The 71,556-nt window shown below is 46.8% G+C and overlaps 2 protein-coding genes across 2 annotated transcripts; both read right to left on the minus strand.

The window, feature by feature from the left end:
- Window positions 1–2,165: 2,165 nt before the first annotated feature.
- On the minus strand, window positions 2,166–56,987 carry LOC136659276 (uncharacterized). The gene is made up of 4 exons (XM_066636411.1): window positions 56,478–56,987; window positions 29,442–29,585; window positions 27,985–28,129; window positions 2,166–2,371 (listed from the first exon to the last, which is right to left on the minus strand). Exons 1-4 carry the CDS (start codon window positions 56,985–56,987, stop codon window positions 2,166–2,168), a joined length of 1,005 nt encoding a protein of 334 aa, XP_066492508.1.
- Window positions 56,988–68,160: 11,173 nt separating this feature from the next.
- On the minus strand, window positions 68,161–69,072 carry LOC136658368 (E3 ubiquitin-protein ligase RNF167-like). The gene has a single exon (XM_066634887.1). The coding sequence runs from the start codon at window positions 69,070–69,072 to the stop codon at window positions 68,161–68,163; it is 912 nt and encodes a 303-aa protein (XP_066490984.1).
- Between the last annotated feature and the right edge of the window lie 2,484 nt (window positions 69,073–71,556).

Genomic DNA, 71,556 nt, shown 5'->3' on the forward strand with positions numbered 1-71,556 from the left:
ACAAGCTCGGCAGGTCTCCTCCAAAGCTTCTTTTCACACAAGCAAACAAATGAGCAGAGAAAGCCTCCCCCCTCTTCCTCTTCCCAGAGGGAGAAAACCTGCCCTCCTTCGTTCCTTTGGGCAAAAGCTAAATCAGGCAGTCAATTAATCAATCAATGCCAGACACTCACTTACAACACTCACTTAGTCCTTCCCTGCTTGGGGCCTTTGGCTTAGTTTCAACATGAATCCTCACTGACACTGACACTGATGGCTGGGTTCCCTTGGAGAAAAAACCAGCCTGGCTGGACCCTTCCTCTCCAAAACCATACACCATCTGTAGGATTGAATCTCTCCTAATCACAGATCCTTAGATCTCATCAGACCCACAGTTTTTTGGCAGGAAATATCCATGCTTTCCCAAGAGCTTTCAAGAGCTCAGAAAAGCATGGCCATTTGGTTGCCTCTGGCCCTTTGGTTGTCTTACACAGACTCATGGTGTCGGCGCACAATAGGCTCGTTCCATGCTCCTTCCCGACCCCTTGAGGTTTCAGGCAGAGCTCTCCAGCTGGTGCCTGTCGGCCAGGGATATGGGTTCCCAAGGGCTGCAGTGCTGTTGTCTGGGGTCAGCTTAGCTGTCCTTAGGAGGGCCCGCTGTACCTCTGGGCTTGCCCCTTGATCAGCTGGCCTCCAATGGAGATAGTTGGTACCAGGTCCTTTGTTCTGCAACCTCGCCTCTCCGGCTCTCACCCCTGGAGCCCGGGTGGGCCTAGGATCGGGGAGTTCCCAGTCCCCGGCCCTTCTCTCCAGGGCCGAGGTAAGTAAAGTTCCCTTCGGGCCTGGGTCATCTCAATAAGGCCGGGGTGGCTACCCCCTCTGGCCTTCCCTTCAACCCTGCTCCCAACTGGAGAGGAGCGACCTCTCTCTAGGCTCTAGGCTGTCCAGCCTCCTTGGGCTGGGCCAGCCCCACCCCTTCTGCCCACATGGCTGCTGGCTGCTCCCAGGAGGCACTAGGTCCTACTCCCAGGGAGGTGTCTTTCCTGGGACCCCAGTCCTGACAGTGATTAGGTTTTACTCCTGAGGAGGCCCCTACCCCTGAGGAGACCCCTGCTCCTGGGGAATTCCTGGCCACCTGGGCTGGGCCTAGGTGACAGGGGGCGATCAGGCAGGACTCTCCATTAGTGTCCCCAGAGCCTGCCCAACACCCACAAGCATCACAAGCTGATGTTTGTTACCTCAGTGGGTGCCTCAGCGGACAACGTTTTTCTCATATAATAACAACAACAACAACAACCCCGCCTTTCTCCCCAAAGGGACTCAAGGCGGCTTACAACAGATTAAAAAACATAATTTAAAACAAATAAAAACATATTAACACATATCATACAAACAGCAGTCAGATAAAAAATAGATAAAAAGAGCATAGGGCAGCAGAAAATCATAAAAGAATCAGGCTTGTAAAAAATATTAAAAGATGTTTAAAAGATGTTAAAAAGGCCGAGAACTCAGAAGGCTTGTTTAAACAGAAGGGTCTTCAGGCCTCGCTGAAAGGTCTCAAGAGAGACCATTAAGCCATTCTTAAGTCAAGGGGGAGGGAGTTCCATAGCATTGTTGCCACTACTGAGAAGGCCCTATTTCTTGCCGCCTCCCCACGTACCTCCCTCGACGGCGGCATTTGTAAAAAGGCCTTCTCTGGTGACCTAAGAGGACGAGCCGGATTGTATGGGAGTAGGCGATCTCTAAGATACCCTGGCCCAGAGCAGTATAGGGCTTTAAAGGTCAAAACCAGCACCTTGAATTGGGCCTGGAAACGAATGGGCAGCCAATGCAGCCGCTGGAGAAGCGGACTGACAGGGTCAAACCGCCTACCTCCAGTAACCACACGGGCCACCGCATTCTGCACTAGTTGCAGTTTCTGAACCGTCTTCAAGGGCAGCCCCACATAGAGCGTGTTACAGTAATCTAACCTCGATGTCATTGAGGCATGGATCACCGTGGCCAGGTCTGCACGATCCAAGTACAGCCGCAGCTGGCACACCAGCCGAAGCTGAGCGAAGGCCCCCCCTAGCCACAGCTGCCACCTGGGAATCCAGGAGCAGCTGCGCGTCCAGGTGGACCCCCAAGCTGTGGACCTGCTCCTTCAGGGGGAGTACAACCCCATTCAGCACAAGCCGATAGTCCAGCACCTACATCAAGGATTTTGGAACCAGAAGAGCCTCTGTCTTATCCAGATTTAATTTCAGCTTGTTAGCCCCCATCCAGATCCTCACTGCCTCCAGACAGCGCTCCAGGCCCTCAACCGCCACCCTGGAGTCTGGAGAGAAGGCATGATAGAGCTGGGTGTCATCAGCATATTGATGGCACCCCACTCCAAACCCCCGGATGACCTCTCCTAGGGGGTTTCATGTAGATGTTAAATAGCATGGGGGACAGAATTGAGCTCTGTGGCACCCCGCACCTCAAGGGCCAGGGTGTCGAACAGGCATCCCCCAGCACCACCATCTGGGACCGACCCTCCAAGTAGGAGCGGAACCACCGCAAAACAGTGCCTCCAACTCCCAACTTGGCCATTCGGCCCAGAAAGATACCATGGTCGATGGTATCAAAAGCCGCTGAGAGGTCCAGCAGGACCAACAGGGACGCACTCCCCCTGTCCAGTCCCCGGCGTAGGTCATCCACCAAGGTGACCAAGGCAGTTTCCGTCCCAAAGCCCGGCCTGAAGCCAGATTGAAAAGGATCCAGATAATCCGCTTCATCCAAGATCCTCTGGAGTTGGGACGCCACCACCCGCTCAATTACCTTGCCCAGAAACGGGATGTTGGAGACTGGCCGATAGTTATCTAACACAGTGGAATCCAGGGAGGACTTCTTCAGGAGGGGGCGGACCACTGCCTGTTTCAAAGTGAGTGGTAACGTCCCCTCCATCAAGGAAGAGTTGATCACCCTCCCTGTCCACTCAGCCAGTCCACCCGGGCAGCTCTTATCAGCCAAGCTGGGCAAGGGTCAAGCAGGCAGGCAGATGGCCTCACACTCCAAAGGAGTCTGTCCACATCCTCAGGCTGTACAAGCTGAAAAGAATCCCACAACACAGGACAAGCAGTTGCCAAGGGGACATCGTCAGACATTGTCAATGTGGCATCTAAGTTGTGACGAATACGATCGATTTTATCTGCAAAATGTTGCGCAAACACGTCACAGCGGCTGACCATGTATTCCTCCTGGTCTACTGGGGGGGCCTGATGGAGGAGGCCCCGCACCACACGGAACAGTTCTGCCAGACGGTTGTCAGCAGACGCAATGGTAGCAGAGAAGAACGATCTCTTCGCTGCTACCACCGCCATGGAATAGGCTCTGTAATGAGCTTTACTCCGTGTCCGATCAGATTCATCCCGAGTTTTCTGCCACCGTCGCTCTAGACGCCTGCCCTGCCGCTTCATCATTCGCAGCTCCTCAGTGAACCAAGGAGCTGCTCTGAGTCTGCGACGTGGCAGAGGTCGCTCTGGAGCAATCTCATCCACTGCCCTGGTCGTTTCCCCATTCCAGAGGTCAACCAGGGCCTCAGATGAGATGCCAGTCTTGGCAGTGGGGAAATCCCCCAGAGCCCTCAGGAAACCTTCAGGATCCATTAGCCTCCGGGGGTGGACCATAGAAAACGGTCCCCCGCCTCTGCAGAGGTAGGAAGTCACAACAAGCCTAAACCTTACCAGGAAGTGATCTGTCCATGACAACGGAGTGATCTTGATCTCCTCTACATCCAGATCACTGCCCCCGTGCCCAGCTGTAAACACCAGGTCCAGCACGTGTCCTGCAGTATGTGTTGGGGCCAAGATCTTCTGGGACAGGCCCATGGCAGCCATGAAATCCTGAGCTGCACCTGCCGCAGGGGCCTCAGCATGCACATTGAAGTCCCCCAGCACTAGTAGGCGGGGGGCCTTCAATGCCACCCCCGAGATCATCCCTGTCAGCTCAGGCAGGGAAACTGTTGGGCAGCAGGGCGGGCTGTACACCAACAGAATCCCAATCCTGTCCGGCCCTTTCAACACAACATGCAGGCACTCGAACCCAGCAAACTGCTGAACAGAGCACCTGATAAGGGAGATGGACTCACGATAGACCATTGCAACTCCCCCTCCCCGTCCCTGCAATCTTGGCTGCTGCAACACCTGGAAACCTGGAGGACAAAGTTCAGAGAGACTAACTCCTCCCACCAGGTCTCTGTAATACATACCAGGTCGGCTTTCTCATCCAGGATCAAATCCCGGATGATGCAGGTTTTGTTATTCACCAACCTGGCATTCAAAAGCAGCAGCTTCAGATCCAGGGACTCACCGCCAAGACCACCAGGCATCTGAGAATTGGGGGAAGGACCAGAAGGAGAGATGATCTGCCTATGATGAAGTCTCCTTCTCCTGTCCAACCCCCACCGCCATATCTCCCCTGGCCCGTCACTCTCTTGATATTGGCACCCCTCCCCCCCCGAGCTCCCTCCTAAAAAGAAACACATGTGGCATGGCCCACCTTCTGAGACTGGCCTATACAGAGAGAAACACCCAGCAGAACTGCTTATAAAAAGATAAAAAGCACTGGGTGTCTCACAGGCCAATCCTCTGCTGGAAAAAAACTGTGCTGCCCTAAAGATTTCAGTTGCTCCTCTCTCCCCTGCCTTAAACAGAAGGGGAGGAATAATCTGATCGCTGCTTCAGTTTGCCAGCCAGGAAGGGAGCCTCGGTCTTCTGGGCACAAGCCCCGGGCCAAGAGCCCTTTGGCTCGTGCCAAAGGCTCGCACCTCTGGCAAGCTAGAGGCTTAAGCAGTTTACCTGCAGGGAGAAAGGAGTCACTCGTCAGTCCCGAGACCAGACACAGGTGTTCCCAATCACAGCTCCTTCCTCTACCCTCCTGGTAGCTAACCCTTTGCTCACTGAGCCCAAAACCAGGGGAAAAAAGGCTGGGAGTAACCCAGTAAGGGGTGTGTTTTTCCTGCCCTTTTCATCCAGCCTCTGTTTTTCCCTCATAAACAGTCCAGTGGACAGCCAGACTATTATACTTTGGCTGTTCAATGTGTTGTTTTTTTAAAAGGCCAACACATCTTCTGAAGCCAGCTCAGAGTAAAGCCTCTCCAGACCAAGTACCTCCTAGAGGTACCGCCTAGAGGTGCTAATAAGCTTAAGGGGTCAAGCAGTGGTACTGCTGTGACCCCTATTCCTCCTGTCCTGTGCTATGGCACATTCTCTTGTGGCTCAGGGACTTGATTGATAGCAGGCTACCCTCACAGGGTCTGCTTACTGTCCCTAAACAATTGAAAGACCAAGGTTGGAAAAGGGAAAGCACACTTCAAGCATTTGAGGAATGCTGTCCCTTCCAGCTCTCCCTCACAATGTTCAGATTAATCTGATTCCTCAGATTCAGAGTTGCCCATTCCTCAGAAAAGGACCAAAAAAGTCACATAAAGGCTGGTCACTCTATGTGTCGAATGGCGAGGATGTGGAGAGTGTGGAAGTCAACCGCCTCTTTCCAGAGGAAGATTTTTCCAGGGTATTGGATAAGGTTGTTAACAGCGCAATCCTATCTTGCACTGGAACAGACATACCAGGAGGCCTGCACTGTATCAAGTGCAAGATGGGGCCCAAAGTGGCTCAGCCGGAGATAAGGGGAAACTCTTCCCCTTACCCCCTGGTAAGCTGCCGCAGCCCCAATATGTCTCCTCAGACCTGCACCACCTCAGGAAGTGGCATAAATCCACACTGCTCGGGGAACAGGGTTGCAATCAGCATAACGGCCGGGTCCCAGCCCCGCCTCCCATTCCCCACACACCCACCCCCAGGACCGCCCTCCCCTACCCCAGAACACCTCCCTCCCACCTCCTGCCCACTCTCCCCAGACCCTTGCATCAGCCAAGCTTGGACAACACAACCCTCCCTGCCTGAGTCAGTGCAGAGGTTGGATTCAGCCTCCGCGGGCCAGTGTGCATCCCTGCACTAGCCCAGTCAACTCTTGAGGAGGTGCAAACATGCTTTACAGCATGCAACCCTCCTGGGCTGGCACAACAGACTCGCGCCAGCCCAAGGTTTTCTCAGGATTGTGCCCTAAGTCATTGAGCCTTAAAGCCTCAGAATGAGAGCTCAGTGCTACAACTCTTTCTCCAGAAAGTCTCTTTTCCTCAGGGACCACTGAGGCCAGCAGAGATACCTTCTTCCAGAACCCGTCCTAAAATTATGGAGATGGAGTAGTCCTCCTCACTGCACGACTAGTAAGACCCAAAACTCATTAGTAAGTTTTACTTCTTTTCCTAAAGAAATCTTAGAAAAACTCAAGTTACCATTGGTGGATGCACCTGTTACAGCACTCAGGCTGTGATCCCTTCAGAAGGGGAAGGTGGCCCTCACGTCCCATGAGAGAATAAACATAAGAGCACAAGAGCCCCGCTGGATCAGGCCAAAGGCCCATCTAGTCGAGCTTCCTGTAGATACAGTGGCCCACCAGGGAGTGCCCCAGGGCACACAAGACACAACCTGCATCCCAGTGCCCTCCCCTGCATCTGGCAATCAGAGGCAGCCTGCCTCTAAAACCAAGAGCTTGCACATACCTACTATGACTTGTAAACTGTAATGAACTTTTCCTTTAGAAATTTGTCCAATTCCCTCTGAAAGGCATCCAGACAAGATGCCATCACTACTTCCTGTGGCAAAGAGTTCCACAAACTAATTACATGCTGGGTAAAGAAATATTTTCTTCTGTCTGTCCTAACTCTTCCAACACTCACCTTTAGTGGATGTCCCCTGGTTCTGGTGTTATGTGAGAGGGAAAAGAGTGTCTCTCTTTCCACTCTGTCCATAATTTTGTATGTCTCAATCATGTCCCCCCTCAGGCGCCTCTTTTCGAGACTGAAAAGCCCCAAATGCTGTAGCCTTTCCTCATAGGGAAGGTATCCCAGCCCAGTAATCATTTTGGTTGCTCTCTTTTGCACCTTTTCCATCTCCACTACATCCTTTTTGAGATGTGACAACCAGAACTAGACACAATACTCCAGATGTGGCCTTACCATTGATTTGTACAACAGTATTACAATATTAGCAGTCTTATTCTCAATGCTTTTCCTAATGAGTGCATTGAAGCATAGCTGAAGATAGCTTTCAAGACTATTTTGTTTGCTCTCAGAGCCTCAGCAGCCAATTCGTTTTTCTCCTGAGTCACCTATTTCTGGGTGGAGGAACTGGTTAAAGACAACCCCACCTTATCCAAACGAATCAAAGACACTTTGAAAAAGGTATCCCTATCAGCTGCTTTTTCAGCTAACTCTTTGTTCTAAAGCTATAACCTCCAATGTGGTGGTCGGAAGAAATTTATGACTGGCAATCTCTAAGTAGATTACTGGGGACTCCATTCTCCAGATCTAAGTTATTTGGACAAGCATTAGGACTTTTTCTTATTGAAACAAGGACAAACGCAAAACTCACATCTTCCAATATAGAGAAGACTAAAGCCAACCAGAGCTTTCGCCCCTTTCATCTTGCAAGAAGGAACAGAGAGCCATCCAAATTCAAATCCAAGTGGCACAAATCTTGCAACGTCCACAGAAAGTTCCAGCATTCCCATTCTTCCAAAGCAGGAGGTCTGGCTCAGTTGGTAGAGCTGCCGCCTTGTATGCCTGAAGATCTGAGGCTGCCAATTCGAAACAACCAGAAGTACCCGAGAACTGACGACATGCTGATGAGCGACCCTAGGTGGCAGAGAGGAGTTGAGAGGAGTTGCCGTCAAGTGGAGCGTGGGAGGCAAAGGGCCAGAGAGAGGCCAGACCAGAAAGGAATCCAGCTGGAACGAGGAGTTCTATGAAAGACTAGAACTATTCAATTGTAAAAATCCCTATGGGGGTTTAGAACAGGCTGCCTATGTAAACCACCTTGGATTAAAATCTGAGAAGAAATCTGATGAACAAAGAAAGGCAGTATATAAATACCTGTATAAATAAATAAATAAATAAATAAATAAATGCAGGGAATAGAGCTGGAGATAGGTTGGCATAATGCCATACCCAGGGGTTCCTCACCCAGGGTGCAGGTTAGGTTTCAGGATTATGTGCGAACCTGATACAACACAACATCGGACACATGGTTCCTGGAGACATGTCTCCAAAGACGATTCCTTGGAATTTGTAAGGAAACAAAGGGATAGGTTCTGGCAGATCCCAAAATCAAGGTATGCAAACAAACATGCAGCAGTTCCCTCTGCTGAGAGAGGCACCAGAATTTACTCAATATTCTTTCTAGTACCAAAGCAGAATGGAGAGATGCATGGAATCCTAGAGCTAAAGTGGTTGAACTGATTTTGTAAAATCACAGAAGGTGTCTGAGGTTCTCCTATAAATCCGAACACTTTCAGTACCATGCCTTTCCCTTTGGGTTAACAACCTCCCCAAGGGGGTTCACAAAAGTTTTATTGGTACTAGTGACACATCCCAGGCAGAGGGGACTGTTTCTTTTCCCTTATCTGGATGACTTTTTAATAAATCCAGAGCTCGGCACTCACCAGATGATGCTCTGCCTGCAGGGTCATGGTTTTGTGATATTCCAGTCAAACAGTTCACTTGTTCCCACCCAGATACTGGGAGTATTTTTCAATACCAAAATTTTCCATGCTTTTTTACTAACAGAGAGATGGCAGAGGATCACGAACACAATCCTCCAGATCCTGAGAGCTGAATAGGCAGATATTATGATGCTGGTCCACCTGCTATGAATGTTGGTTCTGTCACCAGCTGGTCAACTAGGCCTAATTCCACATCAGAACACTTCAGGAGTTCCTCTGGTCCCACTAAGGAAGACAGAGAGAAGATGCCACTTCCACACTCTGATTCCAGCACTTCTGTCAAGAGATTTGCAGTGGTGGGTGGACCAGCTGTCCAATGGACATCTATCCAAGGGAGTTGAGCCTTCAGGACTGGCAACAAGTAATCCTAACCACAGATGTCAGCATATTGGGTTGGAGACCCCATCTAATAGGCAGTATGATTCAGGATCATTAGTCCCCTCAGGAAATGTCTCAAAGCATCAAGTCCCCTGGAGCTGAGAGCTATCTGTCTTGCTCTGTTTTCAGTTCAAACCTCATCTCTGCCATGTCATGTTCTAGTAAGAGTAGACAATGTGCCCCCCCCCCAAAAGCTCATGTTGGAGGCAAGAAGGATTCTTTCCTGAGCAGAGGAAAATGAGTTGTCTCTCACAACACCTAGCAGGAGAGAACACTGGCTAAGCAGATGGAGACTCTCGGAAACACAGTGCAGGGTGCATCCTCTGCAGTGGTGTTGCTAGGGGGGTGCGGTTGGTGCAGACCACACCAGGTGATGCACAAGGAGGGGTGACACACACTGGGGGTGATGGTTAGGAATAATACTGTCATGTTATATACCGTTGGATGTGAAATTTCTGGTAGAATGCAATAAAAAAACAGTAGTGCAAGTAGTAGTGGTCAGGAGTAGTGGGCAGGAGTTCTGGTCCAGAGGGTCTGGTCTACCCACCCAGTAGTGGGTAGGAGTAGTGGGCAGAAGGTCTGGTCTAGAGGGTAGAGCCTCCATTAGCCCAAAGATAACATCAGAATATCGCCAGTTCGAGGACACCGGCAGCTCCCTGAATGGCTGAGAATGGCGAGACCTTGAAGCAGCTGACAAACTGAGCTGAGTGATTCCACCTGCTCTTGGTGTGAGCAAGAAGCGTCTTGGCTGCCCTCCATGTGAGAGATGGAGCTGCTTGTCAGCCTGCGTGGGAGAACTGGAGGCCAGAAGTGAGACCAAACCAGGAAGATCCATTCTGAAATGTTGGTTCTTGAAAGAGAGAACCTCTATGATTGTAAAAATCCCCTTGAGCGATTTAGAAACGCCTGCCTATGTAAACCGCCTTGAATAAAGTTAGAGGAGTAATCTGATAACCAGAAAGGCATTATATAAATACCTAGTTATTATTATTATTATTATTATTATTATTATTATTATTATTATTATTATTATTATTATTATTATTATTATCTCCTTTCTGCAGGTGTGAGAATGAGTGATCTAACTGCCCCTCCAAAGGGTACTGCTCTGGTAGATCCCATTGGTAAGGAATGCCCCCGCCTCCACCAGGGAAAATAGGAATTTGAATTAGCTGGGGTAAATCTTGTTCCTGGTGAAGGCAGGGGGCATTCCACCCACCACATTTCAGGGGATCACTCTGTCTACTGAATAAACATAAGTACAAGGTGGTAGTTAGGGTTTCCTATGACCTATTTCCCTTGTTCAAACCCTTCTGTATCTGGGGCATTAAACCCATTTATGTGCAAAGCAGTTTTCCAAACAGCGTGCAATTGTGATGCAAGTTTGCAACCAGTCACAGTAGAATGTATGAGGATCTGGCTCAGCAAGTAGTGTCTGGGGACTGGATTCCTGTGCTTGTGGAGCTCCACTCTCCTTTTCATTGGCCCTGTCTCCAGCAGCAGCAGTGAGGGACAATTAAATTGGTGAGGAATGCCCCCTGCCTCCACCAGGAACAACACTTACCCCTGGTAATACAAATTCCTATTTTTCAGACCTAATCAACAAATTAAAGATCAATAAGTCACCAGGCCCAGATGGCACCCACCCAAGAGTTATTAAGGAACTGAAGAATGAAGTAGCCGATCTCTTGACTAAAATATGCAACTTGTCCCTGAAAACGGCCACGTTGCCAGAGGATTGGAGGATAGCAAATGTCACACTGATCTTTAAAAAGGAAGGAGGGGACCTGTGAAACTATAGGCCATTCAGCCTAACATCTGTTCTAGGTAAGATGGTGGAATGCCTCATCAAAGATAAAATCTTTAAACACATAGATGAATAAGGGCGCAATCCTAGCCTGCGCTAGAACAGGCAAGCCAAGAGGCTTGGCAGATTCAGATTCAAGAGGAGAGCAATGAGGATGATCAGAGGGCTGGAGAACAAGCCTGTGAGGAAAGGTTGGGAGAACTTTGTATGTCCAGCATGGAGAAGAGGAGGTTGAGGAGATATGATCAGAGGCGGACTTGGGCTTTCCGATGCCTGGGGCCACCTCTGTGTTTGTGTCCCCACGCCCCTAATCCGGAAGAAATTGCAGTGATGTCATCATGTCACCACTATCACTTCCAGAATCATGCTGGGAGTTCAAGCTTCTCCTGACACAATTCCAAGGAGAGGAAAGACGCAGCCCAGTGCAGCGTTAAATCGCACTAAGAGTATCTTGGTGTGCTGCCACTCTGGGGCATGTCTTTTGTCTCCTCAGAGGAGATAAATGATGCAGCCCAGGCCCCAGAGTGGAGTGGAATCGCACCTGGAGTACTGCAATTTGCGCCCGAAGTGTTTCAATGCAGCACATTTCTGGGCCGCTCCCCTCCTCCTTTATAGGAGAAGAGAAAAGAGGTGGCCTAGAGCAGTAGTGTGCCAGGACTTGCAATTTCCAATGCACTGCTGCTCTAGGTCACCTATTTCCTCTCCTCCATTATAGGAGTAGAGGAGGGGGATGGCCCAGAAGACCGTTGAATCACAACCAGAGTGGCCACAACTTGCAGCCACTCCAGGCTTAATTTTGCGTCGCCCCCTCCTTCATCAGGAGGAGGGTTTTTTTTAAATGAAAGAAGCTAGTGGAGCTGCTAGCTTCTTTCTCTTTAAAAGAAAAAGATAAAGCGGCTGCAAGGGAGGCGAGGCTTGTGGTGCAGTCTGAGGCATTTGCCCCCATTACCTCACCAGGTATACCACTGGGTCTGACCACTGCGGAGTAAAGGGGAACCACTTTTCGTGAATTCTCAGTTCTCAGTTCTACTAATGCAGGCTAAAATTGTGTTTGTCTTCTTTGCAGCTACATCACATTGCTGACTCATGTCTTTTTGAAGCAGGTGTGTAAACTACAAAACCATCCTTTTTTACACTAACCAATGGGCAAACTCACCCAGAGGAAAATGGCCGCCTAGCAGGTTATCTTTGTCGATCGCTCCTAGTTGTTTTTACATTTTTTTCTTCCTTAGATAGGACTTCTGGATTACTTTTTGTCCGGGAGGTCTTATAATCTGTTCCTGAACCAAAAGGCATGGGTAGCGCTTGTTTTGTTTCCAACAACGCGGGGAATACAGTGGATTGTTATTTCAAATTTTGAAACTGGAGGCCATGGGGGAAAAGAGGAGGCAGAGAAACCATTCAGAACATGGTAACTCCTCCAGCAAGTCCTCAAAACAGAGACACCTGGATGAACTCTCCTGGATGCAACATGTGAGTGAGCCTAATTTTATCTCAATAAGTTTGCTGTCCTTGATGTCCAAGACACGGCAGCCATGGAGTCAGAGGGTGGAGACCAGCAGCCCCCCTCCTCCCAGCTGGGAGATACATATGACTCACAGTCGCCACATCTCCCCTCTCTACATGACAAACTCTTGACACAGGAAGAGAGTGCTACTAGTAATCAGTTTTTAACTTTTTTAGGAGATTACTCCTTAGCAATGGGGAATACAATTGTATACATCTGCCTGCAGTTCAATTCTATTTTATCAAAGCTGGACATCCAGAGCCCCCCTCTCTCACCCTCCCAACCTGCACAGCAATTGAACACTCACTTCAGACATCCAAGAAACCCACTCCTGTCTGAAGAGGGGATGAGTTCAGAAGTCCATGTGAATTCAGCCCGTCGCTTGCTGAGAAATCAACTGATGTTAGTGATCTGGTACACGCCCCTTAATTGGGGGAAATGGACAAATAAACCATGAGCACTTGACTCTTTATCAAGGCTACTCTCTCTTGATATACATAACATTGATTTAATTGAAATGATCTGGCTCCCTCGGTGGCACCAAATGCCACAATGTTCCTGCATTTTGCTGAAATTCAAGACTCACAGGATTCTTCGCTTACTTCATGAAAGGAAGCACTTCTTGAAAAATTCAATATTTTCCAAAACCGGGTATTTGGCAAAATTAATCCACTATTCCAGAGAAACCATCTGAATTCTCCATTATCAGTTTCTTTTGCAGTTCCAAGGCTGGCCAATTTTGGCCAGCCGCCCAGCCCTCAGTCAGGTGAAAAGTATAATCAGCATGCTGAAAACACAGCTGATCCTTGGTCCTCATTATACTTGGATGTTATGTCAACAGTCTCTGATATGAAAGCGGCCGCTGACAGCTTTGCCAGTCTACTACTGAAGCTTCCAGTGCAACAAGGCAAAGCACATAAGGGTACTTACCTAATGACCAACACTCAGAAGCTGGGAAAGGAAAACCTAAAAGGAAGAGCTCAGCATCCAGCAGCAGCTCCCAGGCTCAATCACTGGTTCCCAAGGTACCAGTAAATCTGCCGTCACGGAAGAAAACCTTCAGGACCCCAAGATGACCTGCACGGTCCCCTGAATGGTTGAATTTCAACTGGAACTGCTGTATCTTTGGAGCCTATTGCATTAGTAGACCAAAATGACCGTCTTTGCAAAGCATGTGAAACTTTGGACACCAGCAGTGCACACACAGAAGTAAACTGCCCAATGGAGACAATGCCTGCCACTCCTAGGTACCCTGTGAGGATAACAAACTCAATCACAGAGGTCCAGGATGAGCCTTAGACACAGTGTGTGCCAGGAATCATCTTCTGAGGAATTCTGTGTTCAGCTCAGAGGAGATCTTAGGTACTGGTGATATCACTCAGTGTTTGCCTAATATTTCTTCACAAACTACAACACCTCCTCAGAATACTGGCTCTTGCAGCGGTGATACAAGCTCCCAGTCCACGGACCTACTGCTCCAGCTGGATATCGACATGGACACACTAACCAGGGAGGCTCTGAAGGCATACAGAGTTCTCCCTCGACAAAATCAACTACAGATGGTCAAAAAAATTGAGATGGTCTGGCAGGAATTAACGGACATTATTTTGACCCAATGTTCTCCTGCATCTTCGAAGAGCTTATCTCTACAAGACCCTCAAATATCATCCTTAGAAGTAGACCCCCTTCGAAAGTTGCCCACTCAGGCTGGGATCCTTCAGGAGCCTCCCTCCCCTTCTCATGGATGCCTCCCCTCTCCAGCGTCACTCTCTGTAAAGGTCCCCTAAACAACAGGGGAAAGTCCCTGGCCAGTCTGAATAGTGGCAGGAGTGACAATTTACAAGAACTTCTAAGGAGTGAACAAAGTACAACTGAGCATCTGGACAAAGTTAAAGCAAAGACTCTTAACGACACTGATGATGATGTGAGAGACGCCAGCCCCTGAAGAGACATTAAAAATGAAACAACAAAACATAGCAAGCTATCCGGAGAATGACCAAGTGGATACCAGGATCAGTTTGGAGCTTCAGGAGGAGACGTACCACATTGTCACCTATTTGACACAGATATCTGCTCAATGTCCCAATACTGAGGATCTTACAGTAATTCCTTCCCTTCCCAATCCGGACTTCACTGTGCCTCAGGGAATGATTCCTACTCATGTAGGAATGTGTGTATCTTCTGATACCTTGGAAATTGAGGTCCTGACACAAAATGATAAATGACTAAATAATCTGCCTCTGGCCCATGCCACCTCTTCTCATGCTCTGAAAATACTATCATAGAATATAGCTGGTTGGGGCAGAAAAATCATGACAAGGAACTTTTAGATTATCTTAAGATTTTTACATTATAACATTGCAGGAAACCTGGACAAAGGATTCAATACATATTCCTGGTTACAATACTTACTCCTGTCCAGCCATGCAAGTTAGTACTAGGGGGTGCCCTTCAGCAGGCCTAGCTATGTTTGTCACAAAATGTCTCAATTCAAGTCATTTGGAGATAAGGCAGGGTTGCTGCATAGTGCAAGCCATAATGACATTTGTATTTGAGATGAAATTAATTTGTGTTAATGTCTATGTTCCCCCTTCCCTTAATTCCACCCAACGATCTTTATACTGGGGCAATATTTTGTCTTATGTAGAAACTCTAGAAAGCTTGCATCCCTCAGCTCAGCTCCAGGGTGGGCAGCTCAAGGCAGGTTTTATATAAGGCATTGGAAGTATTTAGCTCTTACCCCGATCTGCTTGCTTAATAGACATTCTAAAGACTGCCACCTTAATGCTTCCTTAATTGACCTTGCTAAATTTAGCATCAGCCTTGATAAGGTATCAAGGTTTGAAACAGGGGTGTCAAACATAAGGCCCATGGATGGGTGGATGCGGCCCATGGAAGCTTTTTATCCGGCCCTTATGCTCTCAGCTGCTGAGCAGTGCTGAGGTGTTACTGCTGCAAGGGCAGCCCACATAAAAATTGGGCTCTCCCATATCTTGAAATAGAATCAAGATTTCTGTATTTTCTCTTCTGTCATTTGCAGCTAATGAATCCCTAAGTGAGAAAAAGTGCTTATTTTTGGTTATGATCTGTTTAATACTTCTGGCCCTTGGCAGGCATCATTAATGCTGTTCGTCCCTTGGTATGAAATGAGTTTGACACCCCTGGTCTAAAAGCGTTTCCATATTCGGGGGAGTTTACCTATGCCTCTGCCCTGGGTGCTAGTGTGGTGGACTTTATTTTGGTCCCTATAAGACTGAGACCCGATGTGACAGATTTCTACATAGGTGATAATACCATGAGTGACCACCTGCCTCTTATCATGACTTTGGACCTATATGTCCCCACATTAGAGACTTTAACTAGGCTAGAGGATAGTGTGGAACATAGCTATAAAATACGGTGGGATAGTAGTACCCCTGCTAAATTCCAACAATTAATTATGGGAACTCAATGTACTAAATACCTTTCAGATATTTTAAGAGAGGAGGATACTACAGTTATAATTAGATCTTATGAATCCCTAGTGAGCTGGCTTTGTCAGGAATTAGGATGCAAGATGGGGCTGATGGTTACCCGGAGAACGGGATCTAAAAGGGAGGGGTTTGACTATGAATGGAAGGATGTGAAGAAGCAAATTAGAGAAACATACAGCAATTTTAGAAAATCCAACGATCCCAGGTACCTGCTTAAGTACTCTGAACTTAAAAAACTACTAGGTAAAATAACACTGGATAAGAAACAGAGGTATTACCAAGAACAATGGGGGAAGTTATTACAAGCAATTCTCTCTAAAAATAGCAGAGTTTTTTGGTCAATTGTAAGGCTCACTAAGACCTGAAGGGAGATTCAGCCCAAATCTCTCTCTCTCTCTCTCTCTCTCTCTCTCTCTCTCTCTCTCTCTCTCTCTCTCTCTCTCTCTTTGGGTACAACACTTTGAAAAAATGTTCTTGGGTAGTAACCTCTCTCAGGAAGGATGTATATATTTCTTTGAATCTGAGCTTCCCGTCTGGACCCCAGTGGAACCAGAAGAGGTTAGTCAGTGGAACCAGAAGAGGATGTCCAATTGGACATCTAAAAAGTAAGAAGGCCCCTGGAATTGATGCAATACCCCTGAATTGCTGAAAAATGACCCTGATTGGTGGGCACGACTACTAGCTCCTCTTTTCTCTGAAATTAACAGAACGGGACAAATCCCACAAGATTGGTTGACCGTGAGCATTGTCCCAATCTTTAAGAAAGGTGATCCTGACTCCCCGACCAGTTTTAGGCCTGTCAGTTTATTGTCAACTGTCAGCAAAACCTATGCAAGATACCTATATAATAAACCCAGGGCCTGGGTTAGCTCCCACTGCATTCTCAGACCGGAGCAAGCAGGTTTCAGGCAAGGTAAATCGACCATTGACAACTGCCTGATTCTCTCACATCTTATTGACAAGCAAGTTAAGGCATTCAAGGCAAGACTGTATGTAGCCTTTATTGATTTAAAAGGGGCATTTGATTCGATAGATAGAGGATTGCTTTGGAACAAGCTTACTATACTAGGGATAGACAAAAGACTTTTGCTTCTAATTAGATCTCTGTACACCAACACATCCTGTAAGGTGTGGTGTCTCTAATCTGGGACTCTGTCCCAGTCAATAACTACCAATAAAGGGGTCAAACAGCATTGCATCCTGGCACCTCTACTGTTCAACCTGTTTATGAATGACCTCGCTCCAGCCTTGGAGAATGTTAACAGCCATTGCCCTACGCTGGGTAACATTCCGGTGCCACTGCTTTTATATGCAGATGACATGGCTCTAATATCTTGCACCCGCATTGGCCTTTTGAGGTTGCTTAACAAATGTGCTGAATATCTAGCAACCAACAAGCTGGAGATTAATTATACCAAGTCCAAAGTTATGATCTTTGCAAAGAGTTGGAAGCCTTACAGCTGGATCTGTAAGGATAATAAGATTGAGCAAGTCCGCCAGTTTAAATACTTGTGTATTACATATCACCATAGGCACATGGGCTTCCCATCACAGCTCAGAGCCTAACTTGGCTAAGCTTTCATCGTCAGCAATTGCACAAATTTATCATACCCAAGGCAACAGATATGTTCCGTTAGCCCTGGAGGTTTTCAAAGCAAAGACTATTACTCAAGTTTTATATGGTGTTCCGGTCTGGTTCAAGGCACTAAATCTAGCTACAGAGCGTATTCAATCTATTTTCCTTAGGAAAATTTTAGACATGCGGAGATGTGTCCCTTACCCCGTTTTATGCCTTGAATCAGGTCTTAACAGGATGAACACACTGGCATGGCTAAGATTTGCAAAGTTTTGGCTTGGTATCCTTTTCAATGTGGTCAATGATAGTCTGATGTTCCAACTGGTATCAAACTCGATCCTGCCTTGTGGGGTCGCCATTTTACATACCAAGTTAAAATCAATTGGTCTTGATATTAAGTGTCTGGGTATGATGCGTCAAACAGCAGCATATAGTGCTGTCAGGGAGAAAATCATGCACATTGAATGTCAAGAGCTAAAGAGTTTGGCCAACACCTCCTGCTCTCCATTGCACTTTCATGTACCCGTTCAGTTAGGCAGGATGCCATTTTATTTATCCCAGCTGTACAATCTGCAGTTAAGAAGAGCCTTCATGTTGGCAAGATGTAATGCCCTTCCTTCAGCCCTTCTATGGGGCTGGTTTAAAGGGATACCTCTTTCCACAAGGCTCTGTCCTTGTGATCTGAACCATGTGGAGTCAGTTGAACACATCCTTTTGTTCTGTCCCTTGCATAAGATCCAGTGTCAGAAACATCTTATGTCCATCCTAGCACGCTTCCAGGGATGGGCAGAGGCAGATGTGCTACAAGCACTTTTGTCAGTAGAGGAGGGAGAAACTCTTATCAACATCTCTTGCTTTGTTGCCACAGTCATAAGTACGTGGGAAATGAGACTGGAAGCTTAGCCCTGTATGAGATCAGCTAATGAGGGCACTATTTATTGGATTTTTCATGTGTGTGCCATGCATTTATGGATTGTGGAGCCATCTCCTGATCTTATATAAATTTTGAATTTTATTCACATATTATTTTCATGTATATGTATATGCCAGTAAAGGTTACATCAATCAATCATCGATCACTAACCAATATTCTTGTGAGAATGTTCTGGACAAACACAAATAATACAAAGACAAATAATACAAAGACAAACACAATTCCCAGGCAGCAATGCAATAACGTGCATGGATGTCTTGCAGTATCAGTGTGCATAAACCAATGTTACAAGATGGGAGAGAACTCTTGAAAAAAGATGCAGTGGCGTACCTGGAGGGGGCAAGGAGGACAAATGCCTGGGCACCACACCACCATCACCCCCCTGTGGCGCCCTTCCTTGTGTCATTCAGGGCGAAAGCCCAGAGGCGTTGTGATGACCACACTGCCTCCCAACCCTCTGAAGGCCTTCTAATGGCATTAGAGCGCCAAAAAACATCACTTCCAGTTTCACAACAGAAACCAGAAGTGATGTTTTTAAACCCTTAGAAGGTCTTTTGAGTGCTGGGAAGGCTTCACCAGCCCTCCGAATGCCTTTTAAGGACATTAAAACATCACTTTCGTTTTCCTCCATGGAACCAGAAGTGATTTTTCAGCCCTTAAAAGGCATTCTGAGGGCTGATGAAGCCTTCCCAGCACTCAAAAGGCCTTCTAAGGGGAGCAGGTTGCAGTCTTGGCCCTGGGCAGTACCAGGACCAGGATTGCCACTGAACAGATGAGCCTTTTTCTTAGCACTTTCCATTAAAGCATTATATTGAGATGATTTCAAATTGAAATGAAAATAGTGAAATGAAAATTTCAATTCAATAGTGAAATGAAAATATTACTAATTGGCAGGTCTGCTTTATCACGGATCTAAGGTCCCTCCCCTTTGTCTCTGGCCAGTTTGGCATTTGGTCACCTCAGCTTTCACCAAGACTAAAAAATTCCCCAAAACTCAAAACTTCAATTGCATCATTTGATATCCCCATTTGAGAGCCCCTAAAGCTGAAAAGTCTGGAAGCCAATGCCATTCTTGAAACAAGTTAGCAACAAATGAGAGCACACTCATTTTGCTCTCATCAACCTATATTCTTCTCTCTCTCTCCCTCCCTCCCTCCCTTCCCTGGACTCTGTTCGATACCTCCAGAGTTGTCCTTCTCTCTAATCCCATCCTCCTCCCAGCTTAGTCATGAATGTTCAAAATGACTCAGCTCCTCTCCCCTTGTTTCTGCATCCATCTTGCCATTTTTTTTTTACATCTGATACAACCTACTAAAGCAAGATACCCCAGACAACTTTCTCCCCCTCTGAAGACTGTGACTTGTCTTGTAGAACAGTGGTTCTCACACATTTAGCACCGGGATCTGCTTTTTAGAATGAGAATCTGTCAGGACCAACTGGAAGTGATGTAATGACTGGAAGTTATATCATTAAGCAGGAAAATTTTTAACTATCCTTGGCTGCAATCCTACCCACACGTACCCAGGAGTAAGTCCCATTTACTAACATTGTTAAACAAGCTATAGCTTGTTAAAAGTACAGGTCTGTCACATTTCCCCAAATGCAGTCACATACCATGGTAGCATCAAGTCTAATATATTAAAAATAAAATATTGAAATGAATGGGGACCCACCTGAAATTGGCTTGTGACCCACCTAGTAGGCCCTGACCCACAGTTTGAGAAACACTTTCTACAGTGTAGAAAGTCATTTGGTTACCTTTGAAAATTCTCAGATGTTTAATCTTAAGAGGAACTCAAAAATTGGCTTGGGTAGGCAATGACAGGCAAGAGGTCCACAGCCTGATGAGACCCAAGCCCTTGGGGAAGTTTGGCCTGGGGGCACCAACTCTGATTTCAGGTTCCTGGTGGACCTCACTGCCAAGCCCATTCTCATTGTCAAGGCATTCTGCACCTTAGGAGAAGGTACTGGTGTCAAAGAGTTGATCAGCTCTTCTCCTTCTTAGTACAGGACCTAGTATTCTTTTGAGATTCAGACCATGACTCCAGCAATCATCTCTATTTCAGTCAGTTCTCTCAATGGTTTTGCACTACTGCCCTAACTTGTATCTAAAATCTGACTTTGGGCACAATCCTAACCAGGTCTACTCAGAAGTAAGTCCTATTTTGTTCAACGGGGCTTACTCTCAGGAAAGTGTGGTTAAGATTGCAGCCTTTGTTCCTAAGTGTGTTGCTGAGAGAGAGAAAGAGAGAGAGAGAGAGAAATTGTGTGAAATACTACAATGCCCATGGTGTAATACAATCATAAGCACATATATGGAATCATTAGAGGGCATGCACCAGCATCACAGCAATAACAGGAGATAACTTGTATTGAATCATTGCTTCCTCACACCTCACAGCTATCACTGATAGAGAGAGGCTGTAAGTTTCAGACACACCATTGCACTAGATAAGCCCCACCTTGTGGAGTAATTACATCCACTGCCAGGCAAAATGAACCAACGTGCCCCCAGGTGAGGGATATTTATTACAGGCTTGCTGCAGGTGACAGGTTACCCCCCTCCAAGGAGGACATCTTTTTGTTTGTCAGCTCTTCAAGCCATGGCACAAGGACAAGGGCACCAGACCTCTTGGATGGTTAATTTTAGTACCTGGACTAATTGGGGTTAGCAGAGTCGATGATAGTTGGTTCCTAGTGAGGACAGAGAGCTTGCCTGGGTACGTTTTGGAGAAAGGTTGGTGGAAACTGGCCCTTGTATACATTGGACAGTGCAATCCTAATTTGCACTGGAATAGGGAGGCCAGCACTGCCCTGTACCCAGCATGAGTTTGGAGCTGAAAGCAGCTCAGCCTGGGGCAAGGGGAATTACTTTCCCATGGAAAGCCACTGCAGTCCCAGTGGAACTATTTGGATCTGCTCCACCTAAAGAGGTGGTGCAGATCCAGGCAACCAGGAGCTGGCCAAAGCTGCCTGGGAGTGGGGATAGTATTCGGCATAAGGGCCAGATCCTGGCCCCACCTCTGCCTGCCCATGTTCCCCCCACCCCAGAACAGCTCCTCCCTGCGGTCCCCATGCTTCCCCAGACATCCGCGCCAGCCAAGTTCAACCAAAGCAGACTCACCTTCCTTTGTCATCGCAGAGGCCGGATCTGGACTCTGCAGGCCAGCACACCTCCCTGCACCGGCACAGCAGACTTCTAAAGAAGCACAAATGTGCTTTATGGCATGTTTGAAATCCAACTGGGTCAGCACAAGGGACTTGGGATTGCATTCTGAGTTGCATCTACTCATTTTTATTGTGTAGTAGCCTGTTTGCACACATGAAATCATCGCCTATCCTTTCCTAGTTTATCCCATCTTCCACTTCTCCCTACTTCTGTTATCTCTCGTGTCAGTTTCAGATTGTGAGCCCACTGAGACAGGGACCTGGCTTCTTAAGATTTGCCAAATGCCATGCACATGGATTACAAGATTACAAACTGGAAACACCTCTCAGGAAAAGCGCTCGTAAATATTCTGAATTGAGCTGAAAGGTATTTACCATCACTAATGGCAGGAGACAGTACAAATATGTAATTTTTCAGGTACAAAATTCATAAATTAGAATTAATTAGGAGTAAAATAAAGTTTCAGGTATACTTCTATCTCAGGTATAACCTGACAGTTTCTGAGAACTAGGCAGGCATGGGAAAACCCAGTGCAGCATGACTTGAGCCAAATCTAGAGTCACTGCCCTCCCAGTGAATTGACTTGAAAACAAGTCATAATGGGGGCACTTTTCAAGTCACCGAGTCACCCTTCCGCAACTCTAAAGGACTCAAATTGGGTTGCCCCCAATAAAAATCCCACTGTGAAAAAACAGGGCTACTGCCGAGGGGTGTGTGTGTGTGTATGTGTGAAAGTTCTCTTTGAACACTCCCCTGATGTCCCTGCCCATCTATAAACAGGGCGGAGGGGTGGGAAGGACTGTGTGAGAGCTGGGACAGAAGCGGTGAGAGGGAGGAGGGTCACATGCAGCAACTGGGAGGCTTAACAGAACAATCTGATCCTTGGCAGCTCTACTCAGAAGTCCCATTGCTGCCAGTCATTCAATGAGGCTTCTTCCGCCCAAGTAACAATGGAGACAAAAGTAGCCATGCATTCAGAAAGCATGATCTCTTTGAACTGCCTCCCCATTGGCTTCCCTGTCTCTTCCCCCTCCCTGGGCCTCTCCAGCCAATCGTAAGGTAAGAACCTGCTTCAACTCCTCCTCCTCCTACCCTCCCTCAGCCAAAGAAAATCTCAAACCTCCCATCCTTTGTCCAATGATCATTGGTTCCTTCCATCCTATCAGAGATGGGCAAAAGAGCTTTCTCCCACCTCCCTGCCCCTCTCTGGACTTCTCCAGCCAATCATAAGGCAAGCTCCCTTCAGCTCCTCTTCCTGCCTTCCCTCCGCCAAAGAATGTATCAGAACTAATGTATCCTTAGTTCAATGATCATTGATTCCTTCCTTCCTATCAGAGATGGGCAAAAGAGCTTGCTCCTGCCTCCCCCGTCTTGCTCAGATACATTAATCCTTCCCTGCCTCGTGGCTGGAATTTCCCTGCTGCTTGCACAGTTTGAATGATGGCCCCACAAGGTTTTTCACTTGCGAAAACAAAAATGCATATTTTTGCAACTCAAGTCCAGGTCACCTGACTTGAGTTCCCATCCCTGGAACTAGGTACAGAAATTATCTCCGTGTGATCTGCCTGTGGCCTGAGATGAGAGATCAGGGCCTCCAGGAAAGGACTGAGAGTGAACTTGGTCCCTTCCATTTTAGATATTTACAGCTGAACATTCTCTATCCAAATGTGAATTAAAAGTTTGTGTTTACAGTAACGTCCTAGAATGGGTAAACGCAGCAATGCAGTTGTATAGTTAAGAAGCCAAAACTTTGTGGGTGGTAAGGGGGAAGAGAAACTTCCCAATCAGCCATTCCCATTGCAGGGATAAATAGGAACTCCAGGAAGCAAATGCTTTTAATTAGAACAGGTGCTCAGCGCCAAAGGAGCAGCAAACGTTTATTGGAGCCAGTAAAAGGCCCTGGAGAAAAAAAACAGGCAACATGCCATCCAGCTGATCTTATCCAGAGAATCCCTCCAGAACTTTAAAAAAAAATTTGTCAAAGTATTAACGAATGTTTGCATTTGTTTATACTCAGATGGAAATGAGTGAACATGTAGAGGCAGGGCCTTAGAAACAAGTGTTTTATCCCTGTGAATGAGGAATCTCTTTCTGCAAGGTACTCCATGTGACAGATAAGTGACAGATGGCTATAAGCAGTGGCAGATCTCCCATTCATTCTATGGGGCAAATACCCTGGTCGCAGAGCCTCACACACATTAGGACCCCATGGAAGCCTCTCTGAGGCTCCAAACAGGGTCGGAAACTGTGCTTCCAGTTTTCCAGAAGCAGTTTAAAGTGTTGGGGAACTTCATAGAGGCTTCCCCGATGCATCCTGGAGACGCACAAGGCACCAAGCACTCCAGGTAAGTGGGGGGGGGGGTTAGATTTGTGAGCAGGGGGGCAGCAACATCCCATAGGGGGTGCCATTGCTGACCTTTGCCCCAGGGTGTGGGGCTGGGGAGGTCCACCACTGGCTATAAGCCAGGATAGCTGAATTGAATCTCCAGGTTTAGAGGCAGTCTACAAACTAACAGTTAATTGTGGTAGTTGAGTGTCAATCTGTATAGGAAATGGAATCACCACCACATGGTCAGTATTTCATTTCTCTTTCCATTCATGTTGTACAGGTGAACATGCATTTAAAATTGTGTACTTGGTGCTAGGTGCTTGCGTAGATACCAAGGGCCAGATTAGTAATGTATCTACTTCACAGAAATAATGGCAAGAAGCCCCAGATCCACAGGCCACAAACTTTCTGATTCCAATGAATTGATCTTGATCCTCCCAGATCCATGGAAGTTAATGCTCCAAATTTGAATGGAGACCCTGTTTATATCTTAAATGTTAATGGAGTTTTCACACCGCTGAAATTCAGATGAAGCTCTCCAGTTTTAAACCCAGCTAGAACAGCATATTTGATGACTTATAACCACTTTTCTCCTGAGTTTGGGGGAAACAACTTTTGTAAAACAAAGGAAAGGTTTCACACTTCCAGCAGACTTCACCAACATCATGACTGAACTTCAATCTAAAAAATTGAGCCAACTAGTTACCTCGCCCTCAGCTGGATAGTGAAACAAAGCAGAACCCAGTAGGGGCCCTTAACTAATAATCTCTTGGTTGAGTCACCCTACCTAGGGATCCCCCTGGATTACATGGGCAGAAATTTATAAAATCCCTTGGCTTTCTAGCCTTGTGTTTGTCCTTCTCTCCACCATCTCCACCTTGCCTTGCTGAGTGTGGACTATTATACACTGTGGCTGTTAGGTGGCCCCCCCCCCCAATTCCAGGCTGCATCCAAAGAACCACAATGACAGCCGTGTCAGGATTGGCATCACTTCTCAAACCCCTTTCCTTTCCTTTCCTTTCCTTTCCTTTCCAGCCTTCTCATTCTCTGTCTCCCTGAACACTATCAAAACTCTGTGTCCACTATGGGCCTTACTTACTTAGGGCATAATCCTGAGTGCGCCTTGTGCTGGCACAAGTCCCTTGCACCAGCTCAGGAAGGTCACAAATGTGCCATAAAGCCATAGACATTTGCGCCTCCTCGAGATTCGGCTGGGCAGGGATGTGCACCAGCCCGTGGAGGCTGAATCCAGCCTCTGCACTGACTCAGGGAGGGAGGGCTGCATCAGCCAAGCTCAGCTAAAGCAAGGGTCTGGGGAGGAGGCAGGGAGGTGGTGGGAGGGAGGCATTTCGGGGCAGAGGGAGGGTGGACAGAGGTCAGTCCTGAGGGTGGGCGGGTGGGGAGCGGGAGGCGGGGCTGGGATCCGGCTGTTATGCTGAATCCCAACCCGTTCCCCAAGCAGTGCAGAGTGGCTGCAAGCTGCTCCGCTCTCCTCAGACTTATGCCACCGCCAGAGGTAGCACGTGTCCAAGGAGACCCACTGGGGCTGTGGTGGCTTACCTGGGGTAAAGGAAAGAGTTCCCCTCACCTCCAGCTGAGCCGCTTCGGGCCCCTATATTGCACTGGATACAGCGCAGGCTTCCTGGCCTGTCTGTTCCAGAGGAAAATGGGATTGCACTGTTACTTATCTAATTAATTAGATTTGATTTTGTTGTATGGGGGATGTGAAAAATTTCTCTGCTTAATAATGTCACTTCTGGCCATTACATCACTTCCACGTCAATGATATCACTTTTGCTGGGTCCCAACAGGTTGTCATTCTAAAAACTGGTCCTGGTGCTAACATGTTTGAGAGCTACTGATGTAGTGTTATATAGTGATTTATCCAAAGTGGGGGTGTGCAGGCACCATTTGGCTCCCTTTCAGGTGTTTTGCCTTGGGAGGAACCATCAAATTTGCACAGAATTTCAGTTTGTGTGAAATATCAGGACCAAAGTGCTTTGAACATTCAGAATACTTTGAACACTTTGATGGCGATGACTGAGCAAGGCTGTGGTGGAAGGGGACAACTGAGCGAGTTGCTCACCATGCACTATGAGGACCCTGGCAGCAAGCAAGCCCTCAGCTCTTTGCCAGCAGGAGGAAGGCAGAACATCTGGAGGTGGAGCAGCTCATCTGCATTACTCCTCCCAGCAAGCTTTGCAGCGGAAGGAGACGACTGAGCAAGGTGTTCACCAAGAGCTGCAAGGACCCCAGCAGCAAGCAAGTCCTCAGGTCTTCACCCAGTGAAGAGGTTCAAGAAAGTGGAAGGTGAGTCTACAATAGTGGTGATCACGAACTGCTGGAATTCTCAATCTTATGATTCACTACAAAAGGAATATGTAGTGAAACCTGTACATTGGATTTCAGAAAAGCTGATTTTAATAAACTCAGAGAAATTATAGGTAGGATCCCATGGGCTGATGAACTAATGGGAAAAGGGGTCCAAGATGGGTGGGAGCTCCTTAAAAAGCAGCTTCTACAGGCGCAGTCAGAAACAATTCCTATGAAAAAGAAAAGGGGAAGACACCTCAAAAAGCCAGGATGACTACACAAGCATCTTAGCAGTGACATGAAGATTAAAAATGAAATGGAAGATGGGACTGATCATCAGGGAGGCATACAGACACGTAATCCAGTCTTGTAGGGCGAGGGTCTTAAGCTCCATATGAGCTGATTCTGGCCAGGGTTGTCACGAACAACAAAAAGAACTTTTTCGGTAAGCCCAAAAGAAGTGGAAATGAGAGTGTGGGATTGCTCTTGGATAACCAATTGGTGACAAAGAGAAGGCAGAGCTGCTCAATTCTACTTTGCGTCTTCTCTCAGAAGGAGGATTATGCAAATATGGATGCTGGATCCTTGGCTGATGGGGGGATATGCATACATCCAACAGACCTAATGAAAACCTGGACAGCACAGGTCTGTAGATTAGGATTGACAGGGAACTAGTTAGAAACCACTTAACTGGCCTAAATGGATTCAAGTCATTTGAACCAAATAAACTGTATCCCTAGAGCAGGAGTCGGCAACCTTAAACATTCAAAGAGCCATTTGGACCCGTTTTCCGGAGAAAAGAAAACCTCTGGAGCCACAAAAGCCTCCTGACATCTAAAATGAAGATAACACTGCATATATAGTTTTTTTAATCTTTATGCTATGTATAAAAAACCTATAGTGTGTTAAAATCAATGGGATTTCATTTGACTCCAAAGTGGAGTCAGGGGAGGGGAAAAAACCCTGACAGATGCTGCTTTGCGCTGAATCGAAGCAATGGGAAGACTTATGCAGGCTTACTCAGAAATAAGCGCCTCTCTGATTTCCATGAGGCTTCCTCCTTAGTCAGTGTGTGTAGTATTAGGATCGAATCCTCCACCCTCAGACTTCTTTAGGGAAGTCTGCCCTGTTGGTTTCAGAGGGACTGACTTCCATGCTCAGGCGCAATGACCAGGAGAGAAATCGCACAAAGGCCAGAGGGGCTGATTCCGGAGTTGGCTCCCAATCTTAGGGAGGCATGCCAACTCAAAAGTAGGCATGCCAACTCAAAAGTAAGTCCCATTCAGTTCAATGGGGTTTACTCCCAGGAAAGTGTGCACTCCCTGCAGGCACACTCCAGGGAGCTCCAGGGTCGGTCACCCCATCTCTTCTGCAGTGAGGGGGGCAACATTAAGGCAAAGGGCGTAATGAAGCCTGCCAGACTCAGAGGGATGGAGCCGAAGGATCTCCCTGCCTGCTCTGTGCCAGGGGGATGGCGCCAGGGTGAGAAGAGCCCAGCCTGGGTGCAGGGGAGGCACATGCGCACCTCGGGCTGAGCACTCCAAGTTGTGGGGAGGGGTCAGAGGAGGCTTCGGAGCGCAGCTTATCTGCCTCAGAAATGCCTTTGTATTTTTACATAGTAATTAGTTTAGCAAAGGGGGTGACAGAGAGGCACTCTGTCACCCCCTTTGCCACTTTCACCTGCCCTTCCCCGCTGAGCCCATGAGCCACCAGCTCTCCCTGCCCGGCCACTGCAGCCCCCTGCCGCTGCAGGGAGAAGGAAGGAAGGGCGCAGGGAAGAGGTGCCCAGCTGCTTCCCCCGCGCCTGCTCGCAGTGGGGTGCCTGCGGGTGCCTGCTCGTAGTGGGGCTCAGAGAGCAGGTGCGGGAGAGTGCCGCTGCCCCTGCCTGCCGAAGGAGCTGCTATGGGCAAGGGCGGCGCCCCGACCCCACACTCACCAGCCGCCAGTGCCTGCAGCACATTGTGCCAGAGAGAGGCTCCCTCAGGGCTGGGCTGGCTGGGCGGTGGCCACGGGGAAGGCGCCCCTGCTTCCAGCCCCCACTTGGGAGCCGCAGCAAACTGCTGAAGGAGCCGCATGCGGCTCTAAAAACACAAGTTGCAGACCCCAGCCCTAGAGTATTAAAGGAACTTGCAGATGTACTTGCAGAGCCTCTGTCAATTATCTTTGAGAATTCCTGGAGGACGGGGGAGGTGCCGCTAGACTAGTGGGCTAATGTGGTTCCAATCTTTTAAAAGAGGGGGAAAAAGAAAACCCAGGAAATTACAGACCCAGACAGTCTGACTTCAATACTGGGGGAAATAGAACAAATTATAAAACACACAGTCTGCACACATCTAGACAACTCAGTGATCAGCACAACCCAGCATGGATTTATCAAAAATACAACTTGCCAGACAAATCTCATCTCCTTTTTCTACGATTGCTTGCTGTGAGAATGGTGTGGATGTAATCTTGACTTCAATAAAGCATTTGACAAGGTTCCACATGACATCTTACAGCCAAATCCTATCCTTCCCAGGACTCCAGCAGTGTCAAAATGCTGACCATTGTATCCTATGGGGCCAGGTAGGTAGCACCAGGTGTAAGGAAACAAAAGTTCCTTTACCCTGTGTAACACCCAGGTGGCCCCAATGGGTCTAATGAGCCTCAAATATGCACTAGCTATTGAGTGGGTACAGAACCAAGAAGAACCATGTGGGGTTTCCCGACTCGGAAGGGGGATTAGAAGAGCCTGCCATCATTTCTGCCCCTTCCTGGGCCTGCTCCTCCCCTCGGCCTCCCCTGCCTGGTTCTGCGCCCTTCCTGCCCTTCTCCGTCCCCAAAAGCCCGGCTGCCAGCCATCCTTACTGCTGGGAGCTTTCAGTGTCCGTCTTTGGGCACTGAGGGCCAGCCTCAACTTGCGCTGGGCTCAGCACCAGTGGCATGTTGTTAGCACTGTGTTGTTAGCACAGCACTTTTGCGACAGCCTGGGTTGTCAGCGCCAGTGGAGCGCTGGTGCACATGTTGGGCCCTTAATAGCATGTTGGTAAAATATGGGCTAGATTAAGTGAGTCATAAGGCCCATGGGCCAAATGTGGCCCCCCGGAAGCAATTTATCCAGCCCCTGTTATGAGTTCCTCAGCTTGATAACTGGTTTCTCTCATATCCTGAAAATGTGAACAAGATTTGCAGATTTTCTCTTCTGTCATTTGCAGCTGAGTTTCTATATGAGAACAATGTGCTTATTTCAGGCTTAATGATATCACTTTTGCTTAATGTCAAAAAGTGACACTTTCTGCTCCCGGACACTTCCGGACCTAAGCAGGCACCATGAATGCTAACTTTGGCCCTTCATATGAAACGAGTTTGACATCCCTGGGCTAGATGATACAATCATTAGGTGGATTCGCATACACAAAGGGTGTTCGTCAATGAAGCTCGGTTTAGAGTGGAGTGCCACAGGGCTTTGTCTCGGACCCAGTTCTCTTTAACATCTTCATCAATTCCTTGGATGAAGGGACACGAGGGGGCTTCATCAAATTTGCAGATGACACCAAGCTGGGAGGAGTAGCAAACACAATATAAGACAGTAAAAGCCTTCAGGAACACCTAGAGAAAATAGAATGCTGAACTGAAATGAATAAGATGAAGATCAACAGGAACAGCAAGGTAGGCGAAAAACAGGAATGCATTTAGGCAAAAATAACCAAAGACACAAGTATAGAATGGGAGATACCTGACTTGGCAGGACAATGTGTGAGAGGGATCTTGGAGATGCAATGGATCACAAGATGAACATAAGTCAGCAGTGCAATGTGACTGTGAAGAAGGTAAATGCAATTTTAGCCTGCATTAGTTGAACCGTAGCTTCCAAGCCACAAGAAGCTGTGGTTCCGCTGTACTCCGCATTGGTCAGACCTCACCTGGAGTATTGTGTCCAATTCTAGGCACCTGAAAGATGCAGCCAAACTGGAGCAGGATCAGAGGAGAACAGCAAGGATGATCAGAGAGCTGGAGAACAAGCCCTACAAGGAAAGGTTGAGGGAACTTGGTATGTTCAACCTGGAGAGGAGAAGGCTGAGAGGGGATATGATAGTGATCTTCAAATACCTGAAGGTCTGTCATATGGAAGAAGGGACAAATTTGTTCTCAGAAACCTCTGAAAGTAGAACCAATGGGTACAAACTGCAAGAGAAGAGATTCTGATTGGACCATCAAGGAAAAATATCTGACAGTAAGGGCGGTTCGGCAGTGGAACAGATTGCTGAGGGAGGTGGTGGATTCTCTTTCAATGGAGATCTTCAAGCAGAGACTTGACAGGCACCTGCTGGTGATGCTATAGGACAGGGGTTGGCAACCCGCGGCTCTGGAGCCACATGCGGCTCTTTCAGCTGTCTGCTGCGGCTCCTCCGGGTGAAAGTGGCAAAGGGGGTGACAGGATGTACCTGTGTTGGGAGGGCAGGCTGCTTCCCTCCACCCCCTGAGCTCACTGCCCTCCTCTCCCTTCACCCCCACCTGCCCCGCATTGGTTTCCCTTTTCAATTTTGCCTGCTCTGCAGGCTTAAGCTCCCTGTTTTTCCCTTCCCCAACTCTCCAGCAGGCTCAGCCAATCAGCATCCAGCAGGCTCCTGGCTTTTTCAATTGGAATGGCTCAGGGCCCTTCACTGGCAGACGACCAGTCAATCCTGAGCCACCCTCCTCAGCCATTGCGAGCCCTTGCAGCCCGCCTTTCCCTGAGCAGGTCCCCACTCAGTGCAAGGAGAGGCTTTTCCTCCACAGCAGAGGAGACATCCTGTGTGTCTACTCAGTTGTAAGCCCCATTACAGCAGATGAAGCTTACTCCCAGGAAAGGGTGCCTGGGATGGCAGCCTTGGAGCCTGCTCAAGGTCAAGCGCAAGGACGGGTGAGTGGGAGCCCGCGCAGGTCTGTTCGCGAGCAAGCCCCACTGTAGTCCCTGGACTACTCCCAGGAAGGTGTGGAGGGCTGTAGCCTCAGACCCCTCCTGTGCAGGTCTACTCACAAGTAAGCCCTGCTGTAGTCAGTGGGGATTCCTCCCAGGAAGGTGTGGAGGGCTGCAGCCTCAGCCCCCTCCTATGCAGGTCTACTCACAAGTAGTCAGTGCGGCTTCCTCCCAGGAAAGTGTGGAGAGGACTGCAGCCTGAGAGCTCCAACCAACTTGTCTGCTCAGAAGTCCCATTGTAGCCAATGGGGCTTACTCCCAGGATAGTGTGGAGAGGGTTGCAGCCTGAGTGAGGGAGGACAGGCAGGCAGGCAGGGCAGAATCTGGCCTATGGCTGCCCCCCCCCCCAGCTTCTTCTCTTCCCCACCTCTGGAGTCTGTGTCCTTTTTTCCTTCCAGCAGGGTGCCTCTAGAAGGTGGGGGGAGTTCTTTAGTATCCATGTAAGATAAGCAGATGTCATAACCACCATATGTATAGGAATCCTGGAAGATCTGGTGAGGAGGTAGATGTGGTGTCAGCAGTGGCCCCTTTAAGGGTAAGGCCTGGGCATCCAGCAGAGTGTGCTGTACAGCTGCAGCCACTTGAAGGCAATAGGGCCCTCAGGGATATAAGGAGCACCTGAGACAGGAGGGGGGGGTGTGGGTTGTAGAAGGAGTGCAGGTTGGAGAGGAGACTGACTGACTTGGCTTATTGACTTTGACTTGGATACTCTGACTGATTTGACTGACTTGCTTTGGAATCTGACCTTGGACTGTGACTTGGCTTATTGACTTTGGACTCTGCCCTGGATACTCTGACTGACTTTGTGACTAAAGGACTGCTGGAGACACTGGAGTTTGAAGTGTGGCTGCTGTGCCCAAGACCTGCTGATGACCCAGGGTCTGCTGTAGTGGGGGAGGCTGCTGGCAGGAGAGAGGACCTCTGCAGGTTGAACAGGCGAGCTACCCTGGAGGTGGGATCCAGCACCTTACAGAAGCCATGCTGATTCTCCCTCAGCAAGGCCTGTTCATCTATGTGTTTTGAGATCCTATCTTTGATGAGGCATTCCACCATCTTACCCAGTATAGATGTTAGGCTGACCGGCCTATAGTTTCCCAGGTCCCCCCTCTTTCCCTTTTTAAAGATAGGTGTGACATTTGCTATCCTCCAATCTTCTGGCACCGTGGCCATTTTGAGGGACAAGTTGCATTTTTTAGTCAAGAGATCAGCAACTTCATTCTTCAATTCCTTAATAACTCTTGGGTGGATGCCATCAGGGCCTGGTGACTTATTGATCTTTAATTTATCAATGAGGTCTGAAACATCTTCTCTTTTAACCTCTATCTGACTTAACTCCTCGGTCAGGAGGGGCCGTTTAGGCAGCGGTATCTGCCCGAGGTCTTCTGCCGTGAAGACAGATGCAAAGAACTCATTTAATTTCTCTGCCATCTCTAAGTCTCCTTTTATCTCCCCTTTCCCTCCCTCACCATCCAGAGGGCCAACCGCTTCTCTGGCGGGTTTCCTGCTTCTAACATATTTGAAGAAGCATAGTCTCGCTTGGCCTTCCGTATCACCTTCTTACATTTCTTTTGCCAAAGTTTATGTTCCTTTTTATTCTCTTCATTAGGGCAAGACCTCCATTTACGGAAGGAAGCTTCCTTGCCCTTTACGGCCTCTCCAAGTTGGCTGGTTAGCCATGCGGGCACCCTCCTGGACTTAGTGGAGCCCTTCTTCCTTTGCGGTATACACTTCCGCAGGGCCTCTATTACTGTTGTTTTAAGCAGCCTCCATGCACTCTGGAGAGATTGGACTCTTTTTACCTTCCCTTTCAACCTCCTTCTAACCAGCCTCCTCATCTGAGGGAAGTCCGCTCGTCGGCAGTCAAGGGTTTTTGTGAGAGATTTGCCCGGTATTCTTCCTCCGACGTGCAGGTTGAAACGGGTCACAACACGATCACTGTTCCCCAACGGCTCCGTAACATTTACATCTCTAACCAGGTCCTATGTACAATATTAAATTCAGTGTCACCTGCCCTCTGGTGGGCTCCGTGACTAGCTGCTCTAAGCCACAGTCATTTAGCACTCATGCTCATGGATTTCAGTTTCTTCCTGTCTTCTGCCTTCTCCATAGACACGTAGCCCTGCTAAAAGCCTATCTGGTCCAGCCAGATGCCTCAGGGAAGACCACAAGCAGGAAATGAAGGGAATAGCTCTCTCCCTTCATTGCTCTGCTGCAGCTAGTATTCATTGTTGGAGTTGGTGCAACTCCATCTGCTGTCCAGAGGCAGCAGGATGATGTCAAACGGCAGTGATTCTGGCTGCTCTACCTGTTCTCTCTGTGATTCGTGTGGCTCTAACCCTTTTTCCTTCCCTTCTTCTCTGAGCACTTCCTCTTGTCCTCTGGCCACTGACCTGTTAAGTTGAGCACACCAGGGCTCTGATGCCCAGGCCATCTTGAGCACAAGGCATGCAGGGCGAAGCAGCTCTAGGGCCTTGCTATCTTTAAGTGTTAGCTGAACCTCTGATCCTAATCAGATGCTGTAAATACGCATTCTGTGGAATTGTAAGTAAAACAACTTCTTTTCTGTGCAACTAACAAGCCGTTGTCTCTTTGTCTTTTTATTCAGCAGTCAGCCGGGTAAGGGAGGTTCCCTGGGGTGATACCCAAAGTGTGGGGGGTCCGCTGCTTAAGCTAATCTGCTTCCCCCCAAAGAGGAAACTATTTTTAATTTCCTCCAACATACCTCACCTGGACCTGGAGGTGGCATATAGCCATCATTAGATAAATCTCCAAGAATTTATTAATAAATCTCCAAGAATTTGTCTTTTTTGTTGTTGTTGGCAACCTTCAGTCTCGAAAGACTATGGTATCGCACTCTGAAAGGTGGTTCTGGAACAGCGACTAGTGTGGCTGAAAAGGCCAATTCGGGAGTGACAATCCCTTCCACACTGGGAGCAAGTGCAGTCTGTCCCTGGTCTGTCTCCCTGGCTATGGACCTTCCTTCTTTGCCTCTTAGCCTCAGACTGTTGGCCAAGTGTCTCTTCAAACTGGGAAAGGCCATGCTGCACAGCCTGCCTCCAAGCGGGCCGCCCAGAGGCCAGGGTTTCCCACTTGTTAAGGTCCACTCCTAAGGCCTTCAGATCCCTCTTGCAGATGTCCTTGTATCGCAGCTGTGGTCTACCTGTAGGGCGCTTTCCTTGCACGAGTTAGCCATAGAGGAGATCCTTTGGGATCCGGCCATCATCTATTCTCACGACATGACCGACCCAACGCAGGCGTCTCTGTTTCAGCAGTGCATGCATGCTAGGGATTTCAGCACGTTCCAGGACTGTGTTGTTTGGAACTTTGTCCTGCCAGGTGATGCCGAGAATGCGTCAGAGTCAGCGCATGTGGAAAGCGTTCAGTTTCCTCTCCTGTTGTGAGCGAAGAGTCCATGACTCGCTGCAGTACAGAAGTGTACTCAGGACGCAAGCTCTGTAGACCTGGATCTTGGTATGTTCCGTCAGCTTCTTGTTGGACCAGACTCTCTTTGTGAGTCTGGAAAACATGGTAGCTGCTTTACCGATGCGCTTGTTTAGCTCGGTATCGAGAGAAAGAGTGTCGGAGATCGTTGAGCCAAGGTACACAAAGTCATGGACAACTTCCAGTTCATGTGCAGAGATTGTAATGCAGGGAGGTGAGTCCACATCCTGAACCATGACCTGTGTTTTCTTCAGGCTGATTGTCAGTCCAAAATCTTGGCAGGCCTTGCTAAAATGATCCATGAGCTGCTGGAGATCTTTGGCAGAGTGGGTAGTGACAGCTGCATCGTCAGCAAAGAGGAAGTCACGCAGACATTTCAGCTGGACTTTGGACTTTGCTTTCAGTCTGGAGAGGTCTTTTTTAAAGCCATCTAAACTATTAAGCATCACTATGCTTGTACCAATGAGCTCCATAGATTATGTGCTGTGTGAAGAAGTATGTCCTTTTGCACAGGGCATGCCCAAGATACCCAAATGCCAAATGCTGCCCCCTCTGCTTCTCCAAGATTCTAGTTCAGGGGTGTCAAACATAAGGCCCATGGGCCAGATTCTCCCAGCACCACATTCAGCTGCTGAGCTGTGCTAAGGTGTCAGGTGACCCGTGTAATAACTGAGCACTCCAAGGACTTGAAAATATGACTTGCATATTTACATATTTTCTTTTCTGTCATTTGAAGCTAATTAGTTCCTAAATGAGAAAAACTGCTTATTTTTGGTCATGACCTGCTTAATTACATCACTTCCAGCTAATCATGAATGCTACTGAATGAAACAAGTTTGTCACTCTGCTCTAGTCCTTTCCTCCATACTTCCATTTTGTCCTCCTCTTCCTTTTCCAATCCAAGGAATGGGAGGGGGAAGATCAGTGGAGACAAATGGGTGGACGGAAATGGGCATTCCCTGCCAGTCTGTTGCCTGAGGCAACCACGTCCGTTGGCCTTGCTTCTGCATTCTCCCACCAATAAGTTTCATGAATGACCCCTGGCTCTAGTGTTGTAAGAGGGGGAGTAAAACTTCTCTCCATTCTTTTTCTCCATGCCATGCATAATCTTATTAGCAAGAACATGTTTCCCCTTAGTCATTTTTTTTTTTCTAAACTGAAAAGCTTCAAACATCATAAACTTTCCTTGAGAGCTCCAGTCTCTTGATCATTTTTGTTGCCCCTTTCCAGCTCTACTAAATCCTTTTTTGCAATGTGTGCATTGCACACATATGCCTGTGTGCATTGATAAAATATCTCCCAAAGCAACGTTGATGTGATCATATGTACAATTGTATCAAGATTGTTCTGTGTGATGTTTGATTAATGTTTGAGCAACATATAGGAGTGCTTGTGGGCATCAGTGTAGGGCACCACACAAAAAGAATAGTTGATGCCTTTGTGTATATGATCACACCAAGATTGCTTCTTGGCAGTGCTTTATCAAAGTACTCAGCATGTCTGCACAGATGACACAGAAAGAAAATAAATCTCCTAGCTGAACTGGAATTCAGGAGAACACAGAACAGAATGAAGCAGGAATGAACACAGCAGAAGCAACTTAATTCTAGTAATATATAATAATATATTCATTCGTATGCTGCCTCACTGCTGAGAGACTGGACATGGGAGTGTCTTTTGCTTCTATTCCACCCTGCAGGAGGCAAGCCTGAACATTGGCAGCCTATTGGCCCCATGGAAGCGTAGGTTGGCTGTAGCAGGTCTTAGCCAGTGTCTCTTTTTGCGTAGCCTTGTCCCCAGTATTCCTCATCTGGGGGAGTTATGGACCCCATCCCACCCAACCATTTGGATAGCCTGAGATTAGCTATTTGCTTTTTTAAGCCAGGAGCTGTTGGTAGGGAGCATTTTTACCTACCCTAGAATGTTCTGGCTGCAGTGTGGTAAAGTGTAAGACAGTGAGCAAGGGGATTTTGGCATGCACCCTAAGGTAAGCATGAAGAAGAGAGAGCACCAGAACCAATCTTAAAAGTCTGTCTGCTGGGGGATGCAGGCAGTTGACCCTTCAGGCTTGAATTGCAATGTCTGTCTCAAAGTCTAACTCAAAGCTTGGGGTAAGCAGAGCAATTTGGCTTCCTTGATCTCTGTTCCAGTGGGTGGCACTGAAAAGGTGAAAAGATAGGATGTGTAAATCAATAACTATGACCCAATATTATTCCAAAGATGAGCTTGTATCATTTGTAGAGGGGGTACTGGGGTGATAGTGCCTTCTGGGATGCAAAGTACTTCATATGTATTATCTATTGCTATTGTAGAACAATATATAAAGTAAGGAAGTATACCAGGTATGCAGACACTGAAGTAATTTGCAGCAATGTGATAGTATGTTCACACCACTACCAATTACTTCTGGCTCATGAGGAGGCTGAGCAAGGGTGACAACTCTTTCTCAGCTATCTTTGACCCTCCTGACTTGACCCAAGCTGCTCTCTTTAAAACCATTCTGCAGTGCCAGCAATTGGGCTTGGAGCAGTGCAGCCACCACCTTGGCTGGGCCTCACGTGGCACTCCTTCTGGCCTGGCACATGGGGAGGACCACCCACTGCTTGCTATGCTACTTGCTTGCACCAGCATTATGTCAGCATAATGTAATTGGGAGCTGGCCAATCCACTCACAATGAGGCTCTTGGGGCTGGGCCTCCGCTCAGCCTGACTGGCCCTTTAATGGAGCTGCGAGGCTCTTAGGGCAGGGCCTCTGCTCAGCCTGACTGGTCCTTTAAGGAAGCTCTGGGAAGGCCTCAGACTGGCTCAGGGAGAGCAGGTTACAGCACCCGGGACCGCTTCCCTGACTGGAATGTTTCTGCCTGGGTCCTGGGCAAGGGCTGTTGGTTGCACAGCCACCCACTTCCCAGTTTCTGACCAGCGCCAGCATCACTGCCCCCCCAGCTTTTGTAGGACTTGCTGGCTTCTCCCCTCTCCTGTTGCCCAGTTCCCCAGCCCTGGAGCCTTCTCCTGAGGTAAGGCAGGGGTCCAGGTACAGGGTAAGGACCCCGACAAGAATAAAACAGCTAATATTATAATGCCCTTGTACAAATCAAAGGTAAGGCACACACCCTGAGTATTGCGTCCAGTTCTGGTCACCACAACTCAAAAAGGACATAGTGGAAATGGAAAAGGTGCAAAAGAGAGGGACTAAAATGATTACTGGGCCAATGCAAGCCTTGGCATGGAAGCTGCCACGGAGGCTGGATTCAGCCTCTGTGTATTGGCGCATCTGGATACGCTGACGCAGCTTCCTCCTAAGGCAAAAGTGCCTTACAACATGTTTGCGACCCTCCCGGGCTGGCACAAGGGACTTGCGTCAGCCCAAGGCGCAGTTTGGATTGCACCCTTAGATGTACAAAAGTATGCACAGGAAGGACAGATAGAGAAATGTTCTTTTCCCTCTCATGCAACACCAGAACCAGGGGACATCCACTAAAATTGAGTGTTGGGAGAGTTAGGACAGACAAAAGAAAGTATTTCTTTACTCAGCGTGTAGTTGGTGTGTGGCACTCCTTGCCACAGGATTTGGTGATGGCATCTAGCCTAGATGCCTTTAAAAGGGGATTGGACAAAATTCTGGAGGCAAAGTCCATCATGGGTTACAAACCAAGATGTGTACGTGCAACCTCCTGATTTTAGAAATGGGTTATGTCAGAATGCCAGATGCAAGGGAGGGCAACAGGATGCAGGTCTCTTGCTGTCTTGGGTGCTCCCTGGGGCATTTAGCCTAGTAATTCATGAGAACATAAGAACAGCCCCACTGGATCAGGCCATAGGCCCATCTAGTCCAGCTTCCTGTATCTCACAGTGGACCACCAAATGCCCCAGGGAGCACACCAGATAATAAGCGACCTGCATCCTGGTGCCCTCCCTTGCATCTGACATAGCCCATTTCTAAAATCAGGAGGTTGCACATACACATCATGTCTTATAACCCGTAATGGATTTTTTCCTCCAGAAATTTGCCCAATCCCCTTTTAAAGGCGTCCAGGCCAGATGCCATCACCACATCTTTGTGGCAAGGAGTTATTTGCCACATCTATGTGGCAAGGAGAAAAGAACTCTTGTCTGTTCTAACTCTCCCAACACTCAATTTAAGTGGATGTCCCCTGGTTCTGGTGTTCCATCCCCTACATAATTTTGTATGTCTCAATCATATCCCCCCTCAGGCGTCTCTTTTCTAGGCTGAACACGCCGTAGCCTTTCCTCATAAGGAAGATGCCCCAGCCCCGTAATCATCTTAGTCGCTCTCTTTTGCACCTGTTACATTTCCACTAGTTCCTTTTTGAGATGTGGTGACCAGAACTGGTCCAGACCAGGCCTTACCATATCTGTAAGTATTGTGGCAAGGAGTGCCAAGGAGTGCCAAGGAGTGCCAATATCTGTGGCAAGGAGTGCCACACACCAACTACACGCTGAGTAAAGAAATACTTTCTTTTGTCTGTCCTAACTCTCTCAACACTCAATTTTAGTGGATGTCCCCTGGTTCTGGTGTTGCATGAGAGGCCTTACCATTACATATTTGTACAACGGCATTATAATATTAGCTGTTTTGTTCTCAATGATCCCAAGCATAGAATTGACCTTCTTCACTGCACATTGGGCCAACATCTTCATCAACTTGTCCACCACCACCACCAGATCTCTCCTGATCTGTCACAGACAGCTCAGAACCCATTAGCCTATATGTGAAGTTTTGATTTTTTTGCCCCAATGTGCATGACTTTACGCTTACTTACATTGAAACACATCTGCCATTTTGCTGCCCATTCTGCCAGTTTGGAGAGATCCTTCTGGAGCTACTCACAATCGCTTCTAATCTTCACCACTCGGAAAAGTTTGGTGTTGTCTGCAAACTTTGCCACCTCACTGCTCAACCCTGTCTCCAGGTCATTTATGAAGAGGTTGAAGAGCACTGGTCCCAGGACAGATCCTTGGGGCACAAGGCTTTTCACCACTGTGAAAATTGCCCATTGACTCTCTGTTTCTTGTTCTTCAACCAGGTCTCAATCAATGAGAGGACCTGCCCTCTAACTTCCTGACTGTGGAGTTTTTTCAGTAGCCTTTGGTGGGGGACCATGTCGAACGCCTTCTGAAAGTCCAGATATATAATGCCCATGGGTTCTCCTGCATCCGCATGCCTGTTGACCTTTTCAAAGAATTCTAAAAGGTTAGTGAGGGAAGACTTATGCTTACAGAGGCCATGCTGATTCTCCCTCAGCAAGGTTTGTTGGTCTTTGTGTTTTGAGATTCTATCTTTGATGAGGTATTCCACCATCTTACCTCTTATAAGGTACCTGCTAGGCTGACCGGCCTATAGTTTTCTGGGTCCCCCCTCCTTCCTTTTATAAAAATCAGTGTGACATTTGCTATCCTCCAATCCTCTGGCACCATGGCCGTTTTGAGGGACAATTCAACAGCAGGGGCATGATATGTAGGGAGGGGAAGGTTTGGGGTAGGTCTGGGTGGGAAGGGGGAAGAGAAGGGGTGGTTTAGAAGAAGGTGGGGTGGATCTCAGTAGTAGTGTCTTCCATGGGATGTTATTCCCCTTTTCCCTGTCTATCCTGTTCCTTTTCCCCTTGGACTTAACATTAACTACATTGCTGGCATGGGCCGGAGAAGACCCATAGATGGCCAGGAAGTCTTCCCAGAGGTAAGTAAAAAAATATTTTTACCTGTGGTTGACCTTCTTGTCACCCCTCCATACACTCTGCATACACTCTGCAAAGAGTGGGTGATAGGATTGAGCTGTAAGTTATGGAATTTGCTGCTACAGCGTATGGTGATGATGACCAGAGATGGTTCTAATAAATAGACAAATTCATGGGGGAATGAGAAGTGTTAGTCATGGTGGACATATGGAATGAAGCAGTATGCCACTGAATACTAGTTGCTGGAGGGAAATCATGGAGGAGAGTTCCTGCTATGCTTGCAGGTTTCCTTGAGGAACCTGGTTGGCCCCTGTGGGAACTGGTTTACTCAACTAGATGGAACATCCTTGGCATGGTCCACTAGAGTTATGACTTCCCAGGCTGGGAAGATCATGCAGAAATGACATATAGTTCTCCACCAGTGCCCCAGGGAGCAGGGACACAGTGCCTGATCCATAGGGCTTTGCGTTCAAGATCCGAGGCACTGAACCTGGGCTCCAGTCCACCTGCAGCTGACAATTGAGAACCAGGATGGTGTAGTGGTTCTGGAGTTGGAAGTTGTCTATTTTTAAAAAGGGAAAAAGAGGGGGGACCCAGGAAACTATAGGCCGGTCAGCCTAACATCCATACCGGGTAAGATGGTGGAATGCCTCATCAAAGATAGGATCTCAAAACACATAGATGAACAGGCCTTGCTGAGGGAGAGTCAGCATGGCTTCTGGAAGGGTAAGTCTTGCCTCACGAACCTTATAGAATTCTTTGAAAAGGTCAATAGGCATGTGGATTTGGGAGAACCCGTGGACATTATATATCTGGACTTTCAGAAGGCGTTTGACACGGTCCCTCACCAAAGGCTACTGAAAAAACATCACAGTCAGGGAATTAGAGGACAGGTCCTCTCATGGATTGAGAACTGGTTGGAGGCCAGGAAGCAGAGAGTGGGTGTCAATGGGCAATTTTCACAATGGAGAGAGGTGAAAAGCGGTGTGCCCCAAGGATCTGTCCTGGGATCGGTGCTTTTCAACTTCTTCATAAATGACCTGGAGACAGGGTTGAGCAGTGAAGTGGCTAAGTTTGCAGACGACACCAAACTTTTCCGAGTGGTGAAGACCAGAAGTGATTGTGAGGAGCTCCAGAAGGATCTCTCCAGACTGGCAGAATGGGCAGAAAAATGGCAGATGCGCTTCAATGTCAGTAAGTGTAAAGTCATGCACATTGGGGCAAAAAATCAAAACTTTAGATATAGGCTGATGGGTTCTGAGCTGTCTATGACAGATCAGGAGAGAGATCTTGGGGTGGTGGTGGACAGGTCGATGAAAGTGTCGACTCAATGTGCGGTGGCAGTGAAGAAGGCCAATTCTATGCTTGGGATCATTAGGAAGGGTATTGAGAACAAAATGGCTAGTATTATAATGCCATTGTACAAATCAATGGTAAGGCCACACCTGGAGTATTGTGTCCAGTTCTGGTCGCCGCATCTCAAAAAAGACATAGTGGAAATGGAAAAGGTGCAAAAGAGAGCGACTAAGATGATTACGGGGCTGGGGCACCTTCCTTATGAGGAAAGGCTACGGCATTTGGGCCTCTTCAGCCTAGAAAAGAGACGCCTGAGGGGGGACATGATTGAGACATACAAAATTATGCAGGGGATGGACAGAGTGGATAGGGAGATGCTCTTTACACTCTCACATAATAACAGAACCAGAGGACATCCACTAAAATTGAGTGTTGGGCGGGTTAGGACAGACAAAAGAAAATATTTCTTTACTCAGCGTGTGGTCGGTCTGTGGAACTCCTTGCCACAGGATGTGGTGCTGGCGTCTAGCCTAGAAGCCTTTAAAAGGGGATTGGACAAGTTTCTGGAGGAAAAATCCATTACGGGGTACAAGCCCTGATGTGTATGCGCAACCTCCTGATTTTAGAAATGGGTTATGTCAGAATGCCAGATGCAAGGGAGGGCACCAGGATGAGGTCTCTTGTTATCTGGTGTGCTCCCTGGGGCATTTGGTGGGCCGCTGTGAGATACAGGAAGCTGGACTAGATGGGCCTATGGCCTGATCCAGTGGGGCTGTTCTTATGTTCTTATGTTCTTATCCAGATTCAAATCCCCACTCAGCCATGAAGTTTCCTGGGTGACTCTCTCTCAGCCTCACCTACCTCACAGGGTTGTTGTGAAGACAAAAAGGAAGGAAGGAACTATGTACACCATCTCCCTTGCTCCTTGGAGGAACGGTGGTATAAATATGTGAAAAACAAAGAAACAAAATTCTGGAACTGAGATGAAAAGCTGAAATAGTGCCACTTGGTATTAATAATACAGTATATCAAATACTTGCATCCTTCCACTGGTACCCAAAATGTACTATTTGATGCCACTGGCCCATTCTACCTAACAGGAGGGCCAGCCAGGCAGGAGAAGAACTAGGGTGGAGTGGAAGGAGGAGTCAGGTGAAGACACAAAGACAGCTCTCATTTCTACCATTCATGGTCTTCACAGCACAGTTGTCAGCTGCCTGATTTTTCATTCTCATTTTCTTTTCAAATCCCTCAGCGTGTTTTCTCCCTTCTGCCCATAATATTCCACATCTAGAAATCTATCCATACATTGTTCTATCTTTGTTAGTGCCTGTGAGCAGATGACAGCTAAGTTCAAAAGGAGAGAGAGGAGGTGGTGCCCACAGTTGGGAACTCAATTCTGATGTTGCAAAAATGTATGATTTTGGGTGACTTGGCAACTTGTGAGTGGTGCACATGGAAGACTCTGAAAAAAACTTGAGTCAGGGCCCCCTTGACTTGTCCCCATGCATGCTGACTTGAGTCTGCCTTTGTCTGGGTGTGCTTGCTTACTGTTTTTGCAGCGTGAAAAACGTCATGGGGCCAGTATTCTGATGGGGTGAGCAGCAGGGAGGTTCTAGCCAGGAGACAGGAAAGGGTTAATGTTGCAGTGAATAGGGGGGAGGGGGGAGTTGGGCTCTCTTTTCCCATCTCTGATTAGGAAAGAACAGATGATCATTGGATAAGGGATGGGCATTCTGATATCTTCATTGGCTGAGGGAGGGCAGGAGTGTACTTGAGTACACAGGAGTGTACAGGAGTGTACTTCATTGGCTGAGGGAGGGCAGGCTGAGGGAGGGCAAGGGTGTACTTGCCTTACAATTGGCTGGAGGGAGGAAAAGGAGGTGGAGAAGCAGGGGGACAGTTCATAGCAATCATGAACCTCATGGCTTCTATGGGCTTTTCTTACTTGGGAGGGGGAAGCCTCATTGAATGTCCAGCTATAGTGGGACTACTTCTGAGTAAGGCTGCAAAGGATTGGGTTGTCCTGGTAACTGCTGCGTGTGACCCTCCTCCCTCTTGCTGCTTCTGTCCCTGCTCTCTCAGTCCCTCCCTTCCTTCCTGCCCTGTTTACAGATGGGCAGGGACAGCAGGGGAGTGAGTAAAGAGAACTCCAATACACACATCCCTCAGCAGCAGCCCCATTTTTCCTGTGGCAGAATTTATAAGGGGGGGCAACTCAACTTGAGTCCTTTAGAGTCACTAAAGGGTGAACCAGTGACTCAGTGACTCTGAAAGTGCCCCTGTTATGACTCTTTTTCGAATCGAGTTGTGGGGGGCAGTGACTTGGTGACTCAACTTGAGTCAAGCCCCACTGGAGTTGTCCCTCCCTGGTGGTGCCAACTCTGTCAGAAGCCAAAGCTTCAGCATCATGTATAACATTTCCAGCCACTTGGATGGCACATCTGACCACCAGTGTTTCTTTGCCATGCAGAAAGTGTAAATCCAACTGGGGGCAGGGATAGCAATTGACTTGTGCCCAAAACGGAACCCAAGGGAAGCAGGAAGGACATCAGTGAATTCAACCTGAACCTGAAAGAAGTCATAAACTTCACACTCTGTATGCATTTGGAAAGACAAATGAAATGATGGGGAATTTCTAAAGCAGTACTGCCTCCTTGATAGGAATTTGAATGAGGTAATTCAGCATTCCAAAAAGCAAAAAAATTCTGATGAGGAAAAGTTCTGAAACATCTGCATGCTTTGATTCCTTTTGGATTAACCCTACAGATCCAGTCCTATCCCAGGTCAGTGCCTGATGATCCTGCTGACAGGAGAGCTGTGGTTCTGACATCCATAAGAGTTACATTCACAATACTTTCTTCCCTCTCTAGTCCTCTGCTCCTTACAAGTCAAAGCCATGGGCTAATTAAGGTCTGCTTTTGCATTTTTTGATATTACCAAGAAAATTGCAGAACAAAGCCTGGCTATGAGTGAAGAAGGAAAGATGGGGGAATGTCAAGCCAAGTCAGGAGAAGCTGAAGAGGGAATGTTTGGAGTGGTCCTCAATGAGGAATCCTAATCTGACTACAAGTGGACGCATCAAGAAGTCATTTTAGAGGATTTTTTCCTTTCCTCCATCTTCTGCTGACGTCTTCTGCTGTGAAGACAGATGCAAGGAACTCATTTAATTTCTCTGCCATCTCTAAGTCTCCTTTTATCCCCCTCACCATCCAAAGGGCCAACCGCTTCTCTGGCGGGTTTCCTGCTTCTAACATATTTAAAGAAGCTTTTATTATTCCCCTTAATGTTGCTGGCCATGTGTTCCTTATAGCCTCTCTTGGCCTCCTGAATCACCTTCTTACATTTCTTTTGCCACTATTTATGTTCCTTTTTATTCTCCTAATTAGGGCAAGACTTCCATTTACAGAAGGAAGCTTCCTTGCCCTTTACGGCTTCTCTAACTTAGCTCGATAGCCATGTGGGCACCCTCCTGGACTTAGTCGAGCCCTTCTTCCTTTGCAGTTTCCACTTCTCCTGGGCTTCTATTACTGTTGTTTTAAGCAGCTTCAACGCACTCTGGAGAGATTGGGCCCTCTTTACCTTCCCTTTCAACCTCCTTCTAAATAGCCTCCCCATTTGAGGGAAGTCCACTCGTTGAAGTCAAGAGTTTTTGTGTTAGATTTGTTTGGCACTCTTCCCCTGACATGCACGGTGAAACTAATTGCAGCATGGTCACTGTTCCCCAATGGCTCAGTAACATTTACCTCTCTAACCAGGTCCTGAGTGCCACACAATATTAAATCCAGAGTCGCCTGTCCTCAGAAGTTTGTGCCAACCCACATGACAGTCTGCAATGTCGGGGGGGCGGAGCCAACACTCGGCGAAGTAGCAATGAACCTCGTGGGCTCCGGGGGGAATTGCTAAATAGATGTGTTTTTCATGTGCCTCAACAACTAAGGCAAGCCTTCGGTGCCAGGAAGAAGGTACGAAGAGCTGATAGCTTGAACGGGGGAGTCCTTTGAAACAGGCAATTTCAAGAATTTTTCTCCGTTTGCTTTGTGCTGAATCACATCTATCCCGGTCGCCATTTTGGAGATACGGAAAGCCGAGAACTCTAGGCCATGGGGGCCCCATGGCCTAGATACAACAACATAACAGCGAAAAAAGCTTTAAACTGTGAGTAAACTTGCTTATTAGAAGGCTTTAATGAGAATTAGAATCAAGACATCAGAAGGAGGAAGAGATAATTTTAAGATTATTTACGTTGGTTGGTAGCCACCTAGAGGGGAAACAAGTGAATTTGGATTTCCCCTGCTGGAGTAACACAAGATTATTTTGATGGTATGCGCCGAAGAGATTTATTCGAAGAGATTTAATATAATTTATTAATAAGAGGAAAAGAAATGACTAATTAATATTCAACGGCTCAAAAGGGAAAAAAGGAAAACACCTTTACTTTCACTTTCCCAGCAACAAGCTTGAAATCTGTCCTCTGTCCTGCCCATCTAAAGGCATACTAACCTATTTTGATTCTGTTATTGTTTTGGATTATTGATGTACCCTTTTTGGAAGAAGGAAGCCAAGATAAAGATTTGGATGACTCTTTAATGTTTTGACTGATTTGACATTGATATTGATTGGATTTGGAATACTGATTTAAATTTTTTTAGATGTAAAAATTGGAAAGTAGCCCTATAACAAGCGGATGGACTTGATGCTGACAAAAATGGAAAAATTTCTAAAGGATGTTGGTAACAGCCAGAACTTATTAAGGGATTTTTTGATGGATTTTAGAAGAGAAATGGAACAACAGGTCAGAAAATTATCTGAACAAATCAAGCAAACAAGCTCCTCTCTTATAAGCACGCAGGAGGGTGAAATTAAAGAAATGAACTATTTTGAAATCAGACAGGAGACGGAAGAAATAATTGTTACTATAACAATTAAGAGTCTTAAGGAAGAAAAAAGAGGAAACGTGCAGGGGGCAAGCTGTCTCAAGAAGAGGAAGAATTCATGGATCAAAAACAGAATGAACAACAGAATGAAGAAGTAGAAAGAAAACAGAGAGGAGCCAAGAAAATTGAGAGATTCAGGAAGAAAAAGAAAAAGAAGTGGAAGAAACAGTGGGAGGAATAAAAAGGAGCACTGATAAGACAGAGAACAAAGCAAGCATTAAGACAGAAAGTTAAAATGGCTGAACAATAAGTAAAAAATTTTATTTATATTAAGTCAAAATAGATGTAAATGAAAATTTGAAATATAAATTTGGTGAAAATTAAGTGGTATTAAGATAAATAAGGGGTATTTAAAAAAAAAAAAGAATTGTAGACAGAGAACAAAGTACAGAAAGTTAAAATGGCTGAATAATAAGTAGAAATTTTTTTAACTATAACTCAAAATAGATGTAATTGAAAATTGGAAATATAAATATTGTGTAAATTAAGTGGTATTAAGATAAATAAGGGATATTTTTTAAAAAAGAATTGTAATTAGAGATTTTTTTTTAGATGTGATATTAGAAACTAAGAATTAGATAAGAGATTTTATTTTAGATGTTAGTTTAGTGGTAAGAAGAGTCTATAAGTGAAATTTTGAAGCTTTTTATGATTGGATAGATATGGAAAATGATGTGGAAAATGATATATAATATGTTATAAGAGACATTGAAGTGTGTAATACAGGGGTGCTCAATAGGTGGATCGCGATCTACCAGTAGATTGTGAGGCAAAATGAGTAGATCGCGGAGTGCCGACCCCCCCCTTCAGGTGCCTCTGGGAGGAAACACCGGGAGTAAGGCCCATTGTACTCAATGGGGCTTACTCCCAGGTAAGTGTGGCTAGGATTGCAGCCTCACAGCCTAATCCTAGGCATGTCTACTCAGGAGTAAGTCCTGTTATACTCAGTGGGGCTCAAGGTACACCAACATACATTGTACACATAAATGTTATATGTTATGATGGCGCGAACATTGTAAAAAAAACTCTGGTAGATCTCCGGGCCTTGCTGGGTTTCAAAGTAGCTCTCGAGCCAAAAAAGTATGAGCACCCCTGGTGTAATACCATGGTAATTGAAGGTATTCCTTTTAGATGTGATATTAGATATTAGGAATTAGATAAGAAAGATTTTATTTTAGAGATTAGGTCAGTGGTAAGAAGTTTCTATAAGTAAAAATTTGAAGCCTTTTTATGATGAGTTAGATAAGGTTAGAGGAAAAATATTGATTGTTTAATTAAACTATTAATTAGTAGATTAATTAATATGATAATTTTTGTATTGATGAATAATTTCATTTGGATTATATGCTGTAATTGATGGCCACCACCTTGTGTGTAACCTATGTAGTCCTAACCAATTTTCCTTACCTGTATTTGTAATAAATAAATAAAACATTTAAAAAAAGACAGTCTGCAATGTCAATGTGCCGTCCTCATATGAAGAAGTTTTGCAGCTACCCCAAATTGAAAGGAAAAAATGGCAGGAGCCTATGGAAAGGGAATACCAGGCTCTCAAAGAAAAAAGGTGTTTTGTAGAACACAGGTGACAGAGGAGCAGCGAATCATAGACTCGCGATGAATCTTTAAAATTAAACAATCACCCAATGGACATATTTACCACACCTGTTTGGCCACTCGAGGGTCTTCCCAGATAGAATGCTGATTATGATTCTTAGAATTCTTAGAAACCAGTGCATTCGGCTATGTCTAGCCCTGGCAGCAATCCAGGGAAACTATGTGTGGCACCTCGATTTTGACACTGCATATCTCAATGCCCCTCTAAAACAAACGTTGTATATGGCTGAAGCTCCAGGTTTTACTAGTGACACACCTGGGACGGTCTGGGAATTTAGAAAAGCTTTGTATGGTCTTAAGCAAGCTGGCTTTGAATGGCATGTGTGCCTAGATGCCACTCTGAAACAACTGGGGTACAAATCTGCCAGGGCAAATCCCTGTATCTATCTAAGAGGTCAAATGATCACCGCATCACAATCCTGTGCTTTGTAGATGACCTTCTGTTGTTTGGCCAGGAGGGGAAAGTACATCTAGCCGTGCATGAACTGAGTAAAAGATTCAAACTCAAGGATCTAGGAGAGATCCAAAATTACTACGGTCACCCAAAAAGTAATGCACCACATTTTTTTTCTCAGCCTACAGTAATGGTACGAATGCGAAACTTTAGGTATACATTATTTGAATTTTCAGGAGTGCGCACACAAATTTTTGGTTTCTTCAGACAGATAGCGTAGCTGCAGCAGTGTTTCGAAATGGCGTCTGTAAGTGATGTAAGTTACAAGCAGCGTGTCGTCATTGAATTTCTCACTGCGGAGAAAGAAACTGTTGGGAACATTCACAAACGTTTGTGTACAGTTTATGGAGAATCTGCAGTCGACAGAAGTACGGTTAGTCGCTGGGCACAGAGGGTGAGGCCATTAGAAGGCGGTTCGGCAGAGCTCCAAGATTTGCAGCGTTCGGGGCGGCCATCCACGGCTGTCACACCTGACAAGACGCAGCTTGCTGATGTGCTCATTCGCGAGGACCAACGCATAACGACCTGGCAGTTAGCGCTGAAGCTGTCAATCAGCAAAGGAAGTGTGGATGCAATCATCCGTGCTCTTGATTACTCAAAAGTGTGTGCGCGATGGGTTCCGCGCTGTCTTACGGTGGACCACAAATCTCTCAGAAAAAACATTTCTTCTGAGTTGCTAAAACATTTTGAAGATGAGGGGGAAGCGTTCTTGTCCAGGATTGTGACAGGTGATGAAACCTGGGTTCACCATTTTGAGCCCGAAACAAAACGACAGTTGATGGAATGGCGTCATCCTCAATCTCCACAGAAGAAAAAATTCAAAGCAACTGCTTCCGCCGGTAAAGTCATGATCACTGTGTTTTGGGACTGTGAGGGTGTCATACTCATTGATGTGATGTGATCACCTCTTCGTGATTCGCACAGTGCAGAAATGGCTTCATGACCAGAACAAGGAGTGGTACCGACAGGGCATACATGCCCTTGTGTCTCGCTGGAGGAAGGCCATAGAACTGGATGGAGATTACGTGGAAAAATAGGGAGTGTAGAGGAAACATTCTTTCTTGTGTGTAAGTTTCATCGTGTTCAATAAATGTTGAAGAAAAAAAATGTGGTGCGTTACTTTCTGGGCGACCCTCGTACCTGGGTGTATACATTGAAAAATCACCAGAAGGGGGCTATCTCTGGCACCAAAAGGCCAAGATAGAGCAATTCCTATGTAAATTCAATATGGATGCAAGGGGGCCAAAACAACAATGTTGCAAGAATTCCAAAAGGCTGACTATGAGGACAGCCCGCAATGTGACAAGGAGCAATACCAATCTGCAATTGGAAGTCTTATGTACCTGACCCAGTCATCTCAGGCCCGATGTGTCTATATTAAGCAGGTATGTCTCACAGCCTAAACAAGCTCATTGGTCAGCAGTAAAAAGGGTGATGTGTTACGTAAAGGAGACTATGGATTATTGTTTAACCATTCAGCCAACAGGTGAAGCTATGTTGTCTGCCTACATGGATGCAGACTGAGGTACTGATGTACAAACCAGAAAGTCCACATCAGGGATGGTAATAAGATTTGCAGGTGCCCCAATAGAGTGGAAATCCACGAAATAGGCATATGTCTCACTCTCCAGTTCAGAGGCTGAGTATGGTGCTCTAGCTGAACAGAGTTAGTCTGGTACAAGCAATTGGTAAAAGACTTAGGCCTAGACAGTGAACAGCCAGTCACTGTGTATGAGGATAGCCAGACATGCATCACCATGGCCACATCAGACAATGTTAAGGTCAGAACAAAACATGTTGGTATCCAATGAGAAGGATGCAGTGAAGAGAGGACTGGTAGAATTAAAGTATTGTCCTTCAGAATTAATGGTGGCAGATATAATGACCAAACCTTTAGAAACTATCAAGCATGGTGAACAAGCTGGGAATGAAATGCATGTAAATGTAACTGTATGTGTATGTAACTGTGAAGTGATGTAATTCCAGAATGTAAGCTCTATCTGACCTGAAATTAGGAAGGGTGATATATGCCTATGTGAATTTACAGGCTGGATAGGGCAAGGCTGGACCCTGATGTCTTGGCCTGAATACATGCAGTGTAGCCCTGTTGCATCATGGGATTGGCTGATGCAACAGGGTGCAATACCATGTCACAAGACTATGAGTCATACTGTCACCAGATCGTAGCCCTGCTTCCCATTGGCCAGTGCCAGTATATATTTGAGCCTGTACAAGCTGCTGTGTGGGAGATGTTATGTGGAGTGTCTGCGGGAAGCTATGTTGGTGGAGTTGGTGATCAGAGATTCTGGCAAGTTCTATCTTTGCTGTTTTGCTTTGTACATACTGTACATACTTAAATAAAAGGACATCTGGTGGTGGAGCACTGCCGTGTCTGTGCCTCATTATTTTTCCAGGAGTAACTGCCTGACCTTGGGTCTCTAGAGCAGCAGTGCTGTCTCAACAAAACCTGACTGTGGTGCATGGAACAAATGTATGTATGGTCTATGTACGATGTATGGGTAAAAAACAGTTTGGCAAGTCTCTCCCTTGAGACCTGTTTTCCACTTTTCATCATAATGGGCAATGAACAAAGACCCACATCCTATTTCCTCCACAATGTGCTTGAGCCTCCAGGTTTCTTAGAAACCAGGAGTGGAGATAATCCAAAATCTTCCTGTTTCTTTTCTTTACCTGCAAGTCATCAATGCACTGCCATATGTCATAAGAACATAAGAGCAGTCCCACTGGATCAGGCCATAGGCCCATCTAGTCCAGCTTCCTGTATCTCACAGTGGACCACCAAATGCTCCAGGGAGCCCGCAAGACAACAAGAGACCTGCATCCTGGTTCATCCTTTCATCTGGCATAGCCCATTTCTAAAATCAGGAGACTGCACATACACATCATGGCTTGTAACACGTGATGGATTTTTCCTCCAAAAATTTGTCCAATCCCCTTTTAAAGGCATCTATGCCATCACCATATCCTGTGGCAGGGAGTTCCACAGACTTAACTACACACTGAGTAAAGAAATATTTTCTTTTGTCTGTCCTAACTCTCTCAACATTCAATTTTAGTGGATGTCCCCTGGTTCTGGTGTTGTGTGAGAGGGAAAATAGCATCTCTCTATTCACTGTATCCTTCCCGTGCATAATTTTGTACATCTAAGGGCAAAATCCTAACTGGTAGGATTCTCTTGGGCCAGCCCAGGAAGGTTGCAAACATGCCATATGGCACGTTTGCGCCTCCTTGGGAGGAAGCCAGGCCGGCACTCCAAGAAGCACCAGACTGCAGAGGCTGACAGATGCCTCTTACGCTGGCTTCCTCCCAGCACCTTGCATTGGGAGGAAAGGTAGGCATGGGGATGTAAGGACCAAAGGTAGGCATGGGGGAGGAGGAGGGAGCGAGGCATTCCTGAGCATGAGGAGGGCGAGTGGCCCCGGGGCAGGCGGGTGGGGAGTGGGAGGTGGGACTGGGATCTGGCAGTTATGCCAGATTCCAACCCCCATTCCTGGGGAGAAAGGAGCGGCTTGAAGCCGCTCCACTCTCCTTGGACTTGTGCCACCTCCAGAGGTGGCACAAGTCCAAGGAGACCCATTGGGGCCAGCAGCCCTTACTCAGAGGTAAGGGGAAATGTTTCCCCTTATCTCTGGCTGAGCTGCTTATGGCCACTATCCTGAACTGGATACAGCCTCCTGGCTTCCTGTTCCAGTGCAGGATACGATTTTGCCCTAAATTATGTTCCCCCCCCCATCAGGCACCTTTCTTCCAGACTGAAGAGCCCCAAAAGCTGTAGCCTTTCCTCATAAGGCCCCAGCCCAGTAATCATTTTAGTCGCTCTCTTTTGCACCTTTTCCATTTCCACTATGTCCTTTTTGAGTTGTGGTGACCAGAGTTTGAGTTGAGTTTGAGGTGACCTTTTTGAGTTGTGGTGAATACTCAAGGTGTGTGCCTTACCATTATGCAATGGCATTATAATATTAGCTGTTTTATTCTCAACACCTTTTGTAATGATCCCCAGCAGAGAATTGGTCTTCTTAACCCCTGCAGCACACTGGGTCGACACTTTCATCGAGCTGTCCACCAGTACCCCAAGATTCCTCTCCTCTTCCATCTCAGACAGCTCAGAACCCATTAGCCTATATGTGTGGTTTTGATTTTTTTTTTTTTGCCCCAATGTGCATTACTTTACATGAACTTGACATGAACAGTTACTTGTCATGAACTATGTGTCTGGTGTCAGCCAATCTTGAGAAAAAATAAGGGTGCTTCTTAAATTCTCCTCATCTTAATTTCTCCACAGATTTTGGAGTTCTGAATGATAGCTCCAGAGTGGAATTACGCATTAGGAATTATCTGTTTTTTTCTTTGTTGCCACATTTTTCAGTTTCTTTGTATCTTCCCGCACACTGCCAATGTATGTGTGTGAATTGATAAAACACTCCAACAAAACAATAAATATACATACTACATACATACTACATAAATGTGCAGAAGCTCAGGCATGCATCAGAAAAACACTGAACAAAATTGATGGCATTGTATGCACAATCATATCAAAATAGCTTCTTTGCCATGTTTTATCAACGTGTGTGCACATCTGAAATTGGACCACGCATAGTTTGCCTCCAATTAAGTTCCTTCAGTTGACTGGCATCTTTCATCTTCTTTACATTAGTACAGCCATTTTCAACCTTTTTCAGCTCACGGCACACTGACAAGGCACTAAAATTGTCAAGGCACACTACTAGTTTTTAATTACATTATTATGTTACAATTAATTTAATTAATAGAACTAAGGGCACAAGCCTAACCAGGTCTACTTAGAAGTAAGTCCTATTTTGTTCAATTGGGCTTACTCTCAGGAAAGTGTGGTTGGAATTGCAGCCTTAGATCATTACATGACAATGAAAGAAATTCCCAAGAAGCCTGGAGAGGAAGGTGTATGTGGTTTCTGGAAAGGAAGAACAATGTTTTGAAGCAGGTCTGTTCAAACTGTTATCAACTTATATGCTCTGAGATGCCAGGAGGTGCTGGCAAAGAGAGATGAGACTGAGCATACTGGAGAAACAGGGGGGTGAGGGGCAGTGAGGAGATGTGGCTGAAACAAGTGTAGGATTCACTAGGGTGGGGGGAGAGAGAAAGAGAAAGAGAATGGGAGGCAACTGGTTTTGAACTCTGGAAGGTGGGGAAGGGGAGGAGCAGTCAGAGGTGTTAACTGCAGTTATGATGGGTGATGTGTGTGCAGGAGGGGAGGAGGTGGGGTAGGGGAGAAGAGAAAAGCATCACTTGCCTGCTCATTTATTCAAGAAAGAGTGCAACCAAGCCTCTGTATGTCTACTCAGAAGTAAACATTATAGTTAATAATGTGCATAGTCAATATAGGATATAATATATCCTATATAGGATATTGTCCATTATAGTCAATATGTGGATAGTCAAAAGCTGATAGGATTGTGGCCCAGCGCCCTTCCTGCCAAAGCCTTGCCAGTGGAGGCAAGACAGGGAGGATCACTTTGGGGCATTGCTGGCAAGGAAAAGGGTTTCTCCAGGATCCTTTCCAGCTGCTTCTGGCTCCTACCTGCCTTCAGGTTCGCTCTCACTCCCTCCTCACTCTTGCCGATTGCCCTCACTCCCTCCCTCCAGCTCTTCCAGGCTCTTCTGGCTGCCTGCCCAATCAGCGTGCGTCTGCTCCTTTTTCTCCTGCTGCCGCATGCGGCTCCAAGCAGCTGCTTCTCCCATGTGCACTGCTGCTGCCACCGCTGCCTGACTCCTTGGCCCCATGGCACACCTGAGGCAGGCTCACGGCACACCAGTGTGCCACGTCACAGCGTTTGAAAACCGCTGCATTAGTGCATTAGTACTACATCAATTGAAGGAACTTAATTTAGGGGCAAACTATGCATGGTCCAATTTCAGAATTAATTTTAGAAATTCTCCTTTTTCAACTGGAATTAATGAGGGGTGGAATGCATGGTGGAGTTAACAGTTAATAATATAAAGCTTCTACTCCTATGAAGCATCTGCTAGTGTAAAATGCTCCTGGTAGGTAGTTATTAAGGGGTCTCACATAGTAAGCATATTACTTCAATTTTGAAAGAAGTCGTCTTGCACTTCCAGGTTTGAGGAAACTGCATAAGGGGCATATTAATAACTTTTTTCCCCTTACAATGCACCATAGAAGTGGTGACAGCTGCAACAGGGAGCATCAGAGGTCACAAGGGAGCACAAGGGAAGAGTCCCTGCCACTTATGTAGAGACTTCCCATTTCAACTCAGGTTGCTCTATGATATCATTGCATCATGCGAAGCTGAATTTAACATAGCCATGCCCATATCTGAAGCAATGCATTGGCCATATCACGTGACACAATTGTACAAAGACTCTAGGCAGGCTTCTAACTGGATGCATTCTCAAGAGGGCCTGCCAGTAACCAGAGACTTGACAGGCTCTGGGAGACCCATATTCATGTCTCAGCTCTGACACAGGCTCTGTTGGAAGATTGGAAAATTGCTGTTTCAGCCTGTTTCCCTATTTGAAGAATGGGAATAATAAGGGTTAAGAACTTACAGAAAAAAGTATTGCAAATTAAAAATGAATAAATGGGGGCTCATTGCCATTCCTAATGTTGGGCATCCATTTTTTTAGGAAAAATAAAAAAATTTTGTCTTTGTCTATTTCTTCTCTCACACACTCCCTTGCTTGCACAACATACCAAGAGAGCATAACATTTGAGTCACACACTGATAATGCTGCCATATTTTTCACTGCACTCCTTCCTACAGTCCAACTTTCTGTATGCCTTATACACAGCTTTTTAGAATGTGGAGCAATTAAAATGTTCATAAACATTCCATTATATCCCAGCAGCTGTGCCAAAGTCAGAGCTGTTACAGTCAATAGCTATGAAGGTTTGAAAAACAGCAGCCTCCATTCAATTGTGTGTCCCTCTTTTGCTGATTTATTTTTTTATTTTTTTGAAGGTCACTCTCTTTACTTGTAAATGTACTGAGAATCAGTACATTCTATGCTTTAATTTGATATTTCATTTGTCTCCCTGTGATGACCATAGTGGCTTTAATGATCCAAAACTGGCTTTAATGTCACATACAGCTATTTAGACAATGAAGTATTGTAAGCCCTAACAAATGACAAAAGCCAGATCAGAATCAGGGTTGAATAAAGAGTCTCTCTGTATTTTCTGATGCCTGTCAGAAAGACCATTTGGTGCCACCAATCTCAAGAAGTGGAACAGAACATGGTAGTGTCTTCAAATGATCCACACTATCCCAAAATAGTTGGTTTCTATCCATTCCCTCTTGGAACCACTGTATGTCTTGCTTTTCAATCTTGCCAAGATGTTGTTCGTGTGACTCCATCTCTCTGGCCAAAATTTAGCAGTTTTTGAAAAATAATTATAATGAAAACATTCATTTGACTTTCAAAATACCACCAACTCCGTCTTATCCTCCATGATTGATTTTCCTTTCTGGTCTTCCAACAGGGTTCCAGATTGTTCAGTAGTGGTTCATTTCAGAATTGGGAGGGAAACCATTGGGAGACCAGCTGACAATGTTGGTCTTGGCCTTGCTGGACCACAATGTTTGGTTTCTTTCTCTCTTTCCACAACCTCTCAGCTTGTAAGCGGGTGACCACCATGACTTTCTGCTTACAGAGAGGGCAAGTCTTACATCTTGCCTGGGTGATGTGCCAGAGATCAACACATTTGCTGTGAAAGGCATGAAAACATGAAAGAACTTTCAAGCTATCACATTTCAGATACTTCTCCAAGCAGATGGCACATTCTTGGTATGTGGAACTGGTAAAAGAGATGTCAGGTTGCTCCTCTCCAGTTTCTTGGGAAGGGTAGTTTTTCCTCTTCACCCATTTAAAATACCATAATAGATATCTGTCAATGAGTGAACAGACAATTGCAGTTGCAACCAGGATGCACATAATCAAGCAGATGTGGAGATGCGCAATTTGGGAGCAAGGGCCAGGCAGCCGGATGCGGCACAGGTAGGGATATGAGGAATGGGTGGTCCCAGACTCAACCTTCCAGGTAAAGTGGAAATACTCAGGGACCAGGATCACTGAAGTCAATTTCCCAGAACGGTTGAGTTGCTTCAGGATCTTGGAAGCCACATCTGTTGTGAACACAGATGGGATGTGAATGTGCTGCTTGGCATCTGCCTCACTCATCATGCTCACGAGGGTTTGAGAGTTCACATTGTGCACAATGGCTGCATGGTAACCTGCCCACTGGGCATGAAAGACTTTAGTTGTGAAGGAACAATTGTACCAACTGATCAGTGCAATGAAGATGGAGGAGGAGTTTGATGAACCTTCAATGAGTTGGCATGCATTCGCAGGCCTCACTTCCACCAGAAATCCCATAAGCCCTTCTGTGGTAAGAGGTGGCCCAAAAAGTGCAGACAAGGCCCCCAAATCTAGGCTGGCTGAGTTATGGCTGCAGCTGGCATGGATGAAAGCTTTCCCACCAGGGACTTGGAGGACCAAAACCATAGTGATCATGTATAAAGGTATAGGAGAACTTGACCTCATATTGGCCGATACTGCTGGAGATTGTATACTGTGCGAAATCCTACCTGAGAGTCAGCTGGGCAGGGCTGATTTAAAGGGGAACTTTGATCTTCAACGATTTATAGATGAAACCTCATACTTAAGATGGCCATCCTAGTTTCCATGGGACTAAAGAGTTGTAGGCAGAGACAAATGGAAGATCTGGTCTGATGCTTTTTGGACCCCCTCTCAACAGGCTTGGCCTGCTGGCTGCTCCTAAGTGATGCTCAGCTACATCCTCCAAAAGACATTCTAGAACTTTATCCTCAGGTCTTTGTGACCTCACTTACTTGCCTTGGAAAAAATATATATCCGCCATTTCTCTCCCTCCCAGTGGTTTCTAAAGTGCTTGTTTTTTTGTATTGGCAACCTTCAGTCTCGAAAGACTATGGTATCGCGCTCTGAAAGGTGGTTCTGGCACAGCGTCTAGTGTGGCTGAAAAGGCCAATCCAGGAGTGACAATCCCTTCCACACCGGGAGCAAGTGCAGTCTGTCCCTGGTCTGTCTCCCTGGCTATGGGCCTTCCTTCTTTGCCTCTTAGCCTCAGACTGTTGGCAAAGTGTCTCTTCAAACTGGGAAAGGCCATGCTGCACAGCCTGCCTCCAAGCGGGCCGCTCAGAGGCCAGGGTTTCCCACTTGTTGAGGTCCATCCCTAAGGCCTTCAGATCCCTCTTGCAGATGTCCTTGTATCGCAGCTATGGTCTACCTGTAGGGCGCTTTCCTTGCACGAGTTCTCCATAGAGGAGATCCTTTGGGATCCGGCCATCATCCATTCTCACGACATGACCAAGCCAACGCAGGCGTCTCTGTTTCAGCAGTGAATACATGCTAGGGATTCCAGCACGTTCCAGGACTGTGTTGTTTGGAACTTTGTCCTGCCAGGTGATGCCGAGGATGCGTCGGAGGCAGCGCATGTGGAAAGCGCTCAGTTTCCTCTCCTGTTGTGAGCGAAGAGTCCATGACTCGCTGCAGTACAGAAGTGTACTCAGGACGCAAGCTCTGTAGACCTGGATCTTGGTATGTTCCGTCAGCTTCTTGTTGGACCAGACTCTCTTTGTGAGTCTGGAAAACGTGGTAGCTGCTTTACCGATGCGCTTGTTTAGCTCGGTATCGAGAGAGTGTGTGTCGGAGATCGTTGAGCCAAGGTACACAAAGTCATGGACAACCTCCAGTTCATGCTCAGAGATTGTAATGCAGGGAGGTGAGTCCACATCCTGAACCATGACCTGTGTTTTCTTCAGGCTGATTGTCAGACCAAAATCTTGGCAGGCCTTGCTAAAACGATCCATGAGCTGCTGGAGATCTTTGGCAGAGTGGGTAGTGACAGCTGCATCGTCGGCAAAGAGGAAGTCACGCAGACATTTCAGCTGGACTTTGGATTTTGCTCTCAGTCTGGAGAGGTTGAAGAGCTTTCTGTCTGATCTGGTCCGGAGATAGATGCCTTCTGTTGCAGTTCCAAAGGCCTGCTTCAGCAGGACAGCGAAGAAAATCCCAAACAAGGTTGGTGCAAGAACACAGCCCTGCTTCACTCCGCTTCGGATGTCAAAAGGGTCTGATGTGGAGCCATCGAAGACAACAGTGCCCTTCATGTCCTTGTGGAAAGATCTGATGATGCTGAGGAGCCTGGGTGGACATCCAATCTTGGGGAGAATCTTGAAGAGGCCGTCTCTGCTGACCAGGTCGAAAGCCTTTGTGAGATCTATGAAGGCTATAAAGAGTGGCTGTCGTTGTTCCCTGCATTTCTCCTGCAGTTGTCTAAGGGAGAATACCATATCAGTGGTGGACCTGTTGGCTCGGAATCCACACTGCGATTCTGGATAGACGCTCTCTGCAAGTACCTGGAGCCTCTTTAGTACAACTCGGGCAAACAGCTTTCCTACAACGCTAAGGAGAGAGATGCCGCGGTAGTTGTTGCAGTCACCCCTGTCACCTTTGTTCTTGTACAGCGTGATGATGTTTGCATCCCTCATGTCTTGAGGTACTCCACCTTCTCTCCAGCAGAGACAGAGGATTTCATGCAGCTCAGTGACTACGATCTCTTTGCAGCATTTTAGGACTTCAGCAGGGATGCTGTCTTTTCCAGGTGCCTTGCCAAAGGCAAGGGAGTCCAGGGCCACGTGAAGTTCTTCTAGGGTTGGTTCACTGTCAAGCTCTTCCAGCACAGGCAGGCACTCAATGTTGTTCAGTGCTTCTTCGGTGACTACATTTTCTCTGGAATATAGCTCAGAGTAGTGCTGCACCCAGCGTTCCATCTGCTGCGCCCGATCCTGGATGACCTCGCCTGTGGCAGACTTCAGAGGAGCAATTTTCTTCTGTGTTGGACCTAGGGCCTGCTTGATACCATCATACATCCCCTTGATGTTGCCCGTGTCAGCTGCTATCTGTATCTCGGAACAGAGCTGGAGCCAGTAGTCGTTAGCACATCTCCTGGCAGTCTGTTGGACTTTGCTGCGAGCAGTTCGGAGGACCTGCAGGTTGCGCTCACTGGGACAGGCCTTGTATGCTGCTTGAGCTCTCCTCTTTTCCTCAATGACTGGTGTCAACTCCTCAGAGTGGGCTTCAAACCAGTCTGCCGCCTTGTTGGTCTTCTTGCCGAATATGGACAAGGCGGTGTTGTAAAGTGCTTATTAGCTAACTAAAGATATAATTTATTTTCCAGAGCTGCAGGCTGAGAAAAGCTAACAATATTTGAATAAAGATCACAGTGAAGTTATTTTCATTTCCAACAACAAACTTATGGCAGAAAACAAGGATGGGATGTAGCTCCCCTTGGAAAGCAACCTTGTTTTTTATGTTTCGTTTTGTTTTAACTTACATGTAAGTATTCAAGTTGTTCAGTCTCCTGAAAGGCAATCTCTTTTGTTCTGGTCCAGCCAGAAGAAATAGTTGATAAGAAGTTCATCAACACTAAGAAAAGGTATACCTACAGGTGTGGATTATGGGAGCTTCAGTTGGTCATCAATTTTGAGACATACAAAATTATGCAGGGGATGGAAAGAATGGATAGAGAGATGCTCTTTATACTCTCACATAATACCAGAACCAGGGGACATCTACTAAAATTGAGTGTTGGGAGAGTTAGAACAGACAAAAGAAAATATTTCTTTATTCAGCGTGTGGTTGGTCTGTGGAACTCCTTGCCAGAGGATGTGGTAATGGCATCTGGCCTGGACGCCTTTAAAAGCGGATTGGACAAGTTTCTGGAGGAAAAATCCACTACGGGTTACAAGCCATGATGTGTATGTGCAACCTCCTGATTTTAGAAATGGGCTATGTCAGAATGCCAGATGCAAGGGAGGGCACCAGGATGAGGTCTCTTGTTATCTGGTGTGCTCCTTGGGGCATTTGGTGGGCCGCTGTGAGCTACAGGAAGCTGGACTAGATGGGCCTATGGCCTGATCCAGTAGGGCTGTTCTTATCCCTGATGCAATAACCATTGGACTCCCATTGAGCCAAATCTACGGATCAAAAATCCACAGATAAATAGGCTCAACCTATACTTTGTATGGTAAGGGACTACAAGCTAAGGGAATTGCTTTGTATGGTAAGGGAATTGACTAACCTGTGCTGGCATGGGGAGGCCAGCTGGCCTGCAGGGGTGGCACTGAATGCAACTCAGCCAGGGGCCAGGGGAATTCCTTCGCCTTACCCTGAGTAAAGCTGCAGCAGCCCAAATGGAGCCATTCAGATCTGCTCTGGGCTGCCCAGGACCTGGATTAGAATTCAACACAAGTGCTTGATCCTGGCTCACCTGCTGCCTGCCCTCCCTCCCTTTACCCCGAAATGCCTCCTCCCTGCCCTCCCCATCCCTCCCAGACCCCCACGCCAGCCTGGCTTGGCCTGGCTTGGCCTGTCTGCTGGTCCAACGGGACTTGGACTGGCCTCCTTGCTCTCCAGGTGGCATGAAAGTGCTTTACGGCACTTTTGTGACACCGGTGAGCCAGTGCAAGCTGGCCCATCATCATTTGAGGATTCGCCCTACACTTCATAATTCATGTTGATTGCAGCGCTTCAGTCACAAGTAGATTGTAATCAGTAGCCTGTAACTGACTGTAACCTGTAATCAGCTGTGAAACAGTGGTTCGCCCTCCAGGAGGGACAGGAGACAAATTCAGCCATATTTAGTTATATATATCTCACTTTTCCTAAGCCTAAAATAGAGTTGTAACCTCCTTTTTGGTGGGCTGGGGCCTGCCTTTGTCACAGAGTTTAATTGAGATGTCTCACTGACACAAAAACATATATGATGATGCGTGAACCATTTTTTGCCACTGTTATCTTTTGTGTTGCTGCAGGCTCATTCACAGCTTCTTTACTTTATCAACCAAAGTATCAACCAATCCATCTCTTATCACTGATTATATGGGAAAAGGGCACTCCTACTGTGCCTTCCAGACATGTCTAGGCTTTCTCAGGTCTGGGGAAGCCATATGAGGGGGGGAAGAGACTCCTGCACGCTCTTCTCACTCCAAGTGCTAACCTGGCTCTCCTCTCAGGACATGACCAGCACTTCCTGTTTTTGCCAAAAACAGGAATTGTCTTCCAGATGCATCTGGGAGTCCTTTCAGCTGCAGCTCCCCTGGGCCTCCCCATGTGTGGCCTCCCCAGGCCTCCCAGAGGCATCCAGGAACACTTGCTGTTTTTGGCAAAAACAGGAAGTGCCTTCCAGATGCGTCTCAGAGTTCTTTGAGATGTGACCCCAGGGCTCCCTACATACAGCCTTCTTGGGCCTCCCAGGCATGACTGGAAGGCATGTCCTATTTTTGACAAAAACAGGTCACATCTGGCCATGTTCAGGAGGTCCTTGAGGCCCTCTAGTGTTTTGAGGGCTTGGCACCCATGTTGAGTCAAATCCATGTCAGCAGAACCCATGGATAAGGAAGGACTCACTCTAGCTTGGTTTGCTGTAAGCTTGCAAAACACGTCAGCTGCTCTTTTAGCAGGTACCTCAACTGCAAAAAGGGTTTTTAATTTTTTCTCCAGGGTTTTCTAATTGAAGGAGCCTCTCCCTATGGCCCTGCCCTGCCAGATCCTGCAAAAGCTGGAACTGTTACCCTGCACATGCCCAATCTTGTCTAATCTTGGAAGCTAAGCAGGGTCAGGCCTGGTTAGTACTTGGATGGGAGACCACCTGGGAATACGGGGTGCTGTAGGCTTATACCATAGTCTTTCGAGACTGAAGGCTGCCAACCACCACCATTGGAGCTGTGTGCTCGGTAAAATAAAAAAAATATTTTCTTAAGAGAAGGCATGTAAATCTTATGATTTACATAAGAACTATTCAGATGCACCATGAACAGCACTGGAAAAAAGCTTGCTCCCAGTGGTTCATGTTTGAACCACTTCTGATTCAGGTATATGGAAACACCTTGAATTTTTTTTCTGATGGCATTTCTCGGAGGCCTAAAAGAGGTTGCTAAAATGCAATTTTGGGAATGGTGTGCAAACGCAATGCCACAAGGAAATGGTGTCTGAAGTGAAAAGTGTGCAAATTGGGAAGTTCCTGCTTGATGAAACTTCTGAGGAGTTTCAAAACTTTTCCTGAAATGAATCAGATTTTTCAGGGTGGTTCCAGACATTTGGATCTGGATCCCCCAGAAAAGCTGAATGCAGATTGTTTGTCCAGGTATACTATGTTTAGCATCTACTGCTCCCAAAAACCAGATATCAGAGTCCGAATTCAGAATCAGGTGCTGGTGGAGTAACTCTGCATGCAGTGGGCGAAGGTGGTGAGGGTTGAGATGAGTGATGGATGAATCCCAACCTGGGAGAGTTCAGCGCGCATGCAGCCACACACACATGCATCTATTGTACCCAGTTTAGAAAACCCCACTCTAATACAAACCAAATCCAACCCCTTTTGTACCAGCTGGTTCACACGGAGGCTCACCCCTTGATTCTGCCGTCAACCATCCCATTGTCCCATTTGTCTCTTTGTCCCATTGCATCCTTCCCATATCTCAATTTGGTGGTAGCAGCATTACAGTGGCAAGGTTCCTGTGGAAGCCATTGTGTGAGGCTTCCCTCCCTTCCTGGTTCCTAGATCACTGCAGCAAAGGCATCTCAGAAAGCCTCCTGGACGCCAGAGTCTGTAAACTTCATTTGTCAGCATCCTTTATTCCTAGCAACTTCTGAGGTACCAGGAAGTGAATTTGGAGGCTCCCACTTCTGAAAAGCTAAAAAGCCTGAACATTCGACGAGTTTTGTGCATTTCTCACACATCCACAGGGAAAGATTAAATGGGAGGGTTTGAAGTCCAGGACCCAGCTCAGGATTTTTTTGTTTTGTTCCTTCCAAGGCGAAAGACAAACTTGGCATCTCATCTTCCCTCATGCAAATTGTCTGAGGCAGCTGAACTGTCCTGGAAAGGTGAGAGATTTCACAAGTCTCCTCAGCTTCTAGCTGAACAGTGATGAGCTTGATGTAGATCTTATTTCTCTCCAGGAATGCAAGAGATTGTTCACAGAGGGGTCATGCAAAACAGGGGATGATGACTGCAAGCCAGTATTGGGGATGGTCTTATTTGAACCGATGAGCCCCTTTCCCCACTAGGCTCCCTAGCAGCTTTGATCCATCTTACTGCATTACTGAAAGGGTGTTTGAATTGTTCAGCTGTAGGGAATAATAGCAGCTTGGACATTTTCAGATTACCCCAGAGAACTATGTTCACAGCTTTACTGCTTGGCATCTCTTCCAGAGCACACAAGCACCTGGAGGGGGACGATGAACAAAAGGGAGAAAAACAGTGCTCTGAAAGTGCTCCACATTCAGAGGAAGAATGTGACATTGGCAACAAAAGAGACAAAAGAGGAGGAGGAGGATGGAGGTAGGGATGACATCAGACATGAACCCTCAGTATGGTGGCAATAGGGGGACACTATACAGGGCCCAGTACAGGGATTTTCCTCAGATGTCTCTGCCAACTGGTGCCAGCACAGACTGGAGGGAGGGGAGACCAGAATGAGATCTCTTGTTATCTGGTGTGTTTCCTGGGGCATTTGCCAGGGCTGGCCCATCCATGAAGCTGACTGGAGCAGTTGCCTAAAGCAGCAAACTATCAGCAAATTATTTATAATTTATATTATAAATATAAATTTATAAAAATAAATTATAAATTATTAGCAAATTACATTTGCTAATTATCAAATTATCAGCAAAATACTCCATCTGCCATTTGCCTCCATTGAATCTTTTCCTCCTTACTGGATTGGAAAAGGAAGAGGGGGCAGAATGGAGGTGTGGAAGAGTGGACAATAGAGGACTTGAGTGTCCGAGGAAGTGTCAGAGAAAGTGAGGCTAGAAGGTGATGACCTTCTAGGGGGCAAGGTAAGGTAAGGGGGCAGATTTGGTAGTGTGGGAACTCGAGTCAGTGACTCGGACTTGAGTCGCAAAAATGTGTGATTATGGGTGACTCTGCAACTCATGAGTCGCACAAGTGGAAGACTCTGAAAAAGTTTCGAGACAGGGCCCCCCTGACTCAGCACTCATCCCCATGCATGCTGACTTGTGTCTGGGGGTGCCTTCTTACTGTTTTCATTGCATGGAAAACCTCGTGGGGCAAGCATTCTGATGGCTAACAGTAGGGAGTTCCAGCTGGAAGGCAGGAAAGGGTTAATGCGAGCAGGAGTGGGAAGGTGGGACTGGGCTGTCTTTTCCCATCTCTGATAGGAAGGAAGGAAGGAAGGGTGATAATGTGACAAAAGACAGGCATTCTCATATTTCCATTGGCTGAGGAAGGGCAGGAGGAGGAACAGAGGGGAGGTACCAGGCCATTCAGGTACCTCATTGAATGGCAAGCACAAATGGGACTACTTGTGAGTAGGCCTGCCAAGAATCAGTTCATCCTGGTCAGCCTCTCAGCTGCTGCTTGTGACCCTCCTTCCTCTCGCAGCTTCTGTTCCAGCTCTCAGCCCCTCCCACCCTGTTACAGATGGAAGGGGCAGCAGGGGAGGCAGGCAGGCAGGCAGGCAGGTCAGCAACCCCATTTTTCCCACATCTGACTTTTTAAAGTGGATGATTCAGCCCCCAGGGAGAGAGAGGAGGCAAGAGAGCAATCACGCTTTTCAGGCATGACTCTGTTGTTACTTGGTGGAGGAAGCCCCACTGAATGACTGGCTGCAGTGGATCTATTTTGAGTAAAGCTGCAAGGATCAGGTAGACTATCTCTAAATATGGAGGCATCCCTTAGCTGTCAATAGACAATTCGTAAGTTACAACACAATCCTATGCACATCTACTCAGAAATATGTTCCATTGTGCTCAATGGGGTTTGCTCCCAAAAAAGTGTATATAGGATTGCAGCCTTATGACCCAATTTTGTGGTGGTGCAAAAGCTGGGCTGTTGTCATGTGCTTACCAGACCATTGCTACAAATGGGCAGAGGTGCGAAGCACACACCAGCTCTGCCACTCTCAGTAAGTTCGCAGTGGAGCTGTGTGGTGGTTGGGGGGGCAGGGGGAGATTTGGTTGTGGGGTGGGTCCTGACACTACCAGTGTACACCAGAATGCTATCCCCTCTTTTTGAATTTGCCCTTGTGTTTCCTTGAAAATATGCCAGCTATATAACTAGCATAGGTCCAAGGGGAACCATAGGCCACCTGAAGACCTATGCAGAGGTAAATAGAAAATAATTTAACTCCATCAGTTAAGTAATGCATGGCTGCATTGTCAATGGTGAGGAATAAGATTGGGCTGTAAATTACACATTATGCAAACAAATACAATAGATACTCAGTCCATCTCACACATAAGTCGAGGGCAGGTTTTGAGCCAAAAATCATGGAATTTTTATGACCCTCAGATAATTCGGGGGTTAAACTTAGGGCTATGATTTTGTCTGATTTTACCCAAGGCCAGATTCTGAAAAATCACCTACCAGTAATTGTTGCCTGAGAACTGCACAGCCTCTAATATATTAAAAATTTAGTAAAAATACATTTTATTTCTTAACTTTTAAAATTTGGATCATCAGAGTAAGTGCACTGTAAACAACATATCAGTAGAACCATTAATCAAATCCTTCTTTAAGGATGTGGTAAGCTCTACATATAACAAACAACATAGAACACATAACGGGGAGTATGGAATTCAATTCAGGGCAGAGAGGCAAGCAACAAGGAATGACCATGGGCAAGCACATCTACACATAGTTGCAACCTGATTTACTCAGAAGTAGACCCACCTTTTCCATAAGTGTTATTCTCAGGTAATGGTGCACTGAATTATAGCCTTGGATGAAAAGGTTTCAGATGTTTCAGATGGAAATGAGCATTCCATTCTGGTGTTTTAAAAGCCAAACCCCCAAAAGCAGTGGTCTCAAACTGGGTATTGCGACACCCCAGCCTGAGGGTCCTGGACTCTGCCCCCTTAAGGGGTGGGGGTGAGGGGAAGGCAGCAACACCATCACCAGGATCACATTGCTAAAGGGGCTGCAGGGACTGGCATTTACTTACCAGTCCCTGCAGCAGCCTCTCAGAGGTGCGGGGAGCCCTGCGAGACCCTCTGTAGGGGTCTCTGAGCCTTTGAAAGTGAAAACGGAACGATTGTGTCCCACTTCCAGTTTGCAATTGTATAAGTCTACCCAGGTTTTCAGGCTCAATTTTTAGGCATAAATTTTTCAATTAATAGGCGAGTATATACAATGCATTCGTCAGGCCTAAATCTCCTGTGATCCATTTTGTGGATCACAAAATCCACGGGGGGGGGGGGGGAGAGAGCTTCTTGTGCCTTCTCTGCCTTCTCTACCCTACTTGTACAGGTGTCTCCCAGTATTCATGGAGGATAAATTCCCGCTGCTACCATGGATAGCATGAATTCTACTTAAATCCCCCTATTGCACTTCTCTGCTAATTTTTCTTTTGCTTTGGACTGAAAGCAGACAGGGAGAACCTAGAGACATAGTTGCTAGAGTAGTTGTTAACTTTCTGTTAACATTCTCCCTCTTGCCTCCTGTAGTTCCTCTAGCAGCTACAGGCTAGGTTCCCATTGTTTGCTTCCTGTTCCAACACGACAGAAAGAAAATTCTTCCTTTTGCAAAGTGTTTGCAAAGAAAGAGAGGTGAGTCATGAACACAGTGGGGTGGGGATTTGAAAACTGTGGATAAGTGAAACAGTGGATATGGAATGGATACAGGGGGCGGTTGTAGTTTTATAAGTTTCTGTCATACCCATCCTTAGTCAGCCTTTTTTCCCCCCAAAATGAAAAAAATACGCAAATGTATTATCATTTTCTTTCACACTGTAGGAAGGAGATGTGGTTACATCTGCTGCTCACATCGGACAGAACCCAGTGTAGTTTGATGGGCTCAGTGTTTACTATGTGACTAGCAACTGCATGTCACAATTTTGTTTTACAAATGGTAACTTGAAAAGAACTCATTTGTTATTGGGAAAATGGGGAGGGAGGTTTGAACTATTTCCCCCACCATGGTCCTGGTCCAAATAGGGCCCCAAACCAAGTTGCTGTTCAGAAGCTCCCATTTGTGGCTTCCCTTCTGAGGCAACCAGATCAGGGCCTGATCCAGCCTGGGGCCATGCTGGGTGGGGGGGGGAGAATTAAAGCTACCTCCCACCTGCTGTGGTCATGATCCTGATCAGGTCCTGACTTGACTGCTATTTAGAAAAGCTCTCAGACAGTTATTAATTGCTTCAGTGTAGTGCCAGTAACAGCATTGCACTTTTCTAGCCAAAGTTACCCAAATAACCTATAGGGGTCAAACTAGCCCTATATAAAATTGCTCCAGGCTGAGCTTCTCAGTCTGAATTACTAGGTTTGGGGTAAGGATCTCACCTTCCCCCCCCCCACCAACTCTTCTGCTTCTCAAGTCCCCTTTCTCACTAGCACAAAAGCTTGCCAGTGGACTTTTCAGGTCAGCTTTGCTGCCTCCTCCCCAGTCTGCTATCAGAGCTTCCAAGAGACATTTGTTTCCAAGAAAACAATAAAAAATGCCCTGGTGGCCACATGCATTTCTGATTCTGAAAATTCGACACAGAATCCAAGGGGACAACGTCTTGTTTTGGGGGTGAATTTTGTTGATTCCAGTTTCCAAGTTGGCCTTTAGTATGTTGGCTTTTTTTCCTTCCTTCTCTCTTTGATTGTCTTCCTCCTCCTCTTCCTCATTTTCTACCAACTCACCAATGGCTTCATCTTCACATTCCTAGCTCACAATGTTGACCTTCTGCTTGCAAATTGGGCAGGTCTTACCTGCCTTGGGCTGGATGAGAAGCCAAGTGTTGATACAGGTGTTGTGATAAGCATGGGTACAAGGAAGAATCTTCAGTCGGTCACCCACCTCGTACTCAGCCATGCAGATGACACATAAATCATACCTGTCACCTCTTTTGAAAGTCTTCACCTTGATGCCCTGGCTCCTGCGGCACCATTTCAGGAAACTAGCAATCAACAGAAAACTGAGCCCCAGACTAAAGATTATCACAAACCCAAATTTTTGAATGAATTCAGGGATCATTTGTTGGGTACAATAACCTGGCCAGTATTGCAAGTAATGCCGAGATGGATCCCAAACTGAAATACCAACATTGTCCCAACAGGGATTGTAGTAACCCCGAGGTATCATTGCTGTGACTTTGGTCCCATTTTCAGTATGGATCCTTCTTCTCAGGAGCTTGGAGGCTGACTCCGCAATAAAGAGAGAAGGAATCAAGATCTTCTGTCTTGTCTCATCCACCTCAATAGCCATGCTCACCAGCAAGTCTGAGTAGACATTGTGAATGATGGCAGCCCGGTACCCAGCTTGCTGAGCATGGAGGACCTTGATGCCAAAGGGGCAGTCGTACCTGCGGATGAGTACCACGAAATCTTGCAGGGACCTTTTAGAGGCTGCAGGAGCTTTAATAGGATGACAGGCATTGGCAGGCACAGCTTCAACAAGGTAACCCGTGAGATCCATCTGTGTGAGTGGTGGGCCAAAGCAGGCAGGCACAGATTTGAAATCAAGACAGGTGGAGTTATGAGTGTAGACCAGGTGGACAAAAGGTTTCCCCAAGATGCTCTCTAGTATCAAGGAGAAGACCACCAGAGATGGAGGAAACAGGAAAAAGAACTGCATGTCAGAGATCACTTGTTTTAGATGGAATCTTAAAGTGGAGAGTTTGATTTGAGCCTCACCCAAGCATTTTGGACAGCTGTTTTGAGACCTTCAAGATGACCTCAATAGCAAGACATGGAGTTATCAGTAGTGGTAGTGATTCTTTCCTTGTGAGAGGCTTTCAAAGAGCCTTTTAGTCATGGCAGTCCCCCCACTTTCCACCACAGTCAATGTACTCCCAAAACACCACTGGTTGTTTGAAACTGTCTAGGCCCTTGTGACATCACTCACTATACTTGGACTATATCCTGGCTGCTGGCTCTAGGAAGAAAGAGAGTATATGTATGTGCATAAGACATCAACAACCTCAAGCAACGGACTCTGGCAGCATACCTCAGGTATTGTGGCTGCCTGTGCCACAACAGCAGCTCCCAGAGAGGACATTATCAGTCTGCCCTCTGCTGAAGTGCAGCACCGTTCATGTGATGTCCAGAAGCAGTACTGCAACTCTTCAGCTCAGATAATCTGAGGAACTAATACAAGCCTGTCTATACAACAGTTTCTCCAGACTTGATACCTCAGTCCAATGACATGATGAAGCAACAGCACAGACTTGCCTCATCCAATCTTGCTTCTGCTCACCTGGTCTCACCTGATATTTGACCCCCAGGCTGGTCCTGGCAACATCTGTTGTCTCTGGGCCCACTGACCCTCATCTACCTGCTCTACAATTGAACCCCCCTACCTGCAGAACAGCACAGAGTTGGACCAAATCCTGATATACCAAAAGAAGACAATGTCATGGATCTGTTACAAGTTAGGGGACTTGTATGCCTATGCCTCTGTGGTCTACAGGAAATTCTCTCCATCTCCCCATGCTTTTTGGTTTCTTAAGGTTGGATTACACATTCATGTTCCTCACACATTTGCAACATGCAGGAACAATTTGCATGTATGAACAAGCTGTCACAGAGTGGTCCATAACTTTCATATTGTCACTCTATGGCAACTCTTTTCAGTGAAGCCCACTGGAAGGCTTCAAAAGTGGGAGGAACAGAGTTCCGTTACTAAGACACCTGGAAATGTTCAACATTCCTCCTAAGGTGTAGGCTTTGGCTTCCAGGGCTGATGTCACTAGCAACCTATCTTTTCCCAGCTTGAAAGAGGTTGCTCCCTTGCTCAGAAAAGGACTAACAGCACAATGCCATGCATGTCTACTCAAACATAAGTCCTACAAAGTTCAGTAGAGCTTACTCCCAGGCAAGTGTGTAATGGACTGTAGTCTGTTTTGCCAAATTCCCAGTCCAAGATTTGCCTAGAGAACTTATGCCTACACTAAGCTAATTAGCTCCCCTTTGTTCCCCAACAAAGGCCCTAGTTCTGCACTGTAGTATTGCTGGACCCCACCACCAGGGTAGTTTGCCTGTTCAACCTTCCTCCCCTCTCCTGCCAGCAGCTTCTCCAGCTACACCTTGGTTCCAGCAGTTCTCGGGTATAGCAGCCACACGCAATCCTCCAGCACCCTTTGTTCCAGCTGTCTCCAGCAGTCCCCATTCCAGCAGTCCTCAGTAGTCCGTTCACTCATCTGTCCATCAGTTAACAAGTCCATTGGTTAGTCCATTGATCAGTCAGCAGGTCCAGTAGTCCATCAGCCAGTCCATTAATCAGTTCACCAGTCAGCTAGTCCCCTCTCCTTCAAGCTCCTTCCTTCTGCTCTCTGTCTCTCCAAGCTCCTTCCCTCTACACCCACACGCTCTCCCTTCTCCAGGTGCTGCTTTTATCTTTGAAGACCTTGTTGCCTTTAGTGGCTGCTATCTAAGGCCCTGATGTTAACCCCATGCTTCCCAGACCTGCCAGAGGAAGGGGCCACTGTTGACACCATACCTTGAGGGATCTTGCTCATTTCTATTACTGGAGCAACATGGCAACCTGGGAACCGCAAAGCTTATTTTACAGAAGTTTCCTAGCTTTCATCATGACAACGGTGTTGTCATGGGAAGGAGGGATCTTGGAATGCATTTGAGTCTTGGACAAACCTGTATTTAGGAGCTTAAGAAAGATGCAGAGAAAAATGGGGAACCTAATTCTCTTTGTTAGGACCTTTGGATAATGCTGCAGCCATTTGGGGGCTGAAATCATTTCAATGCCATAAACAATATTAAAATATTGTTTTACCCTTCCTCTCTAAAACATTTGAGGCCAACTATTCTCACCAACTATTCTCCTCTCTAAAACATTTGAGGCATCATATATAGTCCTGTAATTCTTCTCATAGCTATATTCCCTGAATATCAATTTCACTTATCTGTGATCCCTTTTCCCTAATTTATGGGGGACGAACAAGGAGCTAGATGGGCCCATTGACTGATTCTGTAGAAGTCCTCTTTGTATGGTCAGTGGTTGCACTACTTAAGGGCCAGCTCGGGGGGGGGGGGGCTGGATCACAATATTCTCAAATCCTTCAACTGATATTCTGTACCAGGCTTGTGTAGCAAGTCCCACTGA

The sequence above is a fragment of the Tiliqua scincoides genome, chromosome 8 (genome assembly GCF_035046505.1).
Source record: "Tiliqua scincoides isolate rTilSci1 chromosome 8, rTilSci1.hap2, whole genome shotgun sequence".
NCBI classification, from domain to species: domain Eukaryota; kingdom Metazoa; phylum Chordata; class Lepidosauria; order Squamata; family Scincidae; genus Tiliqua; species Tiliqua scincoides.

What these genes read in the sequence shown, in the direction of transcription:
- LOC136659276 (XM_066636411.1), bottom strand. Translation starts at nt 56,987, where the DNA reads ATGAGGTCAAGTTCTCCTATACCTTTATACATGATCACTATGGTTTTG. An exon ending in ATTTCCACTTTACCTGGAAG is followed by an intron (nt 29,586 to 56,477) that starts GTTGAGTCTGGG and finishes TACTCCTCCCAG; the next exon opens with CTTGGTGTCATCTGCAAATT. An exon ending in GCTGCAGGCACTGGCGGCTG is followed by an intron (nt 2,372 to 27,984) that starts GTGAGTGTGGGG and finishes GAAACCCCCTAG; the next exon opens with GAGAGGTCATCCGGGGGTTT.
- LOC136658368 (XM_066634887.1), bottom strand. Translation starts at nt 69,072, where the DNA reads ATGCAGTTCTTTTTCCTGTTTCCTCCATCTCTGGTGGTCTTCTCCTTG.